Raw genomic sequence first — 69425 nt, forward strand, 5'->3', positions numbered from 1 at the left:
TTAAATCTGGCTCATCTGTCCTTCCACCCAGTGCCTAGAGGATGCCCAGCTCCAGGGACAGGGAAGAGCTTTTGGGATAAGGAGAACTTCCAAGGGGAGGGCTTTTGCCTGGGCTAGGCCTGTCTCTGGCATCCAAACCTGGAGGCACAAGTCCTGAGTCACAGGGCGGCCAGGTGCCCTGATGCCCAAGGCCCACCTGGTGGCACCTGCAGTCCTGGGTCTCAGTGTGATGTCGCCTGTCCTACTCTCAAACCACAGTGCGCCCTCTGTGTCATGCGCCCTAAACCTGTGGATTCAACCAACAGCGGCTGTAAAATACTCAGTAAAGAAAGTGAATAGTTGCATCTATACTGAACCTCAGCAGCCGTTTTATCTTGTCGTTATTCCCTAAACAATACAGTATAACACCCATCTACATGGCATCTATATTGTATTTGGTATTATAAGTAATCTAGAGATGACTCTAATTGTACACAAGGATGTGCATCGGTTATATGCAAATGCGAGGCCATCTTGTATCAGACACTCGGACATCCGTGGATTTTGGTATCTGTGGGGGATCCTGGAACCAATCCCCCATGGATACCAAGGGACGACTATAAACGCTCACCCAGAAAGGTTTCTCCTTGGAGGAAGGGCCCAGTTCAGTATGCCCAGGGACATGCTCCCTGGAGCACTGTTTATCTGTCCAGTCACCCATCAGCCCATCTCCAGCGCTCTCCCAATTACAGCCCTAGCAAGTGGAGACAAGAAGGCCTAGCTCATATTTCCAGCTCCCGTTTCCAGCTTCGAGGCCTTGGGAAGTTGCTGCCAGGATCGGGGGAGGGATCAACCTCCTCCAGGACCCAGAGAGCATCCCAGCAGCCTCAGGGTCAGGAAAGGAGCCCAGCCTCTCCAGGAGCCAGACGGGCCCCCAGCAGGGAGATGGGAGGATGTGGATTGCTTGAGCCTAAGGAGGGGAAGAGGAGAAGGCACTGCAGAGAGGGGTCTCACGCTGTCTTGCAGCTCTCCTGGGGCTGAATCTGAGTGCGGATCAGCTGGCCCTGGTCTACAGCACGCTGGGGCTCTGCCTGTGTGCCATCGTCTGCTGCTTCCTGATGGTGGTGACCTGCTTCCTCAAGAAGGAGGGGTCCCTGCTCCTGCCAGCCCTGCTCAAGGACCTGTCAAAGTACAGCCAAGTCATCCCAGGGTGAGTGCGTGAAACTGGGGTCCTCGCCCTTCTTGCTGCTTGGGTGACAAGCCTCAGGCCATCCCTCAGTCCTGTCACTGCCCCTGCTTCTAAGTGGAGAGGCCCAGGGCTCGTCCCTGTTATTCGCTGTAGCTTGATAAAATCAGTTTAAGACATCCTGGCAGGCAGATACCCAGGAGACTGGCACCCGGGAAGGGTGGGTGTGGAGTGCCGGCCCTCAGGTTTGCCTGGGCCCAGGATTCTCAGGATGCGGGCCTTCAGGGCTAAGCCCAGGAGGAGGTGTCCCCTTGGGGGGTGTGGCAGGCTTGGTGCTGTACAGAAATGAGAGCCACAACCCAGGGTAGGGACCCACGGGAAGGTGGCAAGATGGCAGGGCTCAGGAGCCCTCCTGGGCAGCACTGACAGCCCAAAATACCAGGCAGGATGCGGGGCCCCAGAAACTCATCCATGGCTGGTGGGAATGCGACAGGGCACAGCCACTTTGTAAGTCAGATGGGCTGTGGCTCACAAAGCTCAGTGGCCTTGTACCACATGTCCCCAAAGTGTCACAGATATTGACCACATTGATTTGAAAATTGACTTGCAAATAAAACCCGCCTGCCACATTCACTGCTTGACTGATTGTCGCTCACACCCGGAGGCTGCCCAGATGATCTTCACATGGGAACTGGGGAGGAAGGGGGTTCCACTCTTCAGACAGAGACAACTCCGTGAGGAAAAGGAGCGAACCCCTGATGCCCGCAGGAACATGGGTGGATCTTAGATGTGTGTTGCTGAGGGAACGAAGCCAGACCCAACAGGCTACCACCACAGGATTCCAATTCATCGGCCATTCTGGAAAAGGGCAAAGCAGAGAGACAAGAGAACAGGTCAGGATGGCCAGGCGCTGACAGAGCTGGGAGACTGCAAAGGGGACATGCTGGGGATGAGGATGAAGGAGCCGCTCCAGGAGGGGCTGCCGTGGTGGACGGGAGGCTCTGCACATTAGTTAAGAACCGTGGAACTGCATGTTCCGAAGACTGGACTTCAATGTGTGCAAAGTGAGAAACAGGGGAAGGAAAAAATCAACCAGAGTGAAAATGATCACTGATCCGACTGCACCCCTGTGATATTTGCATCGCAAGGAATGTGGGTTTTACTGAAAAAACTCCTAAAAACTCAGGTGTCCTGAGGAGCTCACAGATCATCTGAACCCAGAATTGTGTTCGTTGTCAGGGTTTGTAGACAAAAGGAAACTGACAGCATCCACACAAAACAAAACCCCCTTTTCCCTCTTTTCTAGGCAGCAGGAATTATGTGACATCCTCGTGGCCTATTCTGCATATAACCCTGTGAGTATTCCCGGGCAGCGATATTCCTGGGCCACGAACCCATATTCACAGGCATGGGTGTCTCTCGGGGGTGTTGGCACTTCTTGAAAAATTCAGTGTTCGGGTGGACCCACCAGGATGTAGTAGGCAGGACTTCAAGCTCACTTGTTGGCGTGGACACCTGCCAAGGGGCTGCTAAGGGGTCAAACTGAGATGGAAAAGGGTTGAGGCCCAGAATCCTGGTGTGTCACTCCTGCCCAAACCACCACGTCTCAGACGAAGAAATGACTTGCAAGCCGGCGCTGCGGGTCAAGCTTGGTCTCAAAGCACTTTGGGAGGGCCGAGACGGGCGATCACATCAGGGAGATCGGCACTGGTGAAACCCCGCTCTCTACTAAAATGGCGAAATTGGCCGGGCTGTAGTCCTGAAGTTGACCGGGAGCGAGGCAGGAGCAGGAGGCGGAGCTGCAGTGAGCCGAGATCCGCCACTCTAACTCCAGCCTGCCACTGCTTGTGACCACCTCAAAAAAAAAAAAAAAAAAGAATGACCTTCCCTCCTGGTGTTGCCCCAAGGCCCAGGAGCTGGCAGGGTCACGCAGATGGTCCTCACAGGAGACAGGTTTGACAAGTGGCCGAGGAAGCTCGATGGCCAGGCTCTTGTCATGAAATGAAGCTTGCATCCTGAGGAAGCCCCCTTCTTCACCCAGAAACCTGGAAGGGATCCAATTTCCCCTTTGCCCGAACCCCGTAGGAGCCCAGCAGACAGGGAGGGGGTCACCCAGGTGATTGCTCCTGCTCAGTTCCCGCTTTCCAGACCATTCCAGGCAGGAAGAGCCACTAAGCCGACTCCATGGGCTGCCCACATTTGGTGTGCACCCAGCTGCTCTCCTGTGCCCAGCAGGCAGCCCCTGGGCCATCACAGGACCCTTTGTGTGGTGGTCAGCACCCTGCCACCTGCCCTCATGGTGGGTGCAGTCCACAGGTCCTACTCCAGGCCTATCACAGTGGCCTCCCCGGCCTGGCCCAGGATAGGGGGCATGAGCAATTCTTGTCTGTGCCCTTTTGGGGCCATGTGAGCTTGGGCGCTGGCTGCAGGAATCCCTCCAGGCTCCTTGTCAACTGAGTCATGTGTGACCTGTTCAGTCCTCATTCTGAGTGCCAGGGGAGAGGTGCAGCCTCTGCACCCCAAATCCCCGGGGACCTGTGGCAGGTGTCCCTGAGGACCTCTGCCATCTCTGGTGACATGAGTCCTCCCAGGTGGCCTCAGCCCTCCCAGGAGACATCCTTCCATGGTGACTCTGGCTCTTGCAGGAGGTGGGCTACCACAGGGACCCGAGCCGCATCACCGCCCCCCCCCCCCCCTTTTTTTTTTTTTTTTTTTTTGAGACGGAGTCTAGCTCTGTCGCCCAGGCTGGAGTGCAGTGGCCAGATCTCAGCTCACTGCAAGCTCCGCCTCCCGGGTTTACACCATTCTCCTGGCTCAGCCTCCTGAGTAGCTGGGACTACAGGCGCCTGCCACCTCGCCCGGCTAGTTTTTTGTATTTTTTAGTAGAGACGGGGTTTCACCGTGTTAACCAGGATGGTCTCGATCTCCTGACCTTGTGATCCGCCCGTCTCGGCCTCCCAAAGTGCTGGGATTACAGGCTTGAGCCACCGCGCCCGGCCACCCTCCTCCTGTATCTGCTGGAGGAAGATGCTTTCTGGGTGTTGGACAGCTGCTGGACAGTCAGAGGCACTCCCTGCAGGGTAGGTGGACAGCTGCCCCCGGGCCTCTCACAGCAAGGCCAGGGGACGGCCACCCTGGCCGGTGATCCCAACTTCCAGGCAAGGTGTCTTCCTTGCATCCCAGCTTGTTTGGAGTCTCCAGGATGTCCCTGCTGAGGTCCCACAGCAGCCTGGGCCTGGACAGGGACCCTCTCACCTCAAGTCAGACGCTTTTCATCCCCAACAGCAGAGGGACCCATACCTCCCCCTGGCCGCCCTCTGTTGCCCGAAGCCAGCCCCGACTTTGTGCAGGCGCCACTCACCTCCCTGAGGGTCCTCCTGCCTCCCAGCTGGCTGCGCTCCCAGCCACCCTCCCTGCACATGAATGGGCCGACGAAGCCCAGATAGCAATGTCTGCCCATCCCATGTCCCCTAGCCTGACCCCACATCCAGCACCCCAGCACCCACCCCCTTCTCCCTGCTGGCACCCACTTGCCTCAGCCCTGCCCCATGGTGTCAGAGGCAGGCCTGTCCTCCTGGCACCTCAACCCAGGAAGCCACTGGGCAGCGCTTCCAGCCAGGGCCCTCCTCCTCAGGGCTGAGGCTGTGTGGTGGGATCACTGGATGGTAGAGAGGGAGGCCTTGGGGCCCGGGGTCCCCTGCCACTACCCAGCAATTCCAGCTGACGCCTCCACATCTTGGGCGTGGGCTCTGATGGGGTGATGGGTCGGGGGCTTCTCAGTATTCTACAGCCCAAATATTGCCTGGCTCCGGAGGCGCCTATCGCACCAGGAGCAGGTGCTGCAAAGTCCTTCCCGAAGATCATGAGACGCCTGGTGAGTGAACGACACCCTGGGTCCCATGGGCCAGGGGAGACTCGAGCCCCTCATGGGGCTGGCAAGAGGCCGAGTCCCAGCCACGGCCCGACCTGGGATGGGGATTCTCCATGAATTTGAAGTTGGGTGTCCTTTTCCTGCCCCAGAGGATCCAGAGGCGCTGGGAGCAGGGCTGAGCTCTGGCTAAGCAGGGCTAAGGGAAGTGTGTCCACCGGGCGTCGTGCATGGATGTGTTGGGAGACCCTTGGGCTTTGCCCCCTGAGGAAGGGTCTGCAGAGGGGCCTGGAAGGGAGGATTGCAGGGCAACTCAAGGGGCCCTGAGCACCTCTGCCCCTCCCTTTAGGACAAGGAAGGGCTGTGCGTTGATGGTTTCATGCTGCAGTGGCTCCTCCGGTGTTGCACTGATGGGGCAAGGAGGCACAGGGAGACCCCAGCTCATGAACACAGTGCCCAGCTGCTGCAGCCCAGGGGTCCAGCTCCACCAGGAGGACTCGGCTCACCCCCAGCCCGTAGGAGGCACAGGCAGGTCCCTGCATGACACACACACCAGGCCCTGCTTGAGAGGGGGCATCCCATGGCAGAGGCCAGGGCTTAGGCCCAGCCTTATGGGCAGACTGGGCCAGGACCCGACTTGGGAGGACCCAAGGAAGCCCAAAGTCCTCAGGAAGCCCCGCCTTCCAGAAGCCACATCACTGCCGAGGTGTGTCCCCCATGAGGAGCTGCAGGACCTGGTCTGACCCAGCTTTATAGGGGGGTCTCATCCCATGGAGAGGAGTCCCCAGCACTCCAGGGGACTGAAACCCCAGGGCGCTCTGCTCAGGCCTCCGATCCCAGCCCAGAAAGACAGGTCCTCCCACACTTGCTGTCCTCACGAAATCCTTCGGGCTCACCCTGTAACTGTGGGATGTGCTCGTCTTGGAGGGCGAGCGGGTACTGATGGCCATGGCGCATGCATCATTCAAAATACACAGGGGTAAGTCCCGTGTGCCCGAGGGTGCCTTGGGGAGCACGAGGCACAGACCCCGGCTGGCCTGAGGGACGTGTCCTTACACTGTTCCTGTGACTCTCTGCTCTGTCTCAAGGAGGGGTCTGGCCTGGTGGGCTGGGCAAGGCATGATGACACTGAGCCCACCCTGTACATGACCCAGATGAAAGTCAGGAGTGTGGTGAGCACTTCCCTGCCCGGCCTCCCCCAGCGGTGGCCTCCTGTGCACAGCCGGACCCTGGGGTGGCCAAAAAGGACCTGGCATCACCCAGTGGGAGGTGGGCCTGGTGGAAACAGGGAGCGGACACCGATCCCCTGCAGGGAACCCTCCCAGCCTGATGCCCACCCTGTCCCTAGAGCGCCTCATGAAGCTTTGCTAGAGCACCGTCTGGGAGTTGCAGGAGCGACTGTCTCAGAGCTGGGCCCTGGAGGACAACGCGGTCCTCAGGAACCTTCAAACCTCCATGAAGGAACTCAAGGAAACACCGGGACCTGCCACCCCCAGGTGAGCCCCAGCACCAGGTCCCCTCCCGAGTCACCCTCTGGGACAGTCAGTGGCGGGGAGTGCCCTGGCCCCACCAGCCCTCCTACCTGGTCTTCCTCCTGCATCTCTTCCTCCTCTACTCTTTTTATTTGTTTGTTTTTCTGAGACAGAGTCTCGCTCTGTCACCAGGCTGGAGTGCAGTGGAGTCGATCTCGGCTCACTGGAACCTCCGCCTCCCAGGTTCAAGCAATTCTCCTGCCTCAGCCTCCCGAGTAGCTGGGACTTCAGGCACACGCCACCACACCCAGCTAATTTTTGTATTTTTAGTAGAGATGGGGTTTCACCATGTTGGCCAGGCTGGTCTCGATCTCTTGACTTTGTGATCCGCCCGCCTCGGCCTCCCAAAGTGCTGGGATTACAGGCGTGAGCCACCGCACCGGCCTTCTTCCTCTCCTCTAAGGAAATAAAATGGGTCTGCCAGCCCTCAGGGCAGGCACTGAGCGCATGTGTCCTGGCCATGAGGTACAGATTGGCAATGGCTGTGGGCAGGACCCCTGACTTCCTTCCCCCACTTTCCACATTGTCCCCATTGCCCTCTCAAAGGGCCCTGAAGGGCACTGGGACAGTCAGATCCAGGTGTGGGAGCCCCTGCCCCCACCTCCAAGCAGCAGGAACCCCTCATTCTTGAGTGCCCCTCCAAGGGTGTCAAGACAACAAACCAGGTGGACAAGAGAACCAGTGTCCCTGACCCAGAGAGGATTTGGGCAGAGGGGATGGGGGAAGCCCTGACCCAGAGCCAGAACCAAGAGTTCAGCCGGGCGTGGGATCGGTCCAGCCCTGGCATGGGGTGGACGGCCTGGAGGAGAGAGGGAAACCCGTGCCCATTCACTTCTCACTCACTGTGGAGACAGACCCCATGCGAGGTGGCAAGGGGGTGGGTGATAGGTGTCACCTGAGTTCTGACTCGGGGCTGCTGAACAGCCCTGAGATGAGGGCGTGAGGCAGGAAGCCCCGAGCCAGCCGGTACCCTGGGGACCATTTCAGGAGCGACCTGAGGTTCCCTGAAAGCTTCCCCACCCCAGGCTGCACACAGCCCTCACCCTGGGATCAGCAGCCTGCAGGGGCGTCCTCAGTGTCCGGCCAGGGGGTCACACGGGGACCTGGAGGACTCCAGAGGCCCAGGCCTGTGGGGCCCAGCCCTGGAGAGGCCCCATGGGCTCGGTGAAGATGCCGACCATGTTGGTTTTTTCCAGCAGAACTCAAGTGAGCATCCTCAAGGGTGTCCCCTGGCATTGGGCCCCTATGTGAGGGGGACAGACTGGCTCTCCCCACCCCACCAGCTCAGCTCCAGGGACTCATGCCATCAGTCCCTGCAGGACAAAAGCCTTGTCCTCCCCCAGCTTGGCCTGACTGGGCTGTCCTCAAGGCTGAGGCCGAGGCCCAGCAGCACAAGGCGGCTTCACCAGAACCCAGTGAGGCAAGCCACTCTGTGAGGGGCCCAGAGGCTCAAGATGAGGCCAGCCTGTCACCCAGTGAGGTCAGGCCTTGTATATGAAAATGCCTGTGCTGGAACTCTATGCCACAGCGCCCGACAGACCTGGACGTTGGGAGCCCATGGTTCCCCAGCTACAATTTTGAACAGGGCTACTGTGCCCCTGTCACTTCCAACATCTTACCTGGGCAGCTCTGGAACCACAGGCCAGGCCTGGTCCAGCAAACCCCCTGGGACCCTGACACCAGGCCCTGCCTGGGCTTATGACAGAGAGGACGCAGGTCGAGAGACCCCCCAGCAGCAAGGTGGTGCCTGCCTGCAAACCCCCCTCGGTAGAAGAAGAACTTGGAATGGAAGGAGCCCAGACGGTACCCGCCCAGCTGCCTTACAGCCCCAGATGGCTGCTGGACCTTGGTTTTTATTGCTATTTTATTGTTTGGCCTTTGGGCCTTGGGAAATCCCATTTAGTGGGGAACTTGGTCCCATCAAGGCCTCTGGAGGGAAGGCTGAGCATGGGGGTCCTGCAGCCCCAGCCAGCCTGCCTCAGGCCAGGGGGCCACACGGGGACCCTAGGACTCCAAAGGCCCAGGCCTGTGGGGCTCAGCCCCGGAGAGGCCCTTGGGGCCTCTGACTCCACCTGTGGGTCAGAGCCCATCCCCCAGGTCCTGAGTCCCAGGCCAAGGGGCCTGGCTTCAACTCCAGTCTTAGGAGGACAGGGGCACCGCAGGCCCCCAGGTGACCACGTAGGGGACCAGGGCACTATGAGCCCTGATGCTGTAAGGATTCACATCGGAGAACCTGGGTAAGCCAGGCCAGAGACGCTGAGCCCGTGCAGTGATGAGGATGTGGGGGGTTGGCTCAAGGGGTCAACAGCTGTGAACACTGCTGCCCTTTCCCAGCCTCATTGCTGCAGTGCAGGCAGTCTGCACCCCGGAGACTGGCCCACCAGTGCCCCGAGTGCCCCAGCTTGCTATGCCAACATGGCACCTGGAGGCTTCGAGGCCCCGCCTGCCACACCATCTCCCTCCTGGAAGCCTTGTCCTGCAGCCTAGCCCCTGCCGCAGCCACAGCAGGCACCACAGCCAAGCGCCTTCCAGCCGGGCTTCCCAGAGGGCAGGGGTGCCCTGCAATCACCTCCTCAGCAGCTCACACTGTGAAGATAGTTTCATCCACATTCCCATGTTCCCACCAAAGAGAATCGCTGCAGAGGATGCTCTTGATCCTGAGGTGGGGAAAACGGCACGCCAGGTGGATGGAGTCAGCTCCTTTCCCCAGCCACCACGACTGCTGGATGGGCCCGTGGACAAAGTGGCCATCAGACAGACATGGGAGGGAAGAGGCTCAGCATCCTGCTCGTGCCCTGACCGGGTTGACCAGGCCGACACCACTGCCGAGTGCCCCATCTGCTGATGAGAGACTTGGTGTCGATCACTGTTTCCCAGGAGGACCGGTTGGCCACCTATGGGCAGGCTGCCCACACTGTGGAGAGGGCTGAGATCGGCCTTCACTGCAGGGAGCCCCTACCTGGACACAGACTCGCCGGCCCTGCCTGTTGCCATCACAGCAGCCCACAGGGCATTGCTTGCGACCAGGGTACCCCATTCACAGCGAGGGATAGGCAGCCGTGGCCCCTGACCAGGGAACTAACTTCTCACTGTGTCAGCCGCCACCTGGAAGCAACTGGGCTTACGATCGCCGGTTATGCTGAAGTGGTGAGGTTGTCTTACGAGATGAATGTTATGCTTTCCACTGGAAACCAGTATATGGTGCTGACTCTCCCACAACCAGAAGGTGGAGTTGTGAGAGTGAAGGTGTGAAAGTGGACGATGTTGACTATTGTACCCAAATGTCTCCAAGTTTTCCTACGCCTGTTCCGGAGAAATGGAGCTTTGCTGGTTGGAAGGTCTGAGGACCCAGGCAGAGTGAAGCTTCCCCCAGGCGACGTAACAATGGTTCTATTTAATATGAGGAGACAGAACTAAAGTCTGAAACCCGGAGTGTTCTCTGGTGTTCTTGGTGTTTCCATGTAAAGGAAGTCAAATAACTTGCCATAAAGGTTGGCCACAGAAGCATCTGAAAAAGGAGGGGGCAGAACTATTCAGAACTCAAGAGGCTTCAGAATTGAAGATGAGGCTGAGCAGGAGACTCCTGACCCGCTGAGGGCAGGGGAAGTATGTGGGGGCGGCTGGGAGAGGATGTCATCGAGGTCCACCATGGCCTCGTGACCTGTCACAGAACCATGCACTTGAATAGCTGTTCACATCTTCTCTCCACTGAGGACAGTATTTCTATCCATTTGCTACTCTCCATGCAGGGAGCTTGCTACAAAATGCACATAACCACAGCCTGGGTCTTGTAATCCAAGCCTGGCAAGGATTTAGCATGTCAAGGGCTTCAGGTCTGAAGGTCCATGGTTGTCCTGAATCCAGGATGTCACCTTCCTGCCCAAAAAAGGAGGGACGAGGCTCAAGCAGCAGCAGGCCACTCACAGAAAGGGACGAAATGTTGAGTGCATGGCGTTCCTGACACCCAGACAAGTCTTTAGGCACAAAGCCAGGCTGTAGCTCTGGCCACTGACTCAGACCAGGGACGCCCCCATGCAGGCCGGTCTGCCCTGGCTGCTCTTCTCCCTCCTGCCACCCTCTCCTCGGCTGCTTGTGTCAATAAAAGGAAAACCGGCCAGTTTTCAGAGAAAATGTAGCTTTATTATGACAGAAAAGAGACTACAAAGCATTAGGGGAAGAGAAGGAGTCACAGAGCTCCTCAAAATGGGAGGGGAAAGGAAAGAGTAAACATCTTGGTAAATAAAGTCTCCAACCACAGCACAGTCAATTGGAATTTTTTTTCTTAATTTTTATTTTCAAACTTACAGTAAACAAAACAATCACTTAAATTGGCAAAAGAACAGCAATTTTACACAATGAAAAGCATACACACCAAGCCAAAATACAATAGCACTCGGGTCTATATGTTGCAGTGGCGCTGGCGCCGGAGGGAACGCCCAGGGAGGTTGCAGTGCTCACCAGGGAGCCCAGGTCCACAGAGGGCCCCGGGGCCGGAGGGAGGCCGCCCACATTCCCAGCACATCCCCTGTCTCAAAGCACTCCCTTCAGGCATCTGAAGAGGGAAAGGCCATGTGGCTTCCTGGGAAGCACTGAAAGGCCAGCCAGCATCTCCGAAACACAGGCCATTTTTAACAAAGCTGTGAATGTGTTGGGGTCACCGAGGGGGCCCATTAGTGGTCAGATGCACTTTGTCACAATTTACACCTACATGGGGCGATTACTAGGCAACGGGAGAACAGGTTTCCTGAATTTCATAGCCAGATGGGGAGCTAAAAGGAGAGATTCCTGAACCCAACATGTAAATATTTTGTTCCGACAAAGTAAATTCACAAGAGCACATCAAACACAAGACCTAATGCAAGGGGCAGTGCCGGGGCCGCTGCCTGCCTCCGGTGAGCAGCTCTTCAGCAGCACGCATGGGGTAACTGCTTAGAACGGCAGTGCCACAGTGGAAGGCGGCGGATGAACTTGGATACAAAAGTTTAGAATAATGCCCACCAAGAATGCATGTGACTCCACCTCTCTTCCCAGTTCTAATGTTCTCAGAACACCAGACATCCCCGAATGCAAGTGGAAAGAGGAAGGGGACCAGGGGTTGGCAGTGGGGAGGGGAGGCAGGGCCTGGCCAAACCCGGGCAGCTGCCAGAAAGGCCCAAGGCCCACACACTGCCTTCTGCATTTCCGCAAGACACCCCAGTAAACCAGGGCGTCCCAAGGTGGCAAGCCTTCAGGGAGGCACTGCCCAGCTCAGAATCCTGTGGGCCAACTTCAGTCAACTCTCCTATTAGATTTGTTCCTGATTAAAAGACTGCTCACAGGCCAGGCGCAGTGGCTCATGCTTGTAATCCCAGCACTTTGGGAGGCTGAGGTGGGTGGATTGCCTGAGGTCAGGAGTTCGAGACCAGCCTGGCCAACATGGTGAAACCCCATCTCTACTAAAAATACAAAAATTAGCCCGGCGTGGCGGTGTATGCCTGTAGTCCCAGCTACTTGGGAGGCTGAGGCACGAGAATTGCTTGAACCCCGGAGGCGGAGGTTGCAGTGAGCCGAGACTGCGCCACTGCACTCCAGCCTGGGCAAGAAGAGCAAAACTCCATCTCCTCACTTCATTAAAAATCGTCAATATGAACAGACTGCTCATCCTCAAAAGAGATCTTCAAAGCACTGTCATCGAAACAGCAAAACTTGGTCACAAGGGGCCATTTCTGAAAATCTCAGCCCATCTGTTTCTCTGATAATTCATTTTATAAAGCATGCTTCCACGTGAATTAAATGCAGAAAGACGACAGAAAATGAACTGAGCACGTGGGCAAGAAACTGCATCCCTAAGGCTTCTAGCGCCCATGACGGTTCTGCGGGCTGTGATCGCCAAGTCGTGTGTTCTCGTATTTTCTACATTGAGCAGTGAGTAGCTACTCAGCTGCCACTGTCACCGCCCCCTCCCCAGCCCAGCCAGCTAAGGAGCTGGGTCTGATCCCCACCAGCTTCTCCATGGCCTGTGAGCTAAGAATACGTTTCATGTTTTTATATAGTTTAAAAAAAAAAAAAAATCTAACTTTCTTGACACGGAACATTATATGCAATTCAGATTTCTGTGTCTAAAAGTTGTACTGGACATAGCCACACTTCTGCACTATTTATGGCAGAGACCACATAGCCCACAGAGCCAACAGTGTTGACTCCCTGGCTGTCTATAAAAACATCCGCCCACCCCCGAGACAGATGATCCTGTTCCTGCAGGACTGAAGAAGCCTCAGTTCAAATGCAGCTGGGGCTCCTGGGACAAGCCAGCCTGAGACACAGTTGCTTCATAAACTATGTTTAAGTACTTTTCCTCCCTCTTGCCCCTAGTTTATAATTTCTCAGTGGACAAATGGACAAACCATCTCTGTTTGAATACACAGATACATGCAAAATATCTTACAAGGAACAACGCATATCCTTCTACTTTCTCTTTTAGTTCTGCTGACAAGCTCAATCACGATGTCATTTTACCGCCACCACGCCCGAAAGTACACCAAACGTGAAGCAGAGGCAGACGAGACAAGATGCAGGCTCCACCAGAGGCCACTCCAGATTTGTGACCAACACACTTGGCTGCCAGGCAGTGGTCGCCAGGCAATGGGACAGAAGGCAGACAAAGAAAATATGCGGGAGGGAACCTATCAGACACCGGCAGAGGCTGCATTTACTCCAGCCTGAGATACCAGAGACACAGGATGAGCTGCAGCATGACTCTCCTCCACTGCGCTCACTGCCAGCCCCCAGCAGACACCAAGGCACCCAGAGGAGCCAGGCACACAGGGCGGGCAGCAACATAAACGGCACCGATTAAAAAGCAAGACTCGCTCTCAAGACTAAAGGAGAAGTTATCTAAATTTCAGTATAAACTCAGTACTTCATTCACGTTACTAGTATTACATTTATGAAATTCACCTTTGTGGAAAAAGGAGAGGGAGAGGGATAAGAAAATGCCTGTCTCTAGAAAACTGCGAGACGCTTCCACGTGCAGCTTGATGCTAAGTTACCTGCGGAACAGACACGCTTGAAAACGCGACGTAGTGTCCTTACTTCCGAAGCTCTGGAGGCTGCTTCACAGCCGCTGAGAAAACGGAGGTGAAGAATTCCATACTCTCCGTATTTTAACACTAAAACATGAACAGAAAGGCATCTGCAAGGCCCTCTGTCCCACATACTACGCCGCTGCGTCTTCAGCTTACTGCTTCGATGGACCCATAATCTTACGGCAGGCAGGGGCCTTTCCACACCGAGTGCTGGGGAATGCCAGGCGGCGGCCACTCCGTACTGTGAGGCCCTGGTTGCACCCCCCCATATCATGAGGATCCAGGAGATGTTCTGGTGACGGGTGTACGCTGCTCCTCCCACCCAGAGCACACCCCTCATCTCATCCATCTTCAATGCAGCTCCGGGAGCCTCCCCGTCCGTGTGGTCCATCCCGACCCCATGGGTCCCAGGTGCAGACGGGCCACATCTGCATGGGAGGTGGTGTCACCAGGCCGGGGAGGCGGCGGGAGGCGGGAGAGGCAGGGAGGATCACTTTGTGAGGCTTGCGTTGCCTTCGTTTTTCTGACCAGCTACAGATAAGGCTACTCGTATTCCAGGAACTGTTTGTGATAGAACAGCAAGTACCTGTGGAGGCAGAGACAGGGAGGAGTTTTCAAGTGGGTCCAGTCCAGATCCACCTCATCGCCCTGAAGGCTGTCCTTAATCCCAGATTCTTCCAAATAAAACCTCTCAAGAGGGCTTCCATGTTGCTCAGAATGTGAAGTGCAAAGCCCTCAGGGAGCTCATGGCAGCTGGGGTCCCCCTGACCCCTGGAGGGTCAACAGGTTTCTATGCCATGAAGGAACGAAACTGGAAAGGAGAGAGGAGCTGATAAAGAACTGATGTGGGCCAAGCCCGGTGGCTCACGCCTGTAATCCCCATGCTTTGGGAGGCTGAGGCAGGAGGACTGCCTGAGGTCAGGGGTTTGAAATCAGTTTGGTCAACATGGAGAAACTCCATCTCTACTAAAATACAAAATTAGGCGGGCGTGGTGGCAGGTGCCTATAATCCCAGCTACTTGGGAGGCTGAGGCAGGAGACTGACTTGAACCCAGGAGGCAGAGGTTGCAGTGAGCTGAGATCGCACCATTGCAGTCCAGCCTGGGCCACAAGAGCGAAACTCCGTCTCAAAAAAAAAAAAGAAGAACTGATGTGTTCAGTTCACGTGGTTAAAAAACAACTGCTTTGATGTTCTCTGTGCTAAGGAAATGCCTCCAGAGAGGGCCTTTGCTCAGGCACCTCTTCTGCCACCATCAAGGCTGGCATCCTATCCAGCACAGGCCTCATTACTTTGGTAAATGAAGGTCAACACCTTTGAGTGGTCCTAGGCTCAGACGTGGGCTGGTCTCAGCTATACCAGAGGGGAGAGCACCGTGGCCACCACAGGGCCTTCCTCCCACCCGACAGGACGCACCCTTCACTGTCCAGCACATCCTTGATGCTGGCCTTGGTGATGATGGCATCGTCACACTTGAACCACTGGTCTTTGTGCTGCCGGATAAAGCTGGTGTAATGGCCACTCTCCAAGGTCCCTTGATGGTTAACAACAGCAAACAGGGAATACCTAGTGCGGGAGGAAAGGAGAGGGAGGGCGCAGGTGGCTCAACGCCGCCACTCGAGGCCATCACCATCAGAAACCAGGCAGCCCAGGGAAGGAGTGGGAGGCCTGTGGGCCTGGCTGTCAACCCCCAGGGCTTCCGGCTGATGCACAGGAGGCTGCAGGAACTAAGGGAGCCTGGTCACACTCCCTGGCTCTAGCCTGGGTCCAGGCGCTTCCTGGAACCGCATGTCGTGGGAGTGGTGACTGCAGTCAAGCAGTGGGGATCCTGGAACACTCCAGCCTTTCATTCTTTCTACCACCCTAAGGCAAGAAGAATGGACATCGAGCTTTCCAGATGGAACCTCCCTCCTGCCAGAGGCCAGGAGTGGGACTGGGCTCCTCCAACAGGAGGCAGCATTTGTGGCGCCGCGTGGAGCGGCCTTTCCTAGTGGAGCTGCGGGCAGCCAAGCGGGAAGCAGGTCAGTGGTGGGGACCTGCGGGGTGCCCTACAGGGCAGACAGGAACCCACCCCAGCTCTTGGCCCAAGGCCTCGGACACCCACACCGCTGAGCACCACTTACTTGTTGTCATTGTTGAGACTGTCCGTGGGCTGCTGGTACTGTCCATTCATCCTGCTCTCTTTGCTGTAACAGACAACGGCAGTATTCAGCATCGTTAAAATCATCAGGCCCAGAGATACAAGCCTCTCCTGAAACTGACACTTATCCAGGCTTGACCATGCAGACGCTGCACCGGGCTGCGCTTTATGCTTCAGGTAGAAATCTCCCCGGGTTTCGTGAGGACACTGACACTCGAGCTGTGGAGGCCCCTGCCTCAGAGCACACCTGGGTCCTGGGGCCACCTGGTGTGGCCCCTGGTTCTTCCAAGGTGGGTCCTGAATAGGGCTGGTGATGGGAGCTGGATCTGGAGGAATCTGAGTTTGGTTTGTGACAAAGTAGATGGTGAAGGCGCCCTTCCTCCCACATGTAAAAGGTTAGCTTGAAAGGGTAAGCTGAATCCATTTCACAACCTAGGCAGGTGCCTCCTCAAAAGGGACAAAGATTGCTGCTCATTGTTTCATGACCAGCACCTCTCCTAGTGAGACAGGGGAGAGGCGGTGCTGGGAACAGGAAGCCATGAGCATTGTTTACTGCATTTTCCCATGGCTGTGTTTGGCAGGAAACACCAAGATCTTTGAGACCCTGACCTTAGAACAGTACTGTCACCTCCCTCAGTACGTGACCATCGTGGTCAGGCTGATGGCATGGAGCTCTGACTCTGGTGGTCTTGTTTTATTCAGGAGGTCAGCTGTGTGCCACAGCAGTGGGACAGGCCAGTAACTACCAAAAGGCAACATGCTTTCCACAGTGCTGGGGCTAGGACTGTGGCCGCCAAAAAATAACACCCTGCAAACAACAATACCCACGTCTCAACCCTCAGAACCTGAGACTGGGACCTCATTTGTAAAACCAGTCTTTGCAGAGACTCGAAGTAAAGATGTTGAGATAAGATCCTCCTCGATGATCTGCCTGGGCCCTAAAGCCAGTGACCACTGTCATGACAGAGAAGCAGAGGGAACTGGACACAGACTCAGGGGAGCCGGCTACGTGACCCAGAAATGAGGGGAGTGGCGCAGCCACAGAAGGAACACGTGGAACCACTGGCAGCTGGAGGCGCTGAGGAATGGAACCCCCTAGACCCCTGTAGGACCATGGGGCCCTGACAACACCTTGATCTCAGATTTCCGACCTCTAGAACTATGAGGAAATTTAATTTTAAGCCACCAAGTTTTTGGTCATTTGTCACAGAGCCACAGGAAACTCCTATTTGTCTCATGCACTGGTAAGCAGCTCAATGCCAAGTGCCCCATAATAGGCAGATGTGGAAAGGAAAATGCAAGCTACAACTGCAACACCGGCTATGTCTGTCTGTACTTCCAACATCTGTTCCATGAATTGAAGTGCTGCCTTCTCGCTGTGATCCTACCTCGAGGACTTTGCCGGTTCGAAAGTGGATTGAGAATTGTTAAGAGAAACATTCAAAACAAAAACAGGGTATCTGATGAAAAACCACTCATTAACATGTGCCGCATCTTAAGATCAGGATACACAGATTTTGGGAAGGTGGGGTTTATATTAATACCAACAGTCATCTTTTTTTTTTTTTTTGAGATGGAGTCTCATTCTGTCACCAGGCTGGAGTGCAGTGGCGCGACCCTGGCTCACTGCAACCTCCACCTCCTGGGTTTAAGCATTTCTCCTGCCTCAGCCTCCCAAGTAGCTGGGACTACAGGCGCCTGCCACCACATCCAGCTAATTTTTGTATTTTTAGTGGAAACGGGGTTTCACCATGTTGGCCATGATGGTCTCAATCTCTTGACCTCGTGATCTGCCCTCCTCGGCCTCCTGAAGTGCTGGGATTACAGGAGGGAGCCACCGCACCGGCCAACAGTCATCTTATCATAGGAGATCCGAGCTGCATTCCTGTCCTGATAAGATCACGGCCCCTCCAGACACAGAACCGGCCTACACCCCCACCTACCTGGAGGCCATGAAAGGGGTCATATCCAGCTCCAGGGGGAAGGACACATACGTGGTGATCTTCCGCCGCAGCTTGGCTGAGTGTTCAAATCGCTGCAGAAATAGGAAAGGGGCAGAGGGAAGAGGAAAGAAGACCAGAAATGTCATTGGAAGCTTCAGGGGCTTCTTCCAATGACAGGTGTCTGTGTATCTCTTTGTATTTTATTGAATTGCCTTGTAGCTACAGCTAGAATTACAGATTCAAAAACATAATGGTAATCCACCCAAGTCCTCACGTACAGGGTTCAAGTCAAGTCTTCAGATGATGGGACTGTTCAGTGGTAACACCAAGGGTACAAGAAGTAATCTCACAGCACACCCAGCAAAGCACAGAAAACAAAACAAAGATCCATGGCTCGTGGCAGCAAAAACAAGCAAATTGTTCCTTTCACCAGACAGAAGACATTCCTTTGCCTAGATCAGGAGTCACCCATTCCAGCCAGCAAGCTAGGAATGGGTGCTTTCCATGTTTAAAGGGTGGTAAAATGAAACAAAGAACATGCAACAGAGAATCGTAGGATCGCACGCAGCCTGTGGAGCCTGACATCTTTACTATCCGGGCCTTCAGAGAAAGAGCTTGACAACTCCTGGACCAGATCTGAATGCTGAGGGCCTTTGTCTTAAAAGAAAACGGAAAACCAGAGGAGGGGTAGCTGGAGGAACGGCAGGAGTAAAAAAAAGTCACAACCACTCCGCTTCCCAAGAAAAGTAACTCTCATCCTACTTTCACTGTGAAGCCACTGATTTTGTTTACCGCAGCACAGACAAAAGGACAATTCACAGACAGGAGGACAATTCACTCACATCGACCCTTCCTCGGTGTTCTTCCTGCTTGCTGCAGTTATGAAAAATGCAACCGCACAGCAAACCAAAAGGCTGAGGGCCGTACTGTGGACTAAAAACTAAGTCTGCCATCAGAGTTGGCTTTCTGGAAAACTTACTTTGAGATGAAAACAGGCTACGATGGGCAGTTTCTTCATAGTGAGCTGCTTCGTGGACTCCTGGTAGCTATGGCAACCGCTGCATTTGATCTTGGCGCTGCTGCCCAAGTGCTCTGGTCTGGTGAATCTACAGGCGTTTAAAGAAGACAGAAGCAGTAAGGGAGATGTAAGAGACAGAAAAACGGCAGGAAAGAGGTATTTTATCTCTTTCAATGGGTTCATTTCCCTACCAAAAACATACACACACAACTAAAAATGAAACAATGAATAAAACAGAAAATGTTGTCCACCTTCGCTGCCTGTCTCTTTAAAGAACGTTTATCTTAAATATTTTATTTCCAGGATAGGCCTGGGGGAATGGTAATAATTTTCTAACTACCACATGGCCCAGCAGTTGAATTTAAGCCAGAAAAATGAAAACGAATGTTCACACAAAAACTGTCCACAAACGTGTGCCAGAGTGTTACTCGTAAGAGTCACAAAACTGGAAACACCTCGCTTCTTCCCATGGGTGAATAATTGAAGAAACTGTGGAACACTGTACCATGGAATATGAGTCAGCAGCAAAAACGGAAAGAACTACTGATCCTAAGCTGCACCCTGGATGCATCCCGAGAATTAGGATGCACAAGAAAAGCCAATCTCAAAGGGTTCCCTGTTACGTAATTCGGTTGACATGACATTCTAGAATTGTCAGGTGTATGGAAATGGAGAAATACGGGGTGACTGGGGTTACGGAGCGGGTGGTGGGCAGGGAGGCAATGGAGATGCTGGATACTTTCTGTATGCATGTCTGAATCCTGGCCGGGGCATCGCACCACAGGGCTGAAGAGGTCGCCATTGGGGGACCAGAGTAAAAGGTACCTAATGGCTTCTTACAACTGTATGTGATCTCAACACAAGCAGTTTAATGTAGAGAGGTGAGAGGTTGGCCAGGTGCGGCGGCTCACGCCTGTAATTCCAGCACTTTGGGAGGCCAAAGTGCTGCTCAGGGCGGATCACCTGAGGTTGGGAGTTCAAGACCAGCCTGACCAACATGGAGAAACCCCGCCTCTACAAAAAATACAAAATTAGTCAGGCAACGTGGTGCATGCCTGTAATCCCAGTTACTCGGGAGGCTGAGGCAGGAGAATCGCTTGAACCCGGGAGGCGGAGGTGCAGTGAAGCCAAGATTGCATTACTGCACTCCGGCCTGGGCAACAAGAGCAAGACTCCATCTCAAAAAAAAAAAAAGCGAGGCAAGAAGTCTGGGAAAGGTAATTTCCTGACAGTGCAGAGGCAGGAGGTAGGAGGGCTGCATCAGAAGCGTGTCTGGCACAGGTGTCAGCTGCCACTGACAAAACACATGGAACAGATGATTCAACAAAGCGCACGCCAAATTTTGAAGCTGAAACACCAGTAAAAAATTCAATCTTTTCACAACCAGGTATGTATGGAAAGCCCTTGTTTATGCTCTGGAAATTCTGCCATCTTATCTAGGGCAAGATGAGGGGGCCTCTGGGCAAAGCTGCACCTGTTTCGTTGCTAGCTTTGTGATCTGCTCTCCAAAGGACTTGAAAAGGAGCCTTTGCTTGCAATACAAAGTGGGGAAGGGCGCACTCTACCTCTCTTCCACCTTCCTGGGAGCCAGCACCACATCATGTCTCTCCTAACAACACAGGCTTTCTACACGTTGTAGTTTGTGAAGTGTCTCCCTCATGGCCTGCTGTTTTGGCAAAGCTTTCATTTTATTGGAATTTATGATTAAATTTAATTTAGCTGCAAAGACTTTCTTTAAAAAGGTTTTGGTTGGCTGGGCGTGGTGGCTCACACCTGTAATCCCAGCACTTTGGGACCCCAAGGTGGGAGGATCACGAGGTCAAGAAATCAAGACCATCCTGGCCAACATGGTGAAACCCTGTCTCTACTAAAAATACAAAAATTAACTGGGCATGGTGGCGGGCGCTGTAATCCCAGCTACATGGGAGGCTGAGGCAGGAGAATCGCTTGAACCTGGTAGGTAGAGGTTGCAGTGAGCCGAGGTTGCGCCACTGCACTCCAGCCTGGCGACAGAGCAAGACTCTATCTCAAAAAAAAAAAAAAGGTTTTGGTTTTCATTGTTTGAGGTAATTTTCCAAATTAAAAAATATGATACTCTATTATGTGGACTTAACAAGGTAACAAAGTTGATGCTTTCAAAATTCGAAACATGCAAACTTTCAGGAGGGCACAGTGGCTCATGTCTGTAATACCAGCATTTTGGGAGGCTAAGGTGGGGGGATCGCTTGAGCTCAGGAGTTCAAGACCAGCCTGAGCAATGTGGCAAGACTCTGTCTCTACAGAAAAAGAAAAAAGGCCTGGCATGGTGTGGCTCACACCTCTAATCCCAGCACTTCGGGAGGCCAAGGCAGGTGGATCAACCTAAGGTCAGGAGTTTGGGACCACCCTGGCCAACGTGGCGAAACCCCGTCTCTACTAAAAATACAAAAGTTAGCCAGACATGGTAGCGGGCACCTGTAGTCCCAGCTACTTGGGAGGCTGAGGCAGGAGAATTGCTTGAACCTGGGAGGTGGAGCTTGCAGTGAGCCGAAATCACACCACTGCACTCTAGCCTGCACTCTAGAGAGAGCGAGACTCCGTCTCAAAAATAAATAAATAAAAATAAATAAATAAATCACAAAATCAGCTAGGCATGGTGGCACGCATCTGTAGTCCCAACTACTCAGGAGGCCGAGGCAGGAGACCAAGGCTGAGCCCAGGAGATCGAGGTTGCAGTGAGCTATGATGACACCACTGCACTCCAGCCTGCATGACAGAACAAGACCCTATCTCAAAAAATAAAATAAACATGCAACTTTGGTCCTGCTGACTATGCAGCCAGACAGAAACCAAAGGCTTGTACCTCTTCTAAGGGATACTTCCACTCAACAAGGACTCTTCTGCGTTACGTTTAACTGATGCAAATAAAGACTATAAAACAATAGACAAAGTTTAGGAAGGTTTTCTCCTGTCTTTTACAATTGTATGCTACAGCTACTTAAATACATTTTTAAAAAAAAAAAATCACTCACAGTTGTGGTGACTCACGCCTGTGAGCACTTTGGGAGGCCAAGACGGGCAGATCACCTGAGATCATGAGTTCGAGACTAGCCTGGCCAACATGGTAAAACCCCCGCTCTACTAAAAATACAAAAATTAGCCAGGCATGGTGGTGCACACCTGTAGTCCCAGCTACTCAGGGGAATCACCTTAACCTGGAAGGCAGAGGCTGCAGTGAGCAGAAATCACACCACTGCATTCCAGCCTGGGCGACAGAGCATGACTCTGTCCCCCCCCAAAAAAAAAAATCACTTTGTAAATATTGCTACTTATCCCAAATGAAGCAGTACATGCACAATTTCAAAAACGGCCCTAAGAGTACAGAACATCACAACTAAGTTTCAATCATGTGCAGAGAAGGCTGTGGACCATGGGGAGAGGGCCAGGCGCGTCTCAGCTCACACTCCAGGGTAGGTGATTAGAACAAGGGCTAAGGGAGCATCCAGTTTGGCTCTGGGTACATTTACATGCGGAGGTTGGAATAGCAGATGCTGACACCGACACCTGGTGCTGTGCAAAGCTGGGGGACAGAAATATCGAGTCATCCGGTCAAAACAAAGGACGAGCTAGCACCAGAGACTGCAGCCAACCCAGGCAATGCCGCATCGTTGCCCAGGTTCTGTCCTCTGCCCAGGCCTTGGTCCTGATGGAGCACAGCCTTCCCGCCAGAAGACTCGCCCTGGCCGTGTGGGTGCAGGCCTCTCACCGTCGCAGGCAGTCCGTGAGCGTGGTGGTTCCCGACATGTGGCTTTCCCCGTTTACCACGTTGCCCTCGCTCCCTGGGCTCAGGGGCCAGAATGGGGTGGAAGAGCCGGGGAGATCCAAGCTGATGTCCCAGAAGGGGTCGATGGTGGTGGAGACCCCACTGGAAGCAGAGGGAAAACATGGCTGTGAGGACTGACACCAACCCAGCTCGAGGCAGCCTGGGGGGGGGGGCATTCCCACATCCCTTCCTCACTGTGCCCTTTGTTGCAGTGACACTCAGGTGGGATGGGGCAGGAGCAAGAGCAGCCGTGCTCACACCCAATGTGTCCTAGCTCCCAAGGTGGCCCTGGGGAGGGGCGTGTGTGAACTCGGAAGGCGAGGGGCGCTCCTCAAACAAGGGCTTCCCAGTCTGGAGACCATCACAGTCACTGAGGGACTTAGGAGGAGGATAAACTCATGGGTCCCATCAGAGGCTCTGAATTGAATCCACAGGTCTATCTCAGCTGCATCTAGAACTTGGGGCCTGTGACCCTAGGTGACACTGGAGACCTCCACACACTTCACAGTGTGGCTTTTCAACGCTGCATTTCACAAAGCCAGTTCCTTGCTAGAAATTTATTTAACAATACAAAAAACAAAAACTCGCAGACTGGGAAATTTACTCTCGATATTTACATGGGATTTAAATCTTGAGACAATCTCGTGCTAATGGAATTCAGCAGTTAAGGAACAGCGAGAAGGTCCAAATTGCTCAGAGCAAACTCGGTTTCTAATGCTCAGAGCCAAGGCCCCTAACGGTCTACATTCCTTATAGAAAACAGCCCCTGTGACACAGGCAGCACTGGCCTTTCCCGATATTTGCTGGTCTTAAACAGTTTAGAAGTGACGATCCATTCCGGGTTCTGAAAAATTTCGGCGCATCACGTCTAGGGTTTTTAAAACTTCAACTGGAGTAAAGAACAGAGCCAGGCACAGAGGCCTACACCTGTAGTCCCAGTCACTTGGGAGGCTAAGGAGGGAGGATCGCTTGAGCCCATGGGTTCAAGGCCAGCCTGGGCAAAATAAAAAAGACCCCATGCCTTAAAAAAAAAAAAAATACCAGCAGCATGCACTCAGGTTGGATGAGAGGGTCCCTCTGACCTAATAAAGCAGTGGATTCTCCCTGCACTCAACACTTGGGGCTCTAAGCAGAGACCACACCCGAGAAGAATCAGGGCCACTACATCAGAGAAAATGGAACCAGAAACCATAAAATACCAACACACTTTGAAGCACGTATGCAAACAATCCATCACGCATGAGCCACGCCTTCTTGAAAAGGGCTATTTTACTTGGTCCCTGGTCAAGGACTGTAAGATGAGAAATGGGGGAAGCTTCCAAGAACACACTGCTGGCTGTGGACAACAGCCAAGACCTCAACACAAAGGGCTCGCATCCCAAGGGGACACCTCCGCAAGAGGAAGCACCCCCACCCCACAGCCTTCACTCTCAGGGCAGCTGTTAATCATTTTTCTTGCAGCCTCCTTAAAGACCTCTCAGAGCACACACAGCTCTGGAGACTGGGAAGATGTCAGTACGGCCCCAGAGGGTTTGACATTGCCGAGCACGCAGCCTCTCACTTACTGGCAAACTTGGCAGGTGACGTCTGACTGCAGCCCGCCTGTGAAGATCTGGTCTATGATGCAGTTGCAGTGGTTGGGGTTGTTGGCCTTCTTCCCGTTGTCATCACCTGGGGACAGACCACGGCTCTGGGATTAGCGTCTGCGCGCCCCAAAGATGGGGAGTCTCTAAGGAAAGAGCAGTTCACCCTGCAGAGGCCTGGGGAAGCCAGGGCCGGTGCTTTAAAAGGCCACGTGAGGACATGCCTCATTTTAGCAGAGGGTCTCCTCGTTATTTTAATGTGATGAGAAATTACAGCACTTGGATTTTCAATGTTCCTTTTTCTCATTCCCTAAGAGCCCCACAGCTTCAATCTCGCCAAGAAAACCCACCTAATGCCCAGTGACTGAGCAGGGTAATTGATTCCCATTTTCATACGAAGAATGATTGAATCAATATTGTTCCGGTGAGACAGCTGAACATACGGTGGGCCAGGTACACCTGGGGAAGCCCCATACAACCCTGCTCCCTGACTAGGTAGCATGGTGCCCCGAGTTCAGAAAGTGACACCGCAGGACACTCTCAGGCTGTCCTCATCAGCTGGAGCCCCCAGGGGACAGCGTGTCTTCCAGTCAGTTGCATCTGGAAGTGCCACTCACATCCTCTCTATTCAATACACGCTTCATTCATATTCATGTGTGCAATCTGCAAAGAAGAAACTTAAGTAGCAGAACTTAATTCATACGTGGAATACATATTCTAAATAACTTCACTAGACAGTGGGGACAGGGCACGAGGCCACCTGTATACATGTCACAGTTCAAAGACATTGAATCATGACAGTGGAATAGAGAGTGGCCACTGACTCTTCTGAGAGGGATCTCAAATTCATGGGACAAAATGTTAGGGGACAAGAATATCCATACAGGAAGACGCAAAGAATGATGAACAGAATGGCCGGGCGCGATGGCTCACGCCTGTAATTCCAGCACTTTGGGAGGCCGAGGCGGGCGGATCACGAGGTCAGGAGATCAAGACCATCCTGGCTAACACAGTGAAACCCCATCTTTACTAAAAATACGAAAAACTAGCTGGGTGTGGTGGCACACGCCTGTAGTCCCAGCTACTCAGGAAGCTGAGGCAGGAGAATCACTTGAACCCAGGAGGCAGAGGTTGCAATGAGCTGAGATCGCACCACTGCACTCCAGCCTGGCGAGACGGCGAGACAGCGAGACTGTGACTCAAAAACAAAAGAAAACAAAACAAAAGTCGATAAACAGAAAGATGCCGTGGAGGCCAAAAGGATAAACAACTGCACGTAACCAAGGGCACGTGGCCAGGCACTTGCTAAATGGCTCTGGCAACCACGTTTCTAAACAGAAGAACCCGACATCAGACATTTCCAAGGGAATTCTGTCAGAAGCACGTCAGTGGTTTTGTCACATTTTTGGTCATATGAATATTTTAACAGCGATGCATTTTTGAACAAGTGATTTTTAGAACATCTTTCTGCTGCTTGCAGAAGGCTCTTCGTTATTCTGACTAGGTGCTTGAGATAATAGCGTAGTCGACTTTCACAGTGCTCTTTCCTCTCATAAATCATACTAGGAAACAAAACTCTACCTAAGCTACTAAACACTAAGTAACTTTCATTTGATTTCTAGGGTAAGGATTAAAAGGATCACGCAGTTTTTCAGAGCGGAAAAAAAAAGCACCAAAAGAAAACAGAACCCAGTCACATTTGACCAAAACCAGCCATTTTAGCTCAACTGTGGGTTGTTTCTGGGCTGTGATCTCAGAACCCACAGGGTGTGCGTAAGCGCCTAGCCCCGGCTGCACAGCCCTGAGACTGGTGAGAAGCGATGGGAAGGCCAGCCCACCAGGCTGCTCAACTCGGTGAACTGTCAGAACAGGACTCTGTTCTCTAAAAGACTCCAAGTTAAAATTAACCGGTAGGATATTGCCTACAACTAGCTGTGCCAGCCCAGAAGCCACAGGTAACTCACAAGCAACCAGGTGCCCTGTTAGCTGAGGGCATGGCTTCTCAGAGTGTGGCATCTGAACCAGCGGCATCAGCATCAGCTGGCAACCGAGTAGGAGTGAAGCAGCCCTTGCACCCCGGAGACCTGCTGAATCAGAAACGCCAGCACGGGCTTTAGGAAGACCTGCAAGTGACCAGCCCACTGTGTGAGAATCACCCCTCAGTCTCTCTGCCTGTAGAGACAGACTTCAGCTGCAGGTCTCTCACACTGGGATCTCCACCGTGAGGAGTGCTGAGGAGCCGATCTTGGCTGAAGTCATTCAGTCCTAGCCTCCCACCTCCAGCCCTAAGAGCTGCCCCCGCCAACTATCAACAGCACACACCTCTGAGAACCTCGTGAGGGCACCACCCTGGGGCCAGGCTGTGGGACGATGTTGTGGGGGAGATGGCCCAGGCCCAATGAGACCCCAAGAGAAGCTTTGCTCGTCCTATGTCCCAGCTCTCCGGCTATTTCAGAGCAACCACCAGTCCTTCTGGAGAGTCCCCAAGGGGAAGGAGACGGCTGGCTGATTGTGTTTGGGGGATGTCCAGAAGCCTCAGGCCTGATAACCCACAGGATCCCAGAAATGCCAAGGCAGGCAGGGACCTCAAAGCACAGGCCCAAGAGGGCTCCAAGAACTTGCTGTTCACTGTGATGGGTCACTGAGGACCTGCCATACTGCTGGAACTACTTCCTCGCCTCTTAAAAACAAACCAGGAGGAGCCTCTCTGAGGTCATTAGTTATGGTGACCTCAGAAACAAATGACAACAAAGGCTACAAAACAATGGAACGTGTCACCTGTGCCCCTTTCTGCACGAGCGCACACGCTCGCTTTGCTTCCTTCCCCTTCGAGGAAAACATCCTGCGCTGGTGGAGGGCACAGAGCCCAGCGCCCACCTTTGCAGTGTCGGTGGAGCACGTCCAGGGCCGCGATGAGGAACTCGTGGGCATCCTGCTGCTCGTAGCCTGCCAGGTGCCTCGCGTGGGTCCACACCAGGTGCAGCAACTTATAAGGGATGTGAGGGGACCGGTGTCCGGAGTAAAACTGCCACAGGGTGGGGAAAGGAAACCTTGTCAGGAATAAATGTAGACTCTGAACACAGAGTACACACAATCAAAACCTTTATCAGATGCCTACCATTGGCTGTCGTTCATTTGACACAAATGGTTCAATTTTACTTTTCTACTTTTTGCAAAGTCTATTTTTATCTGGGCTCATTGGACTTTTTGAGTCCTCATATGAATTTTTACCTTTCCACCATCTAGTTTTCCACATATAAGCCTAAAAGATGAATTATGACTTGCTACTATGAGATCACAGGCAAATAAAAGTGACTCGATTTGCCCAATACTAGTTTCCTCAAAGCACCAGCCAAACCACTCCGGCCCATGGACACCAGCACCGCCACAAAGGGAAGCACATCACTGTGATGATGCAGAATTCACCAGCATCAGCCACAGGACTCTCTGGCTCTGAGGCTAATGGCAATGAGCTCAGGGCTTGCCAGCCAATCAATCCTCTCCACCAGCTCCATTCAGGACCCAGACCCAGCAGCACACCTTCCATCCCACGGCTCCCTCACCAGGTCAGACCCACAGAAGGGTCTTGCCTGTTCAAATACAGAATTCATGACAGTTTTGTTCCTCATCAAAAAACCCCAAAACCATAGACCACCCAAATGTGTCTGAATTGGGAAACAGACAACCATAGCCTATCTACATAATGGAACCCAACTCAGCCATCGAAAGCACACGTCATGGATGCACGCAAGACACGGGTGAATCCACCCAGTATTATGTTAAGTAGGGACAGCCAGATTCTGAAAGGCTACTTCCTGCATGCATCCATCCATATGATGTGCTGGTAAAGGACACTCAAGGGACCGAAGACAGATCGGCGGCTGCCGAGGTCTGGGGACTAGGGGTTGACTTCAGAGGGGCATGAGGGAGTTTGGGGAGGTGACGGCTCTTCATCTTGAGTAGCAGCAGTTACAAAACTATGCATTCATCAAAACCCATCTACCTATACACTAAAAGGTGGATGTGACTGTAATTTACACCTTAACAAACCTGAGTCTAAAAACAATCTAACACAAGGAGCTTATCACTAAAGTCAGTGACACAACCGCCCACCAACTTCCCAGCTGCCCCCTCCTTTCTCCTATTTGGGCCGTGCCCCCAGCAGTTATGGCACATTGCAGGTACTTTGAGGAAATGGCTTAGGCGCAACCAGAGGCTGGCAATCTGTTTTTGAAAGGCCCAGGCAGTAAATAATTTCCGCTTTCCAGGTTGAATAGCCTCTGTCCAAACGCTCAACTCTGCAGCTGTGTTGCAGAGCTCAACTCTGCAACTCCACAAAAGTGACCAATGACCAGACATACACGAGTGAGCCGGCATGGCTGCGTCTCTCAGAGGTTACCAACAGAAACAGGCCAGGGCTGTTGGCTGGCTGCTGTGCAAGGCACCTGAAGAACAGGCACCAGCCTGGTTATTAGTTGAGGTAACTGAGCTGCTTCAGCTCTGAGAGGCATGTCTGAGTCACGGAGCCGGTGGGGGCTGAGGCGGCAGCCGTGATACGCCTTGCCCTGAGCACTGCCATGCTCTGACGCCAGGGACAGACGTGGACAGGAATGCTACACATGCAGCCCACAAGAACTGCCAACGTGTAGCACGTAGCTCATGAGGACAGAGGCTCTGACTGGGCATGCTTAGAGAGGCCTGGCAGCGGAGGAGACCCACATACCAGGGCGCAGGAGGGTGGCACATGCATGCCCTTCTGAGCCAGGAAGGTAGACCATGGAGGAAGAGGAATGGGGAGAATCACCCGCCTTTAGAGACAAATGTCACCCGCCAGGGAACTCTCTGCCACACGCCTCTCAAAGAGCTCCTCCTTGTTCTGAGTCAGCAGCCCGTCCCCCCAAATCATGTCAGGTCTTCCCTTTTTGGAAAACTGTGTTTTCCATAATAGACATGTATATTAAACAGTAACTTACTACAAAAGGTTCTAAATGTATCTTTCTTTATCACGGTCCACCCTATTGAACTTTTTTTTTTTTAAGTGGAAACAAAGTAACAGAAATGCTCCCCTGCATTAGTCAATGGTGCTCACCTCCTGAAACAGTGAGGACATCTCACAGACCAGACAGGAGCTGGGGCTCTGCATCTCACAGCGGTGCCTGTCAGACAGGAAGAAGTCCCGCAGAAGTGGCGTGTGGGTCAGCGCCTGCACGATGCAGTTCATGAAGCACGTGTTCCCAAGGTTGATGAGCCCGCGCAGACCTGGACACAAGTCGCCGGAGAGCCGGGGTTACCCATGTGCTGAGCCACAGGTGCCGCTGGATCCCAGTGGCTTCCTCTACCTCTACATACTCATTTTCTTTTATTCATTCATTCAAGAAGCCGGAAAACGATGAGGTATCGCATTTTGCTAGTTTTACGCCACTTTTACATGAACGGTATTGAAGAATGTCCACCACCATCGCCCCCTCCCACTTCGGCCGTTGTATGCTTTGACAGAATTACATAAATATAGTTTCTATGGCAACAGGCCAGGTCAGAGTGGAGCCTAACAAACAAACAAAACAGCTTTTTAAAAATGTTCTAGGACACTTGGACACACGAAGGGAAACATCACACACCGGGGCCTGTCGTGGGGTGGGGAAGAGGGATAGCATTAGGAGATATACCTAACGTAAATGACGAGTTAATGGGTGCAGCACACCAAACACGGCACATGTATACATATGGAACAAATCTGCACGTTGTGCACATGTACCCTAGAACTTAAAGTATAATAATAATTTAAAAAAAAAATGTTCTAGGGCCAGGTGCAGGGGCTCATACTTGTAATCCCAGCACTTTGGGAAGCCAAGGCATGAGGATCACTGGAGCCCAGGAGTTCGACACCAGCCTGGGAAACATGGTGAAACGTCTCTACGCAAAACACAAAAATTAACCAAGCATGGTGGTGTGCACCTGCAATGCCAGCTACTTAGGAGGCTGAGGTGGAAGGATCACTTGGGCCCAGGATCACTGCTCGGAGGCTGCAGTGAATTGCACTCCAGCCTGGGCGACAGAGCAAGACTCTGTCTCAAAAAAAAAAAAAAAAAAAAAAAAAAAAAAAAAGTTCTAAAGGGTATTCCCTCAATTTGTAGAAAATTCAGCGAACACTTACACTCACACACATTTCTCTCCCTGAAGATTACTGTGCCCAGCCTCACCCTGGCCAGAATCAACTTGAGTCCCTTTACCCACACAGACACCGAAGGCTGTGAGGGCAGGGCCATTGCCACACATCACTCTGCACCCCACGCCCGCTACAGGTCCCTGCAGAGAACAGGTGCTCAAGAGCTGGTCGCTGAGCACATCGATAAGTGACAGTTATGCAGGGCTTCAACAGAATCATGTGGATTTACGAAACTCACAATTCTGTATTTACTTTTAAAGCCCGGAAAGAAACCTGGCTGAGTGAGGACGCCCTCCACCCACCTATGGTGCAGTTCGAGGTGATCTTTCTCCTTTTTGGGTTGTGCTTCAGCAGTTCAAGCTCCCGTTTGGTTGGTTCCCAAGTTGAAAACTTCTCTCCAGCGCCTAAAGCAAGCAGATGAAGGATAGTTCCAAGTGCTATTAGCTACATTTTCACATCGAGTGTGCTTACGCATAAAATCTGTGGCGCTGTGCTGTCTGTCAGGGTGCATATTTCAGTGGGCGACACCCACAGCACCACGGCTTTCTCAAACTCAACTGTGCTGACACGGGCTACACACAACACTTAAAGGAGCTTCTCACAGAGGGCATGAGCATGTGAGCTACGTTTCCTGCAAGAAGAAAAGCAGCACCCCCAGTCAAAACTACCCCAAAGCCAATGCCGAAACAGTTGTTTTTCAAATGTCTTCCATCCTTCAGCACACAGATGGCAGCATCAGCACCAACGGGAACTTACATGAAGGATTCTCCTGCAAACAAGTGAAACTGAAGGAGAGAGCATGCACTTTTCAGCAAACTGAAAGAGCATAAACACAGCGTAGAGTTACCAAACTAAAATAGATGCAACAGTTAAAAATGTGTGTGCCACAAAATATTCAAAGAGAGTGGTGTAAATGCTAATCGGCATCGTATTCCATTCAATGCACACCCTATGCACTCAAGAGGTACTTGTTCCATGCCAACCAACATTTATGAATACTTCAAAATACCTTAAAAGACACGTCATGTAGGATAGATGGAATTATAAAATGATTCTAGAAGAATTCCATTTTAATCCTGGACAAACATTTCTTAGGCCTGTGCTTTAAATGCTCTGCACAAAACAATACACCCACACTTAGTCACAATGTTATTACATTTCTGAGAGTGTTCCCTGAGAAGAGGGAACACAAGTCAAAGATTGCTCTCCAGAAAAGACTCGTTAAACACAAATAACTCTGCTCACTGAAAGTGCCCCTGTTGCTACTCTTCCCTTCTCAAAACACTGGGGTGTGTTCAATGGAGAGTAATCAAGGCAAGAATGTAAAACAGGTGTCAGGTTCATATGTTTCCTTTGCCAACAGCGATGGCTTTGCTACCAGAGAGATCAGATGCTCACCTGTCAACTGGGGCAAACCACACCTGCCACTATGTCGCTATCATTGTCAACCACTACGAGCATCTGTCAGAATTAAAAATCAAAAAAAAAAAAAACACAAACAAACAAACTCAGGGAAGCCAAGACAAAATAAATGATAAAAAGCAAATGACTGCATGTTTGCACCTCTCCCTCTGTGCAGACAGCAACCAGAGCATGTGGCCACAGAGAGGCAACAGCAAGTGCAAAACCCACACTGGTGCAAGAGCCACAAGGGCAGCTCACAGGATTGCAAGGATCTGACTGTGCAGTGGGGCTGCTGGGAGACTCTGTTTCCATCTGGTGGGTTCACGCTGCTGACATTGATTTAACATCACCCAAACAGTCCAGAGTTTTAAAACAGATTCTACGACAACTGATCAGAAAATAGTCTGCTCTCCTGGGAGGAAGGAGGTATGTTTACACATAACATTACTGCAAAGAGATCGCTTGCTAGAATTCAACAGAGCTGAGGGCAAACCACTCAGGGACGTCCAGGTACGGAGTCGCCTGTCCCCGAGAGGTGTGACCTCGCCACACTGGTTCAGCCCCACATCTGCAGGTGTGCTGTGGGAGAGCTTAAGTACTGCTGGAGTTGTTCCCCTGACCCAGCTGCGGGCCCTGGGGGACCTGCAAGGGAACACCTTGGAAGCGGTCCCAGGCAAACAGGCAGCTATGCATGCCTCGACGCTAGCCCCCTCCCCTGCCGTGCACAGCTTCAGCTGACTCCACTGTGGGCTCTAGGGGAAGGTAGGGGGCCTGTTCCCACCAGCCCACCACTTCCCACCCAGCTACTTCTCTTTCTCCTACTGGGTCTGCCCTTGATGGACATGAGGGAACTGCAGGATCAAGCAGGTAAATTGAGGTGGAACCAAACCTTGCATTTTCCAAGCCTTCCGCTGCTCCTCCTTGGCGATTATTTCCATGTCTTTGTCGTAGATGTAGTCCTGGCACAGAAAGCAGTAGATGCCTCCGTACATCAGATCAATGGCTGAGGAGAGAAAGGAGGGAGGAGAAACCGATTGAATTAAAAACCACAGGGTAAGGCTGCAAGGCAGAGTTAAACACAGTGAGGTTCTGTAGACACTGACTGTCCATAGCACCTTCCTATGCATAAGCGGGGAAGCCAGTCCAGTGGGGTCTCCTATCCTGAGCAGGTGAGGGGCATGCACTGTGTTTGGCAGCTCACATCCAGGGCTGAGGTGTCTAAAAAACAGAGGCAACCCACACATACTTTTCAAAGCAGCCAATACTCCAGGATCGGGACCTCTGCCACCTTCTCTGCGTGGTATTTAAAACTGGTACAACTGCATTGGATATTTTCAGTCCTGGCCACCTGACACGGAGTGACTATGCTTCCCTCCATCTAGAATTCCTGACACCATCACCATAAAGAATGTGACAGCAACTTGCTGTGACTTTTGTGATTGGCAGCATTTGCTACTCTTACCTTAAGGACAGGGGGAAAATAGTTTCTTATCAGATGACCTTCATTGACATCTTGACCCAGAGTTACCTGAAGGTGGGTCTTCCACCACAGTTTCTCAACTGCATCTTCTATAAAATGGGACTAATAGGTTGGGAGCTGTGGCTCATGCCTGTTATCCCATCACTTTGGGAAGCCGATGTGGGCAGATCATTTGAGGCCAGAAGTTCAAGACCAGCCTGGTCAACACGGTGAAACCCCATCTCTACTAAAGTACAAAAATTAGCCAGGCATGGTGGCACACGCCTGTAACCCCAGCTACTCGGGAGGCTGAGGCATGAGAATAGCTGAAAGCTGGGAAGGGGAGGTTGCAGTGTGCCAAGATCTTGCCACTGCACTCCAGCCTGGGCAACAGAATGAGACTCTGTCTCAAAAAATAAAAATAAAAAAATTATAGTAATACTAGTATATTCTTTTTACAAACAAGAAGAGATACAATATGTATGTATAAATTTCAATTTTCTAAAACAGTGACAAGAAACTGTTCATAGTCGTTTCCTTCGAGGAGAAGTATACCTTTTCATGTTGTTTGAACTTTCTAATCATGTGCATGTCCAGTTTTTAATTGTCAACATAAACCTTTATTTTATGGAAATATCCACTTTTGCTTTCTTTGTTAAAAGGAATAATTTGTAAAAAGTCAAAAAAAAAAAATAAAATAAAATAAAATAAAATAAAATAGGACTAATAGCTTGGGCTCTTAATTATTTTATTTATAAAAGCAAGTGAGATAAAGTCCTCTGAGTGCCTGAAAAAAGGTACTGCGTCTCCATTTAACAATTTAAAAACAACCGCGGTTGGCCAGGCGCGGTGGCTCACGCCTGTAATCCTAGCACTTTGGGAGGCCGAGGCAGGTGGATCATGAGGTCAGGAGATGGAGACCATCCTGGCTAACACGGTAAAACCCTGTCTCTACTAAAAGTACAAAAAGTAGCCGGGCATGGTGGCATGTGCCCATACTCCCATCTACTCGGGAGGCTGAGAAGGAGAAAGGTGTGAAACTGGAAGAGAAACCCGGCATGGTGGCTCACACCTGTCATCTCAGTGCTTTGGGAAGCTGAGGTGAGTGGATCACTTGAGCTCAGGAGTTCAAGACCAGACTAGGCAACATGGTGAACCCCCATCTCTACAAAAATTAGCCGGGTGTGGTGGTGCATGTCTATGGTCCCAGCTACTCAGGAGGCTTAGGTGGAAGGATGGCTTGACTGAAGTGAGCCAAGATTGCACCACTGCACTCCAGCCTGGGCGAGAGTGGCAGACTCTTGTCTCCCAAAAAAAAAAAGGCGGGGGAGAGTGGGGCTTAAATCCACGCAATGTCAGACACCTGGGAGACAGCAAAGCACAGAGGAAAGAGCATGGATTGAGAGTAACTGGCACCAGCCCTCACTCTGCCACCTGCCAACTGTGTACCTTTCATCAGTTACTCCACGCCTCTGAGCCTCAGTTTCCTCTGCGGTAAGATGCTGATAGCAACCGCACTAGTGCTTCCCAAGGCTGTGTGATGGTTAGGTTAGTATATAATTTAAGTGCATCCCCAGATAAACAGGGAAGTCTTGGAACATCGCAGTTTTATTCTACTTCATGTCTTAAGCTACTATGACTTAGACTGTGGTAGCTCTTTGAAGTCTTCCAAAGCAGATCTGTTGAAACTCAAAATAGCAGTTTAAGATTCCCAAGGCTACCTTCTGCCCTACTCAAAACATTCACAAAATGCCAACAACGATGTTAAAGTCCTGGTGGGAGCTGTCGCAGAGCTCAGCCATCAACCCTTTGCCACTTCCTGTTAATCAGCAGTACAGCCCCAGCACATGGACATCACAGAGAAATCCTGACAGAGACAAGTTTACAATAAGGGTGATGAGAATTTACAGTAAGGCCGAGACATTCCGTGAAAAACAGCCCACACACATAGCTGACAACAAAAATTCTACCCTGGGAAGATAGATCACCATTCCAGTGCCTACTATGTAAATCCTTCTAGATCTAGGCCTTCTTTAAGACGCCTTCACACTGCAACACTCCCACTGCCTAAAACCAACTGACATCCACAAGGCGTCAGGACCATTCGAGGGGAGAGGATATCTCTTTAACAAATGCTGCTGGGACAACTGTATATTCACATACAAATCCTTACCTCATACCGTATACAAAAATTAACTCAAATGGATCACAGACCTAAATAGGAGAACCAAAAGTATAAAACTCGTAGAAGAAAACACAGGGGCAAGTCTTCGCGACCTCGGATTTGGTGAGCAATTCTTAGATCTGACACCAAAACCACCAGCAACAAAAAAGATAAACTTGGCTGGACGGCGGCAGCTCACACCTGGAATCCCAGCACTTTGGGAGGCGGAGGCGGGAGGATCACTTGAGCCCAGAGTTCAAGATCACCTTGGAAACATGGTGAAACCCCATCTCTAAACAAAATACAAAAAATTAGCCAGGCATGGGGGTGCGTACCTGTGGTCCCAGCCACTTAGGAGGCTGAGGTGGGAGGACAACTTCAGCTTGGGAGGCTGAGGCTGTAGTGAGCTGTGGCTGTGCCACTGCACTCCAGCCTGGGTGACAGAGTGAGATAGTGTCTCAAAAAAGGAAAGAAAAGAAAAAAGAAACTGGACTTCATCACCATTAAAAACATCTGATCGTGTGCTTCAAAGGACACTATCAAGAAACTAAAAAGAACCTACAGAAAGGGAGAAAACATTTGCAAATCATACATCTGCGCAGAGTCCAGCATCCAGAATATACCCACACACTGCAACACACGCTCACACTGTATAATGTGCATGTGTACATACAAAGAGCAACAACCACCGAACAGTCCGATTAAAAAAACGCAACGGATGTGAACTGGTATTTCTCCAAACATACAAATGGCCCAAAAGGCACACGAAAAAATATTAAACATTATTGGTCATTAAGAAAATGAAAACCAAAGCCACAATGAGATACCATTTCACACTCACTATGAGGGGTATTAAAAAATAAATGTTGGCAAGGATGTGAACAAACTGGAAAGCTTGTCCATCACCGGTGGGAATTAAAAAGGTGCAGCCACAAAAGAAAAGATGGTGCTTCCAATAAGTGAAGCAGAGTGATTTGATGACCCTGCCAGCTCACTTCTAGGTGTACATCCAAGAGAAATGAAAACATGTCCCCCTAGAATTACACACGATGTCCATAGTGGCACTATTCCTAAGAGCCAAGAAGGTGGGAACAACCCAAACGTCCATCAGCAGATGAACGGATGAAAAATGTGGTCTACATACACAATGGAGCGTGACTGAGCCATAGGAAGGAATGAAATACTAATCCATAACACAACTCGGATGAATCACAAATGCATGCTAGCAGAAAGAAGCCAGACACAAAGGGCCACATGTTATATGATTCCACACATATGAAATATCCAGGATAGGCAAACCCATAGAGACGGAAAGCAGATTCCAGTCACCAAGGGACAGGAGAGAGCGACAGGCGGTGATCTGTTAATAGCGCATTCCTCTGCGGTGCAAAAAAGTTTTGAATTAGAGAGGTGGAGGACACACAACACTGTAAATGTGCTAAATGTCACCGAGTTGTAGACTTAAAAATAGTTAATTGGGCCAGGCGTGGTGGCTCAAGCCTGTAATCCCAGCACTTTGGGAGGCTGAGGCGGATGGATCACCTGAGGTCAGGAGTTCAAGACCAGCCTGGCCAACGTGGTGAAACCCCATCTCTACAAAAATACAAAAATTAGCTGGGCATGTTGGTGTGCATCTGTAATCCCAGCTACTCGGGTGGTTGAGGCAGGGGAATCGTTTAAACCTGGGAGGCAGAGGCTGCAGTGAGCTGAGACCGCGCCATTGCACAGTGTGATACTGAGGTGACAGCTTCCAGATGTCCATAAGAAAACAACTGGATCATAAACACATCATAGAAGACAGAGGTATATTTTGCCTTAAAATCATCTCACTTCTTTTTTATTTTTTTTGAGTCTTGCTCTATCATCCAGGTTCGAGTGCAGTGGCTTGATCACAGCTCACCACAGCCTTGACCTCCTAGGCTCAAGTGATCCTCCCACCTCAGCCTCCTGAGTGAGTAGCTGGGACCACAGGCACACACCACCATGCCCTGCTAATTTTTAAATTTTTTTGTACAGACAGGATTTTACCATGTTGCCCAGACTGGTCTTGAGCTCCTGAGTTCAGGTAATTTGCCCACCTCAGCCTCCCAAAGTGCTGGGATTACAGGTGCAAGCCACACCGCTCCTCCCTCGTCTCACTTCTTTAAAACACAACAGAAAAAAAATTACTAGGAACAAAATCAGACACACCGTGGCCAGGCATGGTGGCTCAGGCCTGTAATCCCAGCACTTTGGGAGGCCACAGCCAAAGGATTGCTCAAGCCCAGGAGTTCAAGACTAGCCTAGGCAACACAGTGAGACCCTGCCTCTACAATTTTTTTTTTTTTTTGAGACACATTCTTGCTCTGTCGCCCAGGATGGAGTACAATGGCCTGATCTCAGCTCACTGCAACCTCCGCCTCCTGGGTTCAAGCAAGTCTCCTGCCTCAGCCTCCCAAGTAGCTGGGGACTACAGGCGCGTGCCACTGCACCCACCTAATTTTTTTGTTATTTTTAGTAGAGACGGGGTTTCACCATGTTGGCTGGGATGGTCTCAATCTCCTGACCTCATAATCTGCCTGCCTTGGCCTCCCAAAGTGCTGGGATTACAGGCGTGAGCCACCGCACCCAGCCAACAAAAAATTTTTAAACACAGGAAGTCACTCGGCCTCCCAAAGTGCTGGGATTCCAGGTGTGGCGGTGTGTGCCTGTGGTCCCAATGAGAGGCTGAGGTAGAAGGATCTCTTGAGCCCAGGTGGTCAAGGCCACAGGGAGCCAGGACTGCACCACTGCACTCCAGCCTGGACTCCAGACAAAGCAAGACCCTGTCTCCAAAAAAAAAAAAAAAGAAAAAAAAAAAATCAGACACACTTTTCGTGTCAGCCTCAGTTAAATCTGTGGGTCTTCTCCTTTACTATGAGTACTCCTTGTAGAGAGCTGTACGGGACGTGGGTGCAGTAACTTTATGGACTCACACGATGTTTCCAATAGGTCTTTCTAGGCTAACGCTTTTAAGAGAGCATCAAATTACAGAACTTCGGGGTGGAAAGGCCTAAAAATATCTTCACCTGGAATTGCTAAGCTCACATGAACTATTAGCTAAAACAGGTCTCCGGCTTGAACCCCTTGAAAACGCTATTCTGAAGGATATCCTGCCAACTCCATCAGCATTCCAAAGAAAACACTACTGTGTAGAAGAAAAAACATTTAATGCACAAAGTCAGAAAAAAAAGCCAGCCAGGTGCGGTGACTCACGCCTGTAATCCTTGCACTTTGGGAGGCCGAGGCAGGAGGATCATGTGAGGTCAGGAGTTTTGAGACCAACCTGGCCAACAGGGTGAAACCCTGTCTCTACTAAAATTACAAAAATTAGCCAGGCGTGGTAGCAGGCACCTGTAATCTGTTACTTGGGAGGCTGAGGCAGGAGAACTGCTTGAGCCCAGGAGGCAGAGGCTGCAGTGAGCCAAGATCAAACCACTGCACTCCACCCTGGGTGACAGAGCAAGACTCCATCTCAAAAAAAAAAAAAAAAAAAAGGAAGAAAAAGTCAAGCGCAAAACTGAGTTTTATGTAACTTCTAGAATGTAGAATGAGTTCGATTTTGCAAGGCTGTGAAAGGTAAATTAATCTTGAGGCCACACACAATGCTAAGGGAGCCTTTTCAAGAACTGTGTGACTGGAAACAATGAAACCCATTGCTGAAGGCCATAAAATCACCTACTCACATCCAACCCCTCGCTGGCCTCAGGGACCTCACATTGCATGGAGCTCTTTCCGTATAAATGTTTGCCTAAGGTGATTCCTAACTATGTGTTTCAAAGGGTCTGATGTTTCATTAGCAGGGACAGTGTAACTTTTCACAGGAAGTCAGCTGGACACAGCAGGCCATTCACTCAGAACCCTCTGATGCTAAGGCAAACTGGGGGCGCTATTCAGCTGAGCTCGGCTTGTCCCTTTCACTTCCCTTGCCAAGTGTCACCAGTGAGGGGCACGCGTTATTTGAGATAAATGACAAAGTGGACTTTTGGAAGAGTGGAACTGCAAATTAAAAATTGAACAGTAGCAATTTGGGGGCCACAACTATCCCCCCATCCCAGAAGCTTGCCTCACCCAGGTTGTGCCGCTTTGACTTCGCATGCTCGTGAATATGCTTCTTTGTGAAACAGCCGAAGAAGACGCAGTAGAGGCAGGAATGCAGCCTGTTGAGGTGGACGCCACAGACATGGCAGATGCAGGACTTGGCCTGAAATTCAGAGAAGAGGAAGGGTGAGCACTGTGTGATAGGACAGGGGTGCTCTGAGAAAACAGTCAAGCAAAGTATTCCCCCAAGACAGCTACTGGAGGAAAGGACAGGGAATTCCATCTCCAAGGCTTATCACTCTAGAGGATCAGTTTAATCCTTTCAATTCTCCCAAACAGGACTTCATTGAGTTGAAAACTAGCTCCCCATAAGAAAACTCAGCCCACAACCACAACTGCCAAAACCCTGTAAGCTACGGGGATGTTCACACACCTCCTCCTCCTGATCCTGACGGGCACCCCAAGCCCAGCTCCCATCCCCACTGCAGGCCAGCAACTCACACCTAGTCACCCTTAACCCAGACGTCATTAAAGGTTTGTGAATCCAGGTTCCAGGACCACAGCAAATTTAGAAGCAGTAAGAAAAAGGGAGGGAGACATGAATCAAAGCAAAGGACAGAAGAAAGAAAAAGGAGCAGGGCACTACCAAGAAACAGACCTCAGAAACCTGAAATGTCAATCACGGCAATGATGAGCACAGTGCTAACCAATCCTTACACTCCCAACCACCCAGGGGCGCCACTGACTCAATACTAACCGGATGTGTGAAAGGGGACAGCCACCACTGGCAACATTTGCATGATTCGAGCACAGAAATGAATAAGAAGACTTACTTATACTGAGTTTTAAAAGAATCCCTAAGTCCAGATTGATAAAACATATACACCTACTATGTACCCCTCAGATTTTTTAAAAAAGAAATTAATACTATACAAACACAAAGTCTTCTTCACAGAATTCCATCTAATAAATATCGTAGAAAGACAAAAATACAAGATCTTCATTTTATATTTATCATAGTAATAACTGATTCAGGCAAGAATCATCAGTGGATGCTAGAATCATTGGGTAAAAAATATTGTGTTGGCTGGGCGCGGTGGCTCAAGCCTGTAATCCCAGCACTTTGGGAGGCCGAGACGGGTGGATCACGAGGTCAGATTGAGACCATCCTGGCTAACACAGTGAAACCCCGTCTCTACTAAAAAAAAAAAAAAAAAAAACTAGCCGGGCATGGTGGTGGGCGCCTGTAGTCCCAGCTACTCGGGAGGCTAAGGCAGGAGAATGCAGTAAACCCAGGAGGCGGATCTCAGTGAGCTGAGATCCGGCCACTGTACTCCAGCCTGGGTGACAGAGCGAGACTCCGTCTCAAAAAAAAAAAAAAAATTGTGTCATTCACAACTGTCAAAATAGTAGAAATGGCCCATATATTCATCAACAGATGAGTGGATGAACAAACTGTAGCATATACACAATGGAATATTAATTACTCCACCACAGAAAGGAGTAAAGTACTGACACACACTACAGTGCAGACTAGCCTTGAAAACATCATGCTAAGTGAAGGAAGCCAGAAACAAAGGATCACATATCCTATGAGTCTGTTTATATGAAATACTCAGGATAGGTAAATCCACCAACACAACTCAGATGGGACGTTGCCAGGGGCTGGGGACAGGTAGAACAAGGAACAAATTAAAACGTTTTCAAATTTGATAGAGGTAGGGCAGTGACTGCACAGTAGTGTGAACCACAAAATGTTGCTGAACAATTCCTCTGAAACGGTTAATTGTATTATGTGAATGTCACCTGGATAAAAAAATACATTAAGTTACATATACACCTGTCCCTCAGTATCTAGGAATTGATTCCAGGATCCCCTCAGGTACCAAAATCCATGGATATTCAAGTCCCGGATATAAAATGTACTTGCAAAGAACCTATGCATATCCTCCCATAAACTTTCAATCATCTCTAGATTACTTACAATACCTAACACAAAGTAGATGCTATGCTAGCAGTTACAGTGTATTGTTTCAGGAATAATGAGATAAGAAAAAGTCTGTACATGTTCATTACTGATGCACCTATCCCTTTCTTCCCCCAAATATCTTTGATTTGTGATTGAACCCACAGAGATGGAACTCAGACCGCTTGTGTATGTATGTATGTATGTACGTATGTATGTATGTACGTACGTATGCATGTACACATGTGTACTTGTGTATTGAGGCAATAGATACCTACAGTTTCAGAGTATCACTCCAGACTACTTCAGTCAATTAAACAGGAAAAGATTACCTCTACAATAGAGAACTCTGGCCAATGCCACCCTAACCAAACTTATCCCCGCCGCGGAGCACGCAGGTGCAGAGGACAATGTGGCAGCGCCTGTGGGGTGCTCAGACCAACATGATCCATCTGGAATCTGCTCCTGAGAAGTAGGGAGGCGTGTCCAAATTGAAAGACTTCTGCAAAATGACTGACCTGAGCTCTTCAAAAATATTCATGTAATGAAAGAAAAATAGGCTAGGAATTTCTAGATGACTCAAATCTAAAGACATATGAAAACAAATGCAATCCATGATCTTGGATTGAATCCGATATGCAAATTTTTAAAGGCATAAAGGATACTGGAACAATTCAGGCATTTAAAGTTGGACAATATTATGTTAGACAATACTATTTGAAAAGTTAAACTCTGAGTGTGATAACTGTATTGTGCTTATGTAGGAGACTATCCCAGTTCTTAGGAGGTAAACTATCATGATGTCTACAATCAGCCCTCAGGTGATTCAGAAAAAGATACGGAAATAAAACCAGTTAGCAAGAAGCTAACAACTAATGAATCCATATAAATGTATACAATATTCATTTTAGCATTCTTGCTAATGGTTGTAGGTTTCTTATTTTCAAAATAAACGGACAGAAGACAACTATTAAACTGAACATATGTACCCTACAGCCTAACCATTCAACTCATGGGTTTATATACAACCAAAGACACGTACAAGGACTTTTGTAGCATTATTACTTGCAACACCCCAACACTGAAAACAAACAAAATGTTCATTACTAGTAAAAAGAATAAACTCCAGTACAGTTAATTCAGTAGACAGCAATGAAAAGGAACCTATGATATACTCAACAGCATGGATGAATCTCAGAAATATAACACTCAACAAAACAGCTAAACACAATAAGCCCCTGCTGTGCTACACACTCCATTATATTCTATCTCTATTATACAACCTAGGATGCTCTTCTGCACGGGTTTACCAATCATCAGGGAAGACACAGTTTACAGGCCTTATGGAACCAACACAGCTAAAAGACAGCTTCTCTAACATTATTCAAGCAGCCAATCAACAAGACAATTGGCGCTAAATACAATAAACAGCTGTCTCTGACATACCGATAAAACCTTAATGTCTGGTATAGTCAGGCACCACATAGCAATGTTTCAGTCAATGACAGGTTGCATGTACAATTGTGGTCCTGGAAGATTATAGTATCATATTTTTACTGTAACCTTCTCTATGTTTAGCTATAGATACACAAATGCTTACAATCGTGTTTCAATTGCCTACAGTGTTCAGTACAGTACATGCTGTACAGGTTTGCAGCCTAGGCACAACAGGCTCCATCACACAGCCTGGGTGTGCAGCAGGCTGTACCATCTAGCTTTGTGTTAAGTCACTCTATGACGTTCACACAAAGACAAAATTGCCTAACAATGCATTTCTCAGAATGTATTTAAACAATGCCAAAACTGTATTATTATTTTTCCCCAATCTACACTGTGGAACAGCACTTCCATTGATAATACTGTATCAGATTTAAATGTAATAGAGCCAGACGCATGAGTGATGTAGCACGCGTCTTCCGGTGTCTGGAGGAGGCCAGGAATAGCCTCTGGAGCGGCTACCCTGCAAACACTTTATTTCGGACTACTAGTCTCAGAATTTGAGATGAAATTTCTGTGGTGCTTAGTTACTTGGTTTGTGGTGGTTTGTTACAGCAGGCCCGGGTCACTCACGTGGGATTCACATTCATTTTTATTCTATCTCCCTTCACAGCACTGTAAAGTATAAAACACAGTTAGCGCATTGGCTCACGCCAGGAATACAGCATTTTGGGAAGCCGAGGTGGGCGGACAGCTTGAGGCCAGGAGTTCAAAACCAGCCTGGGCCAAATGGTGAAACCTCATCTCTACAAAAAATGCAAAAATTAGCTGGGCGTGGTGGCGCACACCTGTAGTCCCACCTACTCAGGATGGTTTGAGCCCAGGAGGTCAAGGCTGTAGTGAGCCAAGATCACACCACTGCCCTTTAGCCTGAGCAACAGAACCAGATCCTGTCTCAAAAAAAAAGAAAAGTTGAAAATGCATTCCCCGGCCGGGCGTGGTGGTTCACGCCTGTAATCCCAGCACTTTGGGAGGCCAAAGCAGGTAGATTATGAGGTCAGGAGATCGAGACCATCCTGGCTAACACGGTGAAACCCTGTATCTACTAAAAATACACAAAAAAATTAGCCAGGCATGGTAGTGGGTACCTGTGGTCCCAGCTACTTGGGAGGCTGAGGCAGGAGAATGGCGTGTACCAGGGAGGTGGAGCTTGCTGTGAGACTAGATCGCGCCACTGCACTCCAACCTGGGTGACTGACCCAGACTCCATCTCAAAAAAAAAAAAAAAAAAATTCATTCCCCAGGCAACCGTGCGGCTCATGTTCCAAACATATCTTAGGACACATTTGCAGACAGTGGGGCTGGTGAGTAAGCCAAGGAGAGAAGCCCAGTGGGGGCACCCACATGCTAAAATGGACCCCGGAGGGGTGGCTCTGTTTAAGCAGCCCAGTACACCACTTCCTGGTGTGGTGGCTCCTGCAGAGGCAGGATTCCCCAGGCTGGCGGGTTTTCCTAGAAACTCAACCTAGAATCTACTACTCCCATAGCCCTTGCAATGATTTCTGAATTAAATCCCTTTCTCCTATAAATTAATTCAACTAGATTCAGCAGACTGTAAGTAAATCCCGAAACATCACTAGGATTTGTATATGACAGGAATTAGGAGAAGAATCAGCAATTTAATTGTTGCTCATCTTACGCAGTGCAGAAACACCCGCCAAATTCATTAATTCGGTCCCAATATTAAGAATATTCCTCTGAATATCCTATTCTCTTACCTCCTTACTCACACTACCTCCCACCCCAACCAAGAAGGATGGGGAGGAGCAAGAGGTTCGGAGGCCTTGTAGTCAACCAGATGTGGGCTTACCCTATGGGATGACTCAACAGTACATTGAATTGAGTCCAGTTTTTTAAAGTGTGCAAACATGACACACCACCTTAAGAGGTAGTACACTTTTCACACACTACCCATGACTTCCTACTGGTCTAAAACCTGAGCATCTTAGGAAGGTAAGTTTAATTCTTGTGCTTTCTCCTCAGCAACTTTTTCAAGGACTCAAATACCGACATAAGTGAAGGGACAAGTATAAAATAAATTTTTTTTTTTGAGATGGGGTCTTGCTCTGTCACCAGGCTGGAGTGCAATGACACAATCTCAGCTCACTGCAAGCTCCGCCTCCTGGGTTCAAGTGATTTCCCTGCCTCAGCCTCCCGAGTATCTGGGACTACAGGCGCGTGCCACCATGGCCAGCTAATTTTTTTGTATTTTAGTAGAGACAGGGTTTCACCATGTTGGCCAGGATGGTCTTGAACTACTGACCTCAGGTGATCTGCCCGCCTCGGGCTCCCAAAGTGTTGGGATTACAGACGTGAGCCAGCATGCCTGGCCTAAATAGTCTATCTTTTATCGGAAAAAAATATGGCACTAAAAAGCTAAAGACTTCACCAAAATTAGATAATCTTCTCAAATTAAGTTCTCCAACCTCAGAAACCTCAGCGTACAGACTCAGGCCCCTCAACCTCAGAGCCAAAATCAATCTCAGGGTACAGCGACTACAGACCTTTCAATCTATAAAATGGGTAATTTCATTCAGCAAGGGCAAGACCTCAGACTGACCTCATTTAAGGCTGGGACCCAGCAGTTACTGGTGATGTCCTTGGACAGGTCAGGAGACTTACTTGCCAGGCCTACCTAAAAAGTGTATCCCAAGTACCAAAACCAGAATGAAATTATGTATGAAATATAAAATATTGCAGCAGTCCTCCCTTACCTACAGTTTCACTTGCTGTGGTTTCAGTTACCCACAGTCAACCTCAGTCTGAAAATAGTAACATGGAAATGCCAGAAATAAACAATTCAGAAGCTTAAAACTGCCTGCCGTTCTGAGAAGCAGGATGAAACTGAGTGACAACCCGCTCTGTCCCATGACCATCCCTTTGTCCAGCTTCTCCATGCCGTCTAAGCCACCTGCCCACTAGTCACTTGGTAGCTATCTTGCCGATCACATCAACTGTTGCCGTCGTTTGTGTTCAAGCCACTTTTATTTAGCTTAATATGGCCCCAAAGCTTGAGAGTACTGATGCTGCAATTTGGATATGCCAAGAAAAGTTGTAAAGGGCTTCTTTTACATGAAAAGGTGAAAATTCTTTTTTTTTTTTTTTTGAGACGGAGTCTTGCTCTGTCACCCAGGCTGGAGTGCAGTGGCCGGATCTCAGCTCACTGCAAGCTCCGCCTCCCGGGTTCATGCCATTCTCCTGCCTCAGCCTCCCGAGTAGCTGGGACTACAGGCACCCGCCACCTCGCCCGGCTAGTTTTTTTTGTAATTTTTAGTAGAGATGGGGTTTCACCGTGTTAGCCAGGATGGTCTCGATCTCCTGACCTCGTGATCCGCCCGTCTCGGCCTCCCAAAGTGCTGGGATTACAGGCTTGAGCCACCGCGCCCGGTTGTGAAAATTCTTAATAAGGAAAGAAAACAATATTAAATGATGAGTTTGCTAAGATCTACAGTAAGAACAAATCTATCCATGAAATTATGAAGGAAAAAAGTTTGCACATAATACATAAGGGAGTCAGTATTATCTGTGGTTTCAGGCATCTATCGGGGGTCTTGGAATGTATCCCTCAAGGATGGGGGTGAGTACTGGATTATCATAAATGGGAAATGAGGAAGCCCAAGAGATGCTGGGAGCTGCCGAGGGACACACACTTGGGCAGAAGCAAGCCGGGGCAAAATCCTCCTGGTACTGACCAGCTTAGGCTAGCCTTCCTTTAAATTGAGTTCACCTCAGCCGGGGCGCAGTGGCTCACGCCTGTAATCCCAGCACTTTGGGAGGCCGAGATGGATGGATCATGAGGTCAGGAGATCGAGACTATCCTGGTTAACACAGTGAAACCCTGTCTCTACTAGGCAGGAGAATGGCGTGAACCCGGGAGGCGGAGCTTGCAGTGAGCCAAGATCACGCCACTGCACCCCAGTCTGGGCAACAGAGCAAGACTCCATCTCAAAAAAAAAAAAAAAGGAATGAACTTTCAATCCACTCAATGGATATTGCTAGACGAAAGAAGCCAGTATGAAAAGGTTGCAGACTGTATGAACCCAATGATATAACATTCTGGAAAGGAAAAAACCTCCGAGACGGAGAAGAGATCAGTGGTTGTGGAGAGTCAGTAGGTGAAGCACAGGGATTTCTTCGGGTAGTGCAGCTATTCTGTACAGTGCTGTAGTTGTGGATGCCTCTGTCAAAATCCACTGAGCTTGAAAGCACAAAGAGCAAACCTTAATGTAAATGATTTTTTAAATCATTGATGAGGCCCTACGGAATGCAGGCTGAGGGAGAAGAAACAGATTGTATTACACACATAGGACACAACTCCGCCAAGAGGGGTGGGGAGGGAAGCACCTACATAACGTGGAAATGAGGGGAGAGTGTACAACTAAAAGCAAAAGGAACTGTAACTGAGCACAGTACTTCAAGGGGTCGTTTTGCAAGGGAGTACAGGACAACAATTCTGAAACCTCTATTCAGGTATACCAAAGCAGAAGAGGTAAGTAAACAGATTGTGGACAGTGGGAGCCAGGATTTTCTCTGCTGGACAGAAAAGTTACAGATAAGCTGGAGGGGAAGGCTAGAATAATCCCTATAGATATGGATGAGACCTGGAGATACCAACATGAACTCATGTAGAGCTTCATGTGGATGCTGATGGATATATATCAAAATAATTACAGACCTGTATATACACGCATTTGTATATACACACCTGTTTCCCAGCTCTGTCCCTTGAGGGGGCCAAGAAGCCAGGATATCCCAGTAGTAATGAGCACACCAGTGCCCAGATCTTGGTTTCTAATTCCATTCTCCCAAAAAAGGAACTAGGGATCCTTGGAAAATGCTGGAGTCTAAGGCTGGGGCAGAAAACACATAAGATGATCCCAGAACATAGTGTCCTTCCAGGAAGTAAGGAAGTGCTCAAAAACAACAAACAAAAAATCATGTGGCTATGTGAAAGGGACACCGGAGCCAGCTGAAAGAGCTCCCAGTGGATACAGCCAGATGATGGGAGCAACAAAACCACACAGCACTGGATGATAACCCAAAGCATACATTCAATATCCACAAGTCCATGTTGATATACACAAGTGAGTAAAAACACGAGTGAGGATGAGCAAATCTTCCACACAGAAATGTTCCAAATAATTTAAATAGCTACTCCACCCTCAAGGAGGAGGAACAGAACTCCCCATCCCAGTAGAGTACCTATGCAGAGTAACTCTCTTCCAAAATAAACAGTACATAAAGGAGGGAAACAGTCACTCCGCACTGGAGAAACCTGGCAAACATGACCTCAGACATTCAGTCAAGGCCAGCAACCCAATACATCTTGACAGCATCATCCTTAATATACGGGAATGAGAAGAGCACTTCACCTCTGTGGTCTTCCTTCCCCAAACCCATAACCACAGCTGAATCACGAGAAAAACATCAGAAAACCAAAACTGAGGGACATTCTACAACTACATGACCAGGACTCCTCAAAACTCTCAAGGTCACTAAAAAAGACAGCCTGAGAAACTGTCACTGCCTAGAAGAGCCCAAGGGGACATGAAGACTCAAAGTAATGTGGGATTCTGAGACAGAATAAGGCCATCAGATAAAAACCAATGAGTTCCAAATAAAGTACGCAGTGTAGTGAATGAACTAAATACACAAACACAAATGAGTAGAAGTAAAAGCGGGGAAATCTGAACGAGACGGTGGATTTTATCAAAGATAGACTGTACCAATGTCAATATCCTGGTGGTAATTGTACTCCATTTCTGCAAGAAGTCACCATTAGGGGAATGGGGAAAGATACACAGGATTACTCTATTTTCTTACACCAGTATGTCAACCTATAATGAACTCAAAATTAAAACCTTAAACAGAAAAATGTTTACATTTTAGATCTTTTACTTAGACCCCACTTAGTATGAATGGTGTAATGTTTTGTTGTGATGATTTGAAAGAGCCAGTTCACTATAAAGTAAAAAGTACACTCCTCAAATAAACGAAGTTTAAAAGTCTACTTTTAAAATAGCACGTATCATCCCAGCACTGTGGGAGGCCAAGGTGAACCTCCTAAGGCCAGGAGTTCAAGACCAGCCCGGGCAACATAGGGAGACCCAGTCTTTGTTTTAAATAAATAAATAAATAAATAATAAAATACAATAGCACGTATCAGGAAAATGAGCTAAACTATTAAAAACAAGTAATAAGAGCTGTCTACAATGTGCTCACCATCATCCCAGCACCTGGCTGAGCCAGTAAAGACTAACTGAGGCATTGTTGAATGGCTGGGAGGGATGGCTCATGCCTGTAATCCCAGCACTTTGGGAGGCCAAGGCAAGAGGATCACTTAGCTCAGAAGTTCAAGACCAGCCTGGGCAACATGGCAAAACTCATTACTACCAAAAATACAAAAATTAGCCAGGTGCAGTGGTGCATGCCTGTAGTCCCAGCTACTTGGGAGGCTGAGGCAGGAGGATCACTGGAGCCCAGGAAGCCGAGGCTGCATTGAGCCATGATCATACCACTGCACTCTAGCCTGAAAGACAGACCGTGTCTCAAAAAAAAGTAAATACATAAAAAATAAAAAAATAAAAAAATGTGTTTTGAGAACACAGTGCTATAAAATTTTAGATTCAAAGAGAGAAATGATCTTAAATATATTACCTGTTCTCTGGCCAGGCATGGTGGCTCATGCCTGTAATCCCAGCATTTTGGGAGGCCAAGACAGGCGGATCACGAGGTCAGGAGATAAGAGAGCATCCTCACTAACAGAGTGAAACCCCGTCTCTACTAAAAATACAAAAAATTAGCCGGGCGTATTGACAGGCACCTGTGGTCCCAGCTCCTCAGGAGGTTGAGGCAGGAGAATGGCGTAAATCCGGGAGGAGGAGCTTGCAGTGAGCCGAGATCGCACTACTGCACTCCAGCCTGGGCGACAGAGCCAGACTCCGTCTCAAAAAACAACAACAACAACAACAACAACAAAACTTACCTGTTCTCCAAAGTGTCTATATTCAAAATATAACGTAGAATGTTATATCACAATCACTTTCTGCCAGTTCCTATCTTTACAGACAAACCCTGAAATGGTAATAATTTTGTTATATTTAACACACACCAAAAACACAAAGGAGAGGCCACTGTGGTCGTGCCAGTCCTAAATCATGGAAATATATATATATCTTTTTTTTTTTTGGAGACAGAGTCTTCCTCTGTCGCCCAGGTTGGAGTGTAGTGGCGTGGTATCAGCTCACTGCAACCTCTGCCTCCCGGGTTCAAGCGATTCTCCTGCCTCAGCCTCGCGAGTAGCTAAGATTACAGGCGCGTGCCACCATGCCCAGCTAATTTTTTATATTTTTAGTAGAGACAGGGTTTCACCTTGTTAGCCGGACGGTCTCGATCTCCTGACCTCGTGATCCACCTGCCTCGGCCTCCCAAAGTGCTGGGATTACAGGCATGAGCCACCACGCCCAGCAGAAATATTTTTATAGTCAGCAATACAAGAGTTTTACTGCAATTCTGGCCAGGTGCAGTGGCTCATGCCTGTAACCCCAGCACTTTGGGAGGCTAAGATGGACAGATCACCTGAGGTCGGGAGTTTGAGGCCAGCTTGACCAACATGGAGAAACCCCGTCTCTACTAAAAATACAAAATTAGCTGGGCGTGGTGGCGTATGCCTGTAATCCCAGCTACTTGGGAGGCTGAGGCAGGATAATCACTTGAACCCAGGAGGCAGAGGCTTCGGGGAACCAAGATCGCACCATTGCACTACAGCCTGGGAAAAAAGAGCAAAACTCCATCTCAAAAAAAAAGAGTTTTACTCCAATTCAAGCTTCTTTTGGACAGAAACTTATCAAGCCTGGTCATGTGTTTGTCATGTTCTGCCTATTAAAAGAAAAATCAAGCCGGGCGCGGTGGCTCACACCTGTAATCCCAGCACTTTGGGAGGCCGAGACGGGCGGATCACGAGGTCAGGAGATCGAGACCATCCCGGCTAACACGGTGAAACCCTGTCTCTACTAAAAAATACAAAAAAAAACTAGCCGGGCAAGGTGGCGGGCGCCTGTAGTCCCAGCTACTCGGGAGGCTGAGGCAGGAGAATGGCGTAAACCCGGGAGGCGGAGCTTGCAGTGAGCTGAGATCCTGACACTGCACTCCAGCCTGGGCGACAGAGCGAGACTCCGTCTCAAAAAAAAAAAAAAAAAAAAAAAATCAAAGTTTGGGTACAAATTCCATAACCCACCTGTCCTTAGATAACAAAACTCGTAATTCCTATTCATTCTGGGATTCATTTCTGTAGTTAAACTGTACCTGAGATGTCAATCTCAAAAAGTACTTTTGTTTACAAAGATTATAATTCAAGTTGAAGTTTGTTTTGAGATAGGTTTTGTTGCCTAGGCTGGAGTACAGTGGCACAATCATCAGCTTAAAGTACTTTTACAGTCAAGTTCACATCATTAAAACCAAAAATATGGCTGGGCTCAGTGGCTCTGGCCTGTAATCCCAACATCTTGGGAGGCAGGAGGATGGCTTGAGTCCAGGAGTTCAAGACCAGCCTGTGCAATATAGTGAGACACTGTCTCTACAAAAAGTAAAAAAAACATTAGCCGGGCATGGTGACACACGCCTGTAGTCCCAGCTACTCAGGAGAGGCTGGAGTCCAGTAGCCTGAGGCTGCAGTGATCACTGATCAGACCATTGCACTCCAGCCTGGGTCACAGAGCAAGGCTCTGCCTCTACAAAAAAAATGATTTTTAATAAAATAAAATTTAAAAAACAAAACTGTCCTAAGCTTACAGATCTGATGGGAATCCTATGCAGGTTGTCCAACTGTTAACCACCAGGTTTGTTAAACTATTTCTCAAACCAACTCTTGCTTAACTGGGCCACTAGAGAGTGCTAGAAACGCAGTACACCGCACATGAAGTGATACAGGTCAGTCCCGAGTCAGTTAAAAGCATGGAGGGCTTAAGGGGCTCCTTGCTGGCACACTGTCAACTAGCACTGCAGCAGCCCCCACCTGAATTTTGAAAACTTTTTTCACTATCCGTATACAGCTCAACTTCTAACTGGTAAATAACATACATGTGGCTCAACAGTTTTGAAACTAAGCAACTGACATCTGAAATTAAAAGATTAATCAGAGCCATAAGTAACGCAAAAAAAAAAAAAAGTAATTCTTTCCTTTAGGAAATTACGCAAAGTTAGTTAATAATGGTTTAAACTTGACTCCTTCAGCTTTGTTAAAAATACCAGAGGGGGGGAAGAAAGGGAGAGAGAGGGATGGAAGGGAAAAAGAAAAGGAGGAGGGAGAGGAAGAGTGGGGCATTCCCCACTTCATCCAAAGTACAAACGAATCTTGGGCGCCTCACGTCCCAATCCAGACACCAGAAGGCCGGCTTCAACCAGGTCATCTTTTTTTTTTTTTTCCAGACAGGGTCTTGTTCTGTCACCCAAGCTGGAGTGGCCCGATCACCACTCACTGTAACCTCCGCCTCCCGCGTTCAAGTGATTCTCCTGCCTCACCCTCTCGAGTAGCTGGGATTACAGGCGCCCGTCACCACACCCGGCTAATTTTTGTATTTCTAGTAGAGACAAGGTTTCACCATGTTGGCCAGGCTGGTCTCGAACTCCTGACCTCGTGATCTCCCTGCCTCAGCCTCCCCAAGTGCTGGGATTACAGGTGTGAGGCCACCGCGCCACGCCAGGCCATCTTTTCTTCAAGACACACAATTCTACTAGCAAGACTCTAACTCCGATCCTAACAGAAACGTTTTATCTCTGATTTTAGTTCATCTAGACATAGTGCTTCCCGATATCTTTACAGATAAAAACAATTTTGAGTCCGGGCGCGGTGGCTTACGCCTGTAATCCCAATACTTTGGGAGGCCGAGGCGGGTGGATCACCTGAGGTCAGGAGTTCGAGACCAGCCTGGCCAACATGGTGAAACTCCGTCTCTAGTAAAAATACAAAAATTAGCCGGGCGTGGTGGCAGGAGCCTGTAATCCCACCTACTCTGGAGGCTGAGGCAGGAGAATCGCTTCAACCCCGGAGGCGGAGGTTGCAGTGAGCTGAGATCGCGCCACTGCACTCCAGCCTGGGGAACAAGAGCGAGACTTCGTCTCAAAAAAAAAAAATTTTTTTTTGAGTTGCTGCTTAATATACCCTACAATCTCAGCAGGCCTGTTGGTATTCCCATAAAAAAAAAATGCCACTCAAGGTAGAAACTGCCCTCACAACTCCCAATCTCGGACTGTAATCTACAAAAGCGCGTGAAACCGTAAAAATAAAGTTCACTCACATAGAAGAATCATGTTACGTTCTGATTTCCAAATCCTTAGCAGGCCTAACTGCTGGACGCCAAGACCGGGCTCCCGAAGGGGACTCGTTCCTGGCTAAGGCTTCCCACAACACACGGCGCGCTTCCAAGTCCACGTCTCGGCCGCATCGAAAACCCGGGCCGCGGCTCCGCACCCACAGGCTCGCTCCAGCCCCAGCACCTGCCGCACTCCACCTCCAGTTCCCCGCGGGCCCCAAGGCAGCCGCGAAGCTGCCGTCCAGCGTCCCCCAACCCGCCCCCTGCCCCAGCTCCCGTCCAAGGTCGCTCCCAGCGGCGGGTGATCGCTGCAGACCAACGCCCAGACCCCGACGGCATCCCCCACCCTTTACTCATTTTTTTGAAATATTTCTTTCTCTGCACCCCCATCCAGCCCCGAACCCTCTGGAACCAGGAGAGTTCCCCGCAGGGACCTCCCGCACGAACGACCGGGACCGCCCACTGAAGTCCCAGGCTCCCCAGGCAGCCGGGCAGGAGAACACCGCCCCCCGCCCGGAAGCACTCGCCCCTCCCGGGCCAAGAAGGATAAGGGAGGGGGAAGGCGGAGAGAGAGGAGGGGGAGGGGAGAGAGGAGGGGGAGGGAAGAGAAAGGAGGGGGAGGGTAAGGAAAGGAGGGGGAAGGGGTAAAGAGAAGATAGAGCAGAAAGAGAGGGGAAGAGGAGGAAGGGCAGGGAAAGGCAAGGGGGAAAGGGAAGGGGGAAGGAAAAGGGCCCCTCCCCCGGCCGGCCTCAGGAGAGGCAGGAGGCCGCGAGCCCGCCCCGGGGTGGGCTGCCGGGCGCACCTTGCGCTTGCGGGCCTCAGCCGTGCCGCTCCACACGAAGCACTGGTAGATGGCCCGCAGGTTCTGCTTCCAGTTGTCCACTTTGAAGCTGCCCAGGTGCGAGCAGCCCGGCGGCGCTACCGCCAGCTCGGCGTCCATGGCCTCGCCCTCCGGCTCTGGCCGGGACACCATGGGGGGCAAGGCCCGGCCGCGCGCGGGGGGCGGCGGCGAGGGGGGCGAGGACGACGCCAGCGCGGCGTAGGGGCTGCTGGGCGGCGGGCCTGGCCGGCCAAGGCACGGGCGCCGAGAACAAAGCGCGGAGGCCAGACAAAGACGGGGCTGCGCGATCGCCGAGGGGAGGCTGCGGGGCAGGCACCGCCCCCGAGCTGCGGCTGCTGCTGGCCGCCGGCGCTGCGCTCTCCCGGTTCGCGGAGGGCGTCGCGGGGCGGGGCGCCGCGGCCGCGGACGGAGATTACGTCACCCCCCCCCCCCCCCCCCGGCCGGCACCGCACTGCGCAGTCTCCGGCCCGCGCCAGGCCCTTCCCCCCTCTCGCGCGCCCGTAGGCTCTGGGTAGACCGGAGCCCAAGGAAGCGTGGTGGGGCGAGGGGAAGCTAATGAGAGCCCGCCCCTTCCCTTCCTCTATTGGTCGCCGGCCACCCCCCAGCATCTTCGGCCATTTTCATAGGCTCTCAGTACAGTCCGTCTGGCGACTAGAGGTTCCCTGTCTCTTCCATCGGACTAGGGAGGCGGGGGCGTGCTGCGGTTGGGCGGCGCGAGGCGTCCGTCCTAGCACTGAACCGGTTTGCGCCGGCCTGAGCTCTGCCGCAAAGAGGCGGGGCGACGAGCTGGATCTCTGCAGGTCGGGCCTCCATCCAGGGCCTGCGCTTTCCCACCCAACAGCATCCCCTGTTTGGGCGCTGTCTGCAGGGCCCCCGGTTACCGTAACCTGGGTCGGGCCCTGCAGTGCCGTGGCTCGGGGCTGGAACTGCCAACTGCCTGCTCCGCGCCGCTCCCTGCCTCAAGCTGCGGCACCTCCTGTCGGGAGCCCGCGGATAGCGAGGGCCACCCCGGCGCCATCCAGTTGAAAGAAGATACACGCCACACGCTGACACTTCGCATTTGCTGGTGGCTACGTTTTTCTAATGAAAAGAAAGTTAAATATAGTAATATATCTTAACCCAATAGGGTCAAAATATTTCAACATGTACGCAGTATTGCAAAAATCGTTAGTGGAATATTTTACAGTTTTTGCAAGTCTTCGAAATCTGGTATTTACACAACAGCACATCCAATTCCTACTAGCTGCTACCGCAGTGGGCTGCACAGGTGTAATCGGTATACAAACAACTGACCCAAGGCAAACTGAAAAGACCTTTAAAGACGAATGCAAACAATGTTCTGGGAGAGCCAGGGCGCCAAGAATCTGGGGGAACTTGGATGAAGTGTGAGGCGTGGTGCTGCTCCCTGGTACTCCTCCCACTGCTAACTGCTTTGCTCATTCATCCACAGATTGCAAGAAACAGCAATTGCCGTCCAGAGCCATCACAAGTTAAAAAATAAAGATTGTGATCTCACAACACTTAAAGCTACAGGGTTTAATGGGCTGACGACTGGAATAAAGTTTTTGTGGCCAAGATAAATTGCCTAGCACAGGTTTTTGCCTCATGGCCTTTGTGCTTGTAGTACCCTCTGCCTAAAACGTTTTCCCCACCCCCTAATCCCGCCTGCCCCGCATCCTTATATTCCATGGCTGATCGCTCACCTCCTTCCAGCTTTATCACACACCTCCTTTTCCGTGAGGACTTCCACTGCCACCCTAATAGAAAATTGCAAGCCCCCCAAAATTCTCCATTCCCTTACCCTGCTTTTTCTCCAAAGAATTTATCACTATCTGGCGTAATGAATATTTACTTTTTTTTTTTAATTGTTTCTTCCCTTAATAGCATGAAAAATTCCAAGAAGGTAATGATTTTTTTCTTTTTTTTTTGAGACAGAGTCTCACTCTGTTGCCCAAGGCTGGAGTACAGTGGTGCAATCTCAGCTCACTGAAACCTCTGCCTCCCAGATTCAAGCGATTCTCCTGCCTCAGCCTCCCCAGTAGCTGGCATTACAGGTGCCTGCCACCACACCCGGCTAATTTTTGCATTTTTAGTAGAGAGGGGCTTTCACCATGTTGGTCTGGAACTTTCACTAGAGATGGGATTTTTCCAGGCTGGTCTTGAACTTCTGACCGCAAGTGGTCCACCTGCCTCAGCTTCCCAAAGTGCTGAGATTACAGGCGTGAGCCACGGCGCCCGGCCTCCAAGAGGGTAATGATATTTTTATGTTTTATTGACTACTACAGCCGCAGGTTCCCAGAACTGTATTGGCTACGAGCAGGTACTCAAAATTACCTGGTGAAGCCCTGTAGTAGTCTCACTGAAAAGTGAGAATAGATTCAGAGACAGGAAGCCCCAGAATCTATGCATAAACTACATCCAGGGGTCCGCTTGACCACCAAACCACTCCTATGTGGTAAATTCCAAGCAGCCAAACCAGAACAAAAAGAAGTGAGCAGAGATGTAAGCTACTAGTCAGGAAACCACTAAAATACCAGTAATTGCCTGCTAAAACAAAAATATTAACTGTCTTTGGAGGTATATAACAAAATTCATATTTTCAACAACATAACAGTAGTAATGTCCAGGATATGATCCAAAATTATTATTATTATTATTATTATTATTATTATTATTATTATTTTGAGATGGTGTTTCGCTCTTGTTGCCTAGGCTGGAGCGCAGTGGCGCAATCTTGGCTCACTGCAACCTCCACCTCCCAGGTTCAAGCAATTCTCCTGCCCCAGCCTCCCGAGTAGCTGGGACTACAGGCATGCTCCACCATATCTGGCCAATTTTGTATTTTTTAGTAGAGACGGGGTTTCTCCATGTTGGTCAGGCTGGTATCGAACTCCCAACCTCAGGTGATCCACCCACCTCAGCCTCCCAAAGTGCTGGTTACAGGCATGAGCCACTGCGCCCAGCCCAAAATTATTTGACATATGAAGAAACAGGAAAATGTGCCCTTTTCTAAGAAATAAAACAGCAAAAATGACCAACCATAAGGTTTGTCAGATATTGAAATTAGTATATGAGGAATTCAAAGCAGCTATGGTAACTGTGCACAATGAGGTAAAGGAAAGTATGTCTGAAATGAATGAAAAGATGGAAAATAGCAATGAAGGCCAGGTGCAGTAGTTCACACCTGTAATCCCAGCACTTGGGGAGGCTGAGACAGCAGGATAGCTTGAGGCCAGGAGTTCAAGACCAGCCTAGGCAACATAGTGAGACTCTGTCTCTACAAAAAACAAATTCCAGCCTGGATAACATGATGAAACTCTGTCTCTACAGAAAAAAAAAAAAAAGTTGAGCTGCATGTGGTGGCACACACCTGTAATCCCGGCTACTTGGGTAGCTGAGGTGGGAGGATCACTGGAGCCCAGGAGTTGGAGGCTGCAGTGAGCCGTGATTACACCACTGCGTTCCAGCCTGGGCAACAGAGCCAGACCCTGTCTCAAAAGAATATAGCAGTGAAATGAAAACTGAAAACTATACAAAAGAACCAAATAGAAATCCTGGAACTGAAATATCAATATCTGCAATAAAAAAGTCACCAAATGTGCTTAAAGGCAGAATGGAAATGACATAAGAACAAAGCAAAAAAAATAGTTGGTAAGAAAAAAAGAACAAAGTCTCAGAAACTGTAGGGCAATATCAAAGGCCAAGCATATGTGTAATTCAAGTCCTGGAGGGAAAGGTGGAAGAATGAGAGAGAAAAAAATATCTGAAGGGATACTGGCAGACATTTTCCCAAGTTTGCTGAAAGATGCAAATTTACAGATTCAAAAATGCCATTGAATTCCAAGTAGGATCAATGAGAAGAAAATGCATATAAGCCCATTATAGTTTAACTGCTGAAAACAAATAGTAAAGAGCAAATTTTGACGGAAGCCACAGGAAAATAAGAGATTATTTAAAGGGAACAATGGCTTTTTTCTTATCAAGAAAATAAGAGGGCTGGGCACAGTGATTCAAGCCTGCAATCCCAGCACTTTAGGAGGCTGAGGCGGGTAGATTGCCTGAGGTCAGGAGTTCAAGACCAGCCAGGTCAACATGGTGAAACCCTGTCTCTACTAAAAAATACAAAAAAAAATTAGCCAGGCATGGTGGCATGTGCCTGTAATCCCAGCTACTTGGGAGGCTGAGGCAGGAGATAGCTTGAACCCACGAGGCGGAGGTTGCAGTGAGCCGAGATCACGCCACTGCATTCCATCCAGCCTGGGTGACAGAGCGAGACTCCATCTCAAAAAAAAAAAAAAAAAAAAAAGAGGAAGAGTTGCACCAAAATCTCAGAAATCACCACTAAAGAACTTGTTCAACTTATTCATGTAACCAAACACCACCTGTTCCCCAAAAATCTATTGAAATGAAAGAAAATAAGAGAACAGTGGGTGCCACATGGCAGTGGAACAGTATTTTGAAAGTGTTGAAAGACAAAAATTGTCAACACCTATTTCTATATGTAATGAAAATATCCATCAGTGATAAAGATAAATAAATTTCACATAAAATAAATTTAAGAGAATTTTTCTCCAGCAAATCTGTACTACAAGAAATGAGGGCTGGGTGCAGTGGCTCATACCTGTAATCCCAGCATTTTGGGAGGCCGAAGTGGGCAGATCACTTGAACTCCGGAGTTTGAGACCAGCCTAAGCAACATAGCAAAAACCCTACCCAACAAAAAATACAAAAATTAGCTGGGCATGGTGTCTTGTACCTGTCATCCCAACTGCTCAAGAGGCTGAGATGGAAGAATCACTTGAACCTGGGAGATGGAGGTTGCAATGAGCCGAGATCACGCCACTGCATTCCAGCCTGGATGACAGAGCGAGACTCCGTCTCAGAGAAAAAAAAAAAAAAAAAAAAGAGAAGGAAGTTCTATGGGCCAAAGGTGAAAAGTACCAGATGGAGATTTAGATATTCAAGGCATAAAATGAAGAGCATCAGAATACATATGATTATTTAAAGCAAAAATCATAACATTGTTTCCAAGGATTTATAATATATGCATAGATACAATGCGTATGATAGCTATTACACAAGGGACAGGAAGGAGTGTAAATGGACTTATAAGGTTCTAAGATTTTCATATTTTATGTGAAGAGCTACAATATTACATTTAAATAGATTATGAAAAGACAAAGGTTGATGTTATAATCCCTACAACAGCCACTTTTAGGTGTAACTGAAATTTTTTTTTTTTTTTGAGACAGGATTTCACTCTGTTACCTAGGCTGGAGTGCAGTGGCAGGATCTTGGCTCACTATAACCTCTGTCTCCCAGGCTCAAGTGATCCTCCCACCTCAGCCTCCTGAGTAGGTGGGACTACAGCCACGTGCCACCACCCCAGCTAATTTTTTTGTATTTTTCGTGGAGACAGGATCTCTCCATGTTGCTCAGGCTGGTCTCAAACTCCTGAACTTAGATGATCCACCCACTTTGGCCTCCCAAAGTGCTGGGGTTACAGGCGTGAGCCACCATGCCCGACCAGAAAACAGAATTATAACAATATTCAAATAACCCAAAATAAGGCAGGAAAGGAAGAAAAAGAGGAACGAAATCACAGAGAACAAACAAAAATCAAATAATAAAATAGCAGATGTGACTACAAACATTATCAGTAATTCCACTAGATGTACTAGACCAAATGTCTTGCACTTCCAGCTGCAATGGAGTGTCAGGACAGATTTTACTTCCTGCTTTAAACAACAACAATGAAAACCCAGACAAACTATAAGAAACATTGGTTTCCAAACACTGGAAAACAGGAAGTGCAGAACGGTGATTCCAGCCCTGCAGCTCTCCAGCTGCTGCCTGGACAGAGCTTACAGGCTACAGTATGAGGCCAGGCAGCCCAGTGTAGGACACCTGAGATTCCCCAGCTTTGATGCCAAGAGTCCTGGTCCTGGGAACCCCTCAGTCCTGGTTAAACTGGGAAGATTGGCCACTTTCCCAGACAGAGACCAACACGTTCCATGAGTTGAGACTGTAGGGAGGTAACAGTGGCTGGGATTCACGGGACAGATGACCAAAGAGAGCTGGACAGAGACATCATTTCAGAAATCTGCCACTGATCCCCTCAAGGCTTTTTGCTTACAGGCCGTTGTAGGTTGACCTGTCGTGGAGGCTTCAAGTTAAGTTTTTACTGAAATTACACGAGGCAGGGGAAATAACTGCCAGAAAAAAAAGCAGATGGAACAATTCCTGGAGCTCACAGGGCTGGAAACAGTTCACATTCCCAACAGCCAGAGTGGAGACAGCTGGTAATACATAGGTCATCGGGAAGGGAGCTCAGGAGGGGATTGCCTTAGTAGTGGGGGCAAAGTAGCCCTAGAATAAGGCTGATCTACCTGGTCATTCCTTATAAAGCATAAAAGCTTAAAAGGAACAAACTGCTTCCAGTAACTTACCTGTGATCCAGAACAAAGCCTCTCAAACGATTAAGGAATACAGAACCAAAATATTTTTTAAAGAGAAAGAAGGCGGTGGGAAGGAGAAGCATCAAACAAGGTAAAAATGTCAGTGTCTAGCATCCAATCAAAACTCACCAAGCACGCAAAGAAGCAGAAATCCGCAACCTATAAAGAAGAGAAAATTCAGGCCACAGAAAGAGACCTCAAAATGAAATGCAGGACACAGATTTAGCAGGCAAGGGCACTAAAATGGCTACTGCAAATATATTCCGTCTGTTCAAAAAGCTAGAGGAGAGATTGAACATGTTCAGTAGAAACATGGTAGATATAAAAAAGCAAACAAAAATGAACGGAGCTTCAAGCAACATGAAGGACAACTTCAAGCAACCTGATTACATGGAATTACGGTCTCTGTAGGAGAGTCAGTAGAGCCAAGTAGCCAAGGCATTCCAAACATACAGGTTTTCCAAAACCAAATCAAGAATCAGTTTCTCAATTTCAATTTCAATTAATTAAAATTAAATAAAATTAAACATTCAGTTCCTCAGTCATGCTAGTCAGATTTGAAGTGCTCAGTAGCCACATATGGCTAGCAACTAGTGTATTGGACATGTCAGATGTGCATATCTTTTTTTTTTTTTTTTTTTGAGATGGAGTTTCGCTCTTATTGCCCAGGTTGGAGTGCAGTGGCGTGATCTTGGTTCACGGCAACCTCCGCCTCCCAGGTTCAAGCGATTCTCATGCCTCAGCCTCCCGAGTAGCTGGGACTACAGGCATGTGTCACCACACCCGGCTAATTTTGTATTTTTAGTAGAGACAGGGTTTCTCCATGTTGGTCAGGCTGGTCTCAAACTCCCAACCTCAGGTGATCCACCCGCCTTGTCCTCCCAAAGTGCTGGGATTACAGGCGTGAGAGTCACTGCGCCTGGCCCCAAACATTTGCATGTCTTAAGAGTGTGTCAGCGGGCCGGGCGCGGTGGCTCAAACCTGTAATCCCAGCACTTTGGGAGGCCGAGACGTCACGAGGTCAGGAGATCGAGACCATCCTGGCTAACACGGTGAAACCCCGTCTCTACTAAAAAAATACAAAAAAACTAGCCGGGCGTGGTGGCGGGCGCCTGTAGTCCCAGCCACTCGGGAGGCTGAGGCAGGAGAATGGCGTGAACCCGGGAGGCAGAGCTTGCAGTGAGCTGAGATCCGGCCACTGCACTCCAGCCTGGGTGACAGAGCAAGACTCCGACTCAAAAAAAAAAAAAAAAAAAAAAAGAGTGTGTCAGCTTGGATGGGAGCTACAGAGTTCTGTGGGTGGACAGAAGGGATAGGTCATACGCATGACTAATCCAGAGACCCAGGCCATGTGACCCCTGCCCACTTCAAGTTATGGGATCACTGACATAATAACCATAGCTAGTGGTCAGATTAGACCCTCTGGTTCTCAAACCAGAACCCAGGCAGAGCTCAGTTCATAGTTGGGATCAACCACAGCCACACAGGCTGCAAACGGCCTGGGTCCTTCCAGTTGTCAGATGAAGATGTAAAGCAAAGTCACCGATTTTGGCTTTGAATCCCAGGCAATCCTTTGCAGGGAGGCTGTGGGGCTTTCCATGCAGGTTCTGGGTGTTCCTTCAAAACCTCTCTTCTGGCTGGAAGTGGTGGCTCACGCACGTAATCCCAGCACTTTGGGAAGCCGAGGAGGGTGGATCACTTGAGGTCAAGAGTTCGAGACCAACCTGGCCAACCTGGTGAAACCCTGTCTCTACAAAAAATTAGCTGGGTGTGGTGGCAGGCGCCTGTAGTCCCAACTACTAGGGAGGCTGAGGTGGGAGAATCCATTGAACTCAGGAGGCAGAGGCTGCAGGGAGCCGAGATCTCACCACTGCACTCCAGCCTGGGCGACAGAGCGAGACGCTAGCTCAAAACGAAACAAAAATCTCTCTTTTAGTCCAATTTCTTTTCACGTTACTAAGGGCCTGCCAGGCCAGCCCTGGGTCCCATAGCAACACATCCTTTCCAGTTGGAAATCCGGAGGACACTGACTGCTTTCCACCGCATAGGCCGGCTGTGAAACTCCCTGGGCCCCCTTCACCATGCAGTATAACCTCACCGTATGTGGGTTCGTGCAGCTCATTATGAGAATCACCCACGCACGGACACCCCGCACAACCTCACCAAGACTGCCACCGTCACGGGAGAGCCTGGCTTGTCTACCGACACAGACACAACTTAAGCTTGAGAGCTTTGAAGGGTAAACAGGGTACCCGGTGGCATCCAGACTGAAAGAGTGAGGGCCACACTGTGAAGGGAGGTGTGAGGATGACCCTAGGACCACAGCTTGAACTGGATCCTAAAATGCCCTGGGCACAGTGCCACTTACAGCTTCAGAATCATCTTTATCCTGTCCTGTCCACCTGGGAGTCCTCCTTCCCCGTCTTACCGTGACCACCTGCAGGAGTGTCTCCTAGCCACAGTCCTCCTCTGTGATTGTCAACCTATGGAAACTGTCGACTATGGATTGTAGAGAACCTTGTTCTGTAAAGTCACGGACTGCCAGAAACTCTGCTGTTTGAAACCGTGTTAGTGAGACGGGAACATTATTTGACATAAAGAAGCAGCCTCAATTTCCAGCCCAAATGCAGAGCTTCAGAAACAGAATTTTTCTCTTTTCTTTTCTTTTTTTAGAAAGGAGCTTTTTAACTTTGGGAGGCTGAGGTGGGCGGATCACAAGGTCAGGAGATCAAGACCATACTGGCTAACACAGTGAAACCCCGTCTCTACTAAAAACACAAAAAATTAGCCGGGCTTGGTGGCAGGTGCCTGTAGTCCCAGCTGCTCAGGAGTCTGAGGCAGGAGAATGGCGTGAACCCGGGAGGTGGAGCTTGCAGTGAGCTGAGATCGCGCCACTGCACTCCATCCTGGGCAACAGAGACTCTGTCTCAAAAAAAAAAAAAAAAAGAAAGGAGATTTTAAAGCACAACATCCTACATTTATTTTAACTTTGTAGTTTCTAAGGGAACAGAACCCTGGGTCGGCTTCTAATGTTAACTCCTTTACAGCTTTACACACGTAATCCTGTTCGCTTCGCACCTATCCACAACACTGCTTTGTTTATATTGGACCTAACCTCCACCCTCCTCCAGATCCTGTAAGAACCCTGCCCCTGCCTCTATCTTTGTTTGAGGAGGACACCAGTTTCCTCCGGTAAGTGATCTCTTTTGCTGCAAGGAGGCTAAGAAATCCATTTTTTTGGGACTACAGGTTTGTCCCTGTTAGGTTGTATTACCATCCTGGAAATGGTACATTTATAGCCTAACAAATATACAGGAATGGATTTTTACATCCACAGAGTAGAGAACAAAGAGGAAAATTGCCCCTCTGTCATCACAGAACTTTACATCATGTATTCTAAAAGTTTAAAACTCAAAAATGTGGCCAGGCGCGGTGGCTCACACCTGTAATCCTAGCACTTTGGGAGACCAAGGCAGGCGGATTGCCTAAGCTCATTAGTTAGAGATCAGCCTGGGCAACATGGTGAAACCCCGCCTCTACTAAAAATACAAAAAAATTAGCCAGGCATGGAGGCATGTGCTTGTAATCCCAGCTACTCGGGAGACTGAGGCTGGAGAATTGCTTGAACCCAGGAGGCGGAGGCTGTAGTGAGCCGAGATTGCGCCACTGCATTCCAGCCTGGGTGACAGAGTGAGACACTGTCTCCAAAAAAACAAAATAAAAACACCTCAAAAATATTCCCTAATGTTATTCCCGTGAATAACTTGTGACTCCTGTACAGACCTTCAGTAACACCCTCCCCTTTGAACTTTTGAACTGATGCAGGAGAGCTCCCTTATTATCAAAATGCGCATTTAGATCTGTTTTCAGATGTGCAGCCTTTAAAAAACTTTTCTATGGAATGTTAGAATGAATATTACACTGAAGCCTCAGATAAGGCCAGCCACCCAACTGAAAGGATGACCAAAAACTGAAAGGATGTCAGTCTTGTCAGAAATTGCATCCTCTCAGCCAAACCCACAGCTAGGGTTGCGGCAAGTATGTCCCCTCAAGGGACTGCCCCAGACCATTCCTGAATGGGATTCCAAAGGAAGAAACGCTGAATGCCAGGATGACCAGTGCAAAGCATGCATTAGGGCGTTTACATACATAGGGCTCCCACAGTCCTCAGGTGGCCTTCAGGGAAACAGGTGCCCGCCCGGGAGGAGCCCATGGAGAGGGTGCCCCCCGAAGAGGAGCCCATGCAGAGGGGTGGGGGGAAGGTGTCAGTTGCTACATGTTTAGCAAGATGTTTGACCTTGAAGTGTTTTGAACAACAACGTAAGCAAGTTTATCAGTGCGTGGGAATGTTCAGGGCCCCAGCCCAGGTTCCAGCCCACAGGGGAAGCATGCAGCCAGCCAGATCACAGAGTGGCCAAGGTGCTCTCTGTTTCTCAGAAAGAAAGTGGGAGAAACTGGGAGACCCTACACATATAAGCTTCTACCCAAACTCCCCAATTCTACCTTATTTTTGACTATTTTCTAACCTAAAGAAAAGTCATAAGAATTATGCAGTGAGCACCCAAAGATACTTCATCTAGATTCTCTAATTAGCGATACGTTTTTAATCTAGTTTTGTTACCACTTTGCCTTATCTCTCCACACATATTTTTAATTTAAATTTTGTGTTTGAGTTACTTACAGACACACTTTGAGTTACTTGCAGACAAACTAGAAGAACTAGTTTCTTCGGCAAAACCATGGTACAATTATCATATACTGGAAACTTTAGTACAATACATTCCACTATACACATTGCCTTATATACAATGCATTTCATAAGCCTTGTGTAATTTCTTTATTATCTATTTATTTATTTTTAAGACAGGATCTCACTCTTTCAACAAAGCTGGAGTGCAGTGGTGCAATCATGGCTCACTGCAGCCTTGACCTCCCGGGCTCAAGTGATCCTCTTGCCTCAGCCACTTGAGTAGCTTGAACCACAAACCACAGCCACCACACCTGGCTTTTTTTTTTTTTTTTTTTTTTCCGAGAGACGAGATCTTGCTGTGTTGCCCATGCTCTTCAAACACCGGAACTCAAGTGATCGTCCTGCCTTGGCTTCCCAAAGTGCTGGGATTACAGGCATGAGCCATTGTGCCTGGCCTGAAATTTCTTTACTTTGGGTGCACAGGGCCCTCTCCTCCCTGCAAATCCCAAAGTGATTTCTGGTAGATATCTTGGGTATATTCAGATGTAAAAGACAGTTTGTCATTTTGATGTGTTAAAGAACTTGGGGGGTCAAAGAGTCCCAGACTGCCCTGTGGCATTCTCTTTCTTCCTTCTTGCAATGTAGCAACAAGCTCTTGTTTTAAAATTGTATACCTCTGGCTCTCTTTCTCCCACAAGGGGAGCTGCAGACGGAAGCTGAAGGAGCTGTGAGTCATGCTGTCAGGATGGGGCTCTCCAGGCCGCCAGGGAGGGAGAAAAAAGTGAGGAGATGCATGTTCCCTGCAGTTGCCAAGAACCTGGTGGTCCAGGGTACCGAGAGGCAAACCCTAAGCCACATGCCATTCAAACACAGCAGAGAGGTGGCCCCCAGACCTCATTTCTACTAAAGCACACATTGCTTAGACATGATATAATCCTTATTGTTTGACTGTCTCTTTCCACATAAATTATCTTGAATTTTGTAATGATATGCGGGAAAAATGCCATATCAAATAGACTCTTTTTGATTTGTATCAAAGTTTGCAGTAAGAAATAGTAAGAAATACGCTCTTCGGCCCAGCACGGTGGCTCATGCCTGTAATCCCAGCACTTTGGGAGGCTGAAGCGGGAGGATCACCTGAGGTTGGGAGTTCGAGACCAGCCTGGCCAACGTGGTGAAACCCCGTCTCTACTAAAAATACAAAAATTAAGCTGGGCAGAGTAGCTCACGCCTGTAATCCCAGCACTTTCAGAGGCCAGAGCGGGCAGATCACAAGGTCAAGAGATCAAGACCATCTTGGCCAATGTGATGAAACCCTGTCTCTACTAAAAATACAAAAATTAGCTAAGCATGGTGGCGCACACCTGTAGTCCCAGCTACTTGGGAGGCTGAGCCAGGCAAATCACTTGAACCAGGGAGGTGGAGGTTCCAGTGAGCCGAGATCGTGCCACTGCACTCCAGCCTGGACCACAGAGAGAGACTCCATCTAAAAAATAAAAATTAACTGGGCGTGGTGGTGGGCACCAATTATCCCAGCTACTCAGGAGGCTGAGGCGGGAGAATCACTTGAACCCAGGAGAGGGAGGTTTCAGTGAGCCCAGATTGCGCCACTGTACTCTAGCCTGGGTGACAAGAGTGAAACCTCATCTCAAAAAAAAAAAAAAAGAAATATGCTTTTATTTAAGCAGAAAAGGAAGAAAAGGACACCACTGCTGGGTGCAGTGGCTCATGCCTGTAATCCCAATACTACAGGATCCTTGGAGTGTCACTTCACCAGCCAGAAACCTCTGTGGCCAGTGGCACCTTTGTCCAAGTTTTGCTCTGGCCTGTTGGGCTCATTCTGCCCACTCAGTCTGGCAGGCTGTGCTCAGCTGGCGTTACTGGCTTAGATCTCATGCTTGCCAAGGGTGAGCCAGGTGAGGAGCAGCAAGGGGTGTGTGAGCAAGCATGGGGCCTGGCCACTGTGCACAGCCAGGCACACCAGCTGCGGCTGGGCAGGCAGTTCCGGGCACCTGCACAGGCATCAGCTCCCTGCGAGGCTGTGGCTAGACCAGGAATACCATAAGCAACTTCCACAGCTGACACTAAGGAACACAGTGATGCCTGGAAGCTTGGAGACACCAGGAACCACAGAGCCCTAAAGGGGGTGTCACAACCCTGGCTCAGGGAGCTCCTAGGTCTGGGCTCCCCAAAGGGCCACAGCTCTTCTCTCCTTCTCTCTTTTTTTCTCCTTGTCACCACAACGTGGCAAGCAAGGGGTGTGGTTCAGCCCTGTTTGTGTTACAGCTCTCTTAACCCTGCAATTTATCAGATCCTGAGTTCTTGTCCCGTGTCCAGGAAGAATGAAATACTCAGACAAGTGAAGGGTTTGAGCAAGACGAACAGGAGCTTTCTTGAGCAACGGAACAGCTCAGAGGAGAGCCACAGTGAGTAGCTCCTCTCCGTAGCCAGGGTGTCCCAACGAGTGTTCAGCCCTTAATGGAGAGGGTAGCTCCTCTCTGCCAGGCAGGTCGTCCCAATGAGTATTCAGCTGTCAGCAGAGAGGGTAGCTCCTCTGCAGAGAAGGTCGTCCTGTCGTCTCCCTGCTCTCAGCAGAGAGGAGACCCTAGAGTGGGTAGCTCCTCTTTGCAGCTGGCAGTTCCAATGTCTCTTCTGCTCTGGCTGAGTCCAGGGTTTTTATGGGCCTCAGAAGGGAGGAAGTGCATGCCAATTGGTCCATGGGCAGCCATGGGTGGGCCCAGAAAAAGCACCACAAGTTCCCACTCCAGTCCACAGCACCGGCAGCCCAGTCCCTGGCTTGAAGTTGGGGCTTCACTGGGGACCCGTCGCCTTCTGCCCTGGGGCCTGTATGCCTCCTGCTGCTGTTCATGAAGCCTAGGCTGTTCATGCCAGAGGGTGCCTGCTGGCCAGCACCAAGCTGCCCTCCGCCTGCCCTCAGCCCACTCTCAGCCTCCTTCCCATGCTCATCAGTGCCCAAGTCCAGAGGGGGCTGAGGCAGCAGGGGACTGGCGTGTCAGTGCTGCCCTGAGTGTGCGCACACCTGGCAGGTCTGCAACAGTGCCCAGGCTCAGCCCCAACCTTGCTCCAAGATTGGAGTGGGTGCCAGGAGCAGGGAGAGGCCAGACAGTGGGAGCAGACACTCCAAGCCTATGGGGGGAACGGGGGCCATCATGGCCCACAAGAGTGCAGAGATGCCTGGGTCCACAGCCACAGCTTGGGCAGCTGCAGCTGCCCTCAGGAGGGTAGGGCTCCTGCCTGCTTCCAGCCCCCAAGAGTACAGGGAGGCCAGGGTCCCCAGCTGTGACTTGGGCTGCTGCAGCCGTGCTTGGGACGGTGGGGCTCCTGCCTGCTTCTGGCTCCTGCCAGCTCCATGGATCATGGCACTGCCCCTGGTCCAGCTCTGCCTTGGAGCCCCTTTCTGCCCGTCCCTCCATGCTCAACCACACTGCTCCCCCACTGGCAGGCAACTCAACCTGGCCCCATCATGGCGGCTCCCAGGGTGACAGGCTCTGAAGGGCTGCCGGAGGGGGGCTCCAGGGACTGCCCACCTCCTCTCTGTGTTTTCCCTGCAATGGTGGCAGGTGAGGTGCAGGTGGCATGGTGGCCCTGGCCAACCCTGCACAAATGAACCTGATGCTCTGTGGGCTGGCCCTGGAAGCCCCAGCTGTGCCTTCACCTCGGTGCTCATGGGCTCCTGGGATGTGGTGGGGAGTGAGGTTGAAGCCACAGCAGAGGCTCCAGGCCTGGGAGAGGGTCCTGCCTGGCTATGTAAGGGTGGGGATGATGCTGTGGGCTGCCTCTGAGACGGGGCACAGAGGACCCTCCACTGCCACTGCTGCTCCTGCAGCCACTCCTGCCTCCTGCCACCACTGCCTGCACCTCCCTGCTGCAGCTGGCATGATGGCAGTGGCCACGCCGGATGGCCCCCGCTGCCATCAACAACACTTTGGGAGGCCGAGGCAGGAGGATCATTTGAGGTCAGGAGTTTGAGACCAGCCTGGGCAACACAACAAGACCTCATCTCTAAAATAAATAAATGAAAAGAAAAAGAGACCACCAGAATTCTAAGAGGCCAGAGAGCGAGAACCCCTCCAGTTACCTCCACCGGAAAACGGGCCTGGGAAGCATGTTTGCACTGTCTCCTGCAGTCCCTCCCAGGCACGCCCGTGTGGTGGATCCTGAGCAGGTGATGCACCCTTGAGGAAATAGAGTCTGTGAAAGTGAATTTCTGGCCTTCCCATCCTGAAGATGTGAGACCCTTCATGTGGAACGTTCCCCAAACACAGGGTGGCTGCTCA

The 69425-nt window shown here is 49.9% G+C and overlaps 1 protein-coding gene across 2 annotated transcripts; it reads right to left on the reverse strand.

The window, feature by feature from the left end:
* Nucleotides 1-10683: 10683 nt before the first annotated feature.
* Nucleotides 10684-54336, reverse strand: LOC101010809 (ubiquitin carboxyl-terminal hydrolase 22). Of its 2 annotated transcripts, none has more exons than XM_003912467.3 (13): nt 53941-54336; nt 39396-39528; nt 32573-32686; nt 30582-30683; nt 29203-29372; nt 26991-27138; nt 24096-24201; nt 22474-22632; nt 18690-18816; nt 17711-17802; nt 15751-15813; nt 15044-15193; nt 10684-14215 (listed from the first exon to the last, which is right to left on the reverse strand). In XM_003912467.3, exons 1-13 carry the CDS (start codon nt 54109-54111, stop codon nt 14173-14175), a joined length of 1578 nt encoding a protein of 525 aa, XP_003912516.1. In that variant the 5' UTR covers nt 54112-54336; the 3' UTR covers nt 10684-14172. The 2 variants fall into 2 exon arrangements, with proteins under 2 accessions (XP_003912516.1, XP_021783899.2); XM_021928207.2 differs by having other exon boundaries at nt 26892-27138.
* Between the last annotated feature and the right edge of the window lie 15089 nt (nt 54337-69425).

The sequence above is a fragment of the Papio anubis genome, unplaced genomic scaffold (assembly GCF_008728515.1).
Source record: "Papio anubis isolate 15944 unplaced genomic scaffold, Panubis1.0 scaffold453, whole genome shotgun sequence".
Taxonomy (NCBI): domain Eukaryota; kingdom Metazoa; phylum Chordata; class Mammalia; order Primates; family Cercopithecidae; genus Papio; species Papio anubis.

Excerpts from the sequence above, each read along its gene's own strand:
- LOC101010809 (XM_021928207.2), bottom strand. The coding sequence starts at position 54,111 with ATGGTGTCCCGGCCAGAGCCGGAGGGCGAGGCCATGGACGCCGAGCTG. Across the intron at positions 27,139-29,202 it reads TGTCCTCACTGTTTCAGGAG|TTTTACTCCGGACACCGGTC; the intron begins GTGAGCACCATT and ends ACCCTGTGGCAG. Across the intron at positions 15,814-17,710 it reads ACCCCTTTCATGGCCTCCAG|CAAAGAGAGCAGGATGAATG; the intron begins GTAGGTGGGGGT and ends TGTCTGTTACAG.